Here is a 72089-nt window from a genome sequence, read left to right on the forward strand (position 1 = left end):
ATAAAATAGTATATGATTTAAAATAAATTTAATACCAATCTTACCACATAGAGGCTTCCAATTACTCCTTACAAATATAGTTTATTTATAGGACCTATAGCAAGAACTAATTTTCAAAAGGACAAAATTTAGTTACAAAATTAATGAACTTACTTAATATCTTTTTATTGGAGGTGAATTTTGACAAATTCACCATTAGATTACATCTTCTTCTTATATCCTCTATACTTGCAAAATTTCAAGAAATTTTAAGATTCATAGTTAGGTTATCAATAAATTTTTTTTAAATTTCAAATTTTTGTAATTTAAAATTATGAACAAAATATAAACTTATAGATCATATAGTAAATAATATCCGATTGACACAAAATTTAAGATGTATATTAAGAATGTAAAGAACACGCAATTCAATAGTTAGATTTTCAAAATATGTTGTAATATTTATTTTATTGAGTGAGTTTGTAACCGTAAGTTACAACCAATTTTGTAACTAAATTTTTTCCTTTCCAAAAATACCTCTCAAAATTATAGATCCAAACCTTAAAAAATTTAATAATTCTCTTATATAAAATGGCTATAATTAATTTGCTGCCTCTCTTCCATTTTCTCCATACTCTTTACTAGTGGTTCTTGAAAAGACTCAGAACTTCTAGAATACTAGTGACACCAATATTTAATATTGGTTGTTTAAACTCCACTTCCCCCACCCCCCACAACAATCTAAAATTTTTAAAAAAAATCACTCCAATATGCTATAATGTTTTAAAGGATAAAATTTAGTTACAAAATTTGTTGTAGACTAAGACTACAACCTTATTCAATAAAATAAATATTACTACATATTTTAAAAATCTAATTGTTGAATTATATGTTCTTTATGCTCTTAATACACATGTCAAATTTTGTGTTAATAGGTTATTATTTTTTATATGATATATAAGTTTATATTTTATGCATAGTTTTAAAGTATAAAAACTTGCAATTTAAACAATTTATTTATGACATAACTATTGATCTTTAATTTTCTAGAAATTTTGCAAGCGGGGAGGATATAAGAAGAAAATGTAATCCAATAGTGCATTTGTCAAAATTTATCACTAATAAAAAGATATTGAGGCTACAACCAATTTTGTAGCTAAATTTATTTTGTTATTCTTTAAAATAAATCATTAGATTGCTCTCATATAAGGATCTTAAACTATATTTATTCCCAAAAAATCATGAAAAATACAAAAATTCTAAGATATATTTATTTGGCTAAAATGCAAAATTCACCTTCTATGTTTCACCAAAATTTATTTCAGTCTTCTAACTTTCAAGTTTATTTAATAAAGGATTTTCCATCAACTTTGTTTATATATTGTGGTTAATTTTCTAATTTTTTTAATTTTTCATCAATTTTTTAAATTAAAAAATTCAATTAATGATTGAAAAAGTATTTTCCATATATTTTTTTCAAAAATTTTTAACATAAGTTGACAAAAAGGCCTTAATTGAATAAATCTAAAACTTAGAGTATTAAAATGAACGAAATTGAAGTTAAAAAACTTAAATGAATATAGAAGAAACTTAGAGGTGTGTTTTGAATTTATTTATTTATTTTTTGCCCATTCGTTTGATAGAAACTTGTTTTGCAAGATAAAATGTTACTTAGTATCGAAACAATAAATATATCTAAAACTTTTAAGCTATTAATTATTAAGTTATTAATGCAACTTCTTCTATAAAAAAAAAAGAGCTATTAATGCAACTATTTCTATATATATAAAAAAAAAATTATTAATACTACGCCTTGAGTTATATTAGGATAAAAAGTTTTATAAATATCAGTATATCAATATCTAGATAATTTAAAAGACCAATAATAATTCATTTAAAAAAATATCAATTTAAAGAAGTTGAAAAATGAAAAAGACATTGTAGTGGGCCTTTTTTGGTTAAAGTGGGCTGGGTTGCTTTCTGTAGTATTGGGCTCAAGTATTCTGAGTATGGGAGTTGTGACTCGTCAAACTGCAACTCAATTTGATCCTACTTGTGCGCAAATTATGCCTCGCCTGCCAAAAGCACGCTTTACGGGGGACAGAACTATTTCAGATGGGTTGCAACAGGCAGATATGATAATAACAAGATAAAATAAAATATTTAGAAATCTTTATTAAGGTAAACAGATAATCCCTACTTAAGAAAAAGATAATCACAGTTTAATAACAATTATTTTATAAGAAAAGTAAGGGGAACAAGTGGGTTGTATATGAGCTAATTGAGAAAGGAAATAAATCAGATCAAGTCTGATCCGCAGGACCAAAACCAAAGAGGGAAGAACGCCTCTTCTCAAAGTGAATAATCTCTCAGAAATATCCTGCCGTGGAAATTAATCACTTCGAGGGAAGTGGACCTAAATGGTTGGTGCACAAGAACACTCTTTATCTCCGGCAGAGAGCAAGATTTTGAAAGGGAGAGAAGGAATCAACTTATTGGTGCATGCCTGTCGTTCTAACTCTCTATCTGTTTTTTTCCTCCTTTTCTAATATTCCCCTTTCTTATCTTTTTCTTTTTACTTCTTTTTCTTAATCCTTGTTTTTTTATTTCCTAGTTTTCAAGTTTCCAATACTGTGGTGCTTGTCGCCCTTCCTTCCAACACATGGCAAGGGCCTCTTTATAGTGTCTGCCATGATTGGATTTTACTATTTTAGCCCTTAACCACCTTTGTCTGGTATGGGTGTACCTGCTGACCACCACTGGTTCGTCTGTGTGCCACTCCCCATCGCCAGACAAAAAAAAAAAAAAAACTATTTTGTTTGTTTGTCTGTCTGCTATGGCACCCTTTCCTGCTACGGTGTGGATACCTTCTTTCTCCCTATCCCTCATGGCATGCACCTAGTGGTTCCAGTTCAACTTTGCCCCTTTGGATGGTATGTCATCCCAACATGACACTTTCCCCAAAAGAGCCCTAGTAGAAACCTCAAAATATGTTTTCCCATGTCCCCAACGCCAAAGCCCTCTTTCCTTTGACCCATGACCTCACCGTGTCCTGTATTGGCTGGGTACAGGCTAGTGAGATCTGGGCCTTGTGCGTGCCTTTCTTCCATGTATGTCCAAAATCTGCTTACTGCTCATGCATCTGCCGTGGTTGGCCTACACAGTCTGCCGCCCGTTTTTGACTATTTTTTGGTTTCCATTTCCTTTATGGCTTGTCCTATTCGGGGTTGGGCCTTGCTTGACGGTGGGCTTTACTTTTTTTCAACCCACCCTTTTTCCTGCTACCATCTTCTGCCATACCACTCTATTATTCCTGCTGCGAAGTTGTTTTGCGTCAATTTGGTTGGGCCTCTTTGGGCTTGCTGTTTATTCTTCTCCTAATGGCCGAGCAAGGCCATTGGTTATTTTGTTACATCATTGCCAGGGTCCTGTGTCCCATTTGTTTTCCCTTGGGCGTCCCAGGCCCATTTGCTTCCCTTGGGCTTCCTTGGCCCTTTTCTTAATTTTGCATTATCATGGGCTTTTACTGAATTCTTTGGGTTTCCCCGGCCCAATTACATTATTTCTCATCATTGGGATTCATAGACTTGTCATCAATTCCTTACTTTCTTTACTTTCATTACTTTGGGCCTGTCGTGGCCCATTATTACTTTTCCACATCATATACTGCTCATAGTTTGCTTTTTCTTTCTTTTCGGGCTCCTTTAAGCCCATTTACCTCTTCAAGACCCATTTGTTTATCTCATGGGCCTGTGATCCATTATTCTTACTGCTGGGGCTTAATGAGTTTTCTATCTATTTGCCAACTCTTTTCTGTCCGTGTTGCTAGGCTTCTTCTTTCCACTTGGGCTTTCGAAATGGCCATCAACAGACATTTTATTAGTCAAAACACTATTGCTTGCTTTCAAAAGAAGCAGATTTAATACTTCACGATAAAATAGTATATGATTTAAATTTAATTTAATGCCAATCTTACCACAGAGGCTTCCAATTACTCGTTGCAAATATCGTTGATTAATAGGACCTAGAGTATGAACTAATTTCCAAAAACATCTCCCAACCAAAAGTATAGATCCTAAAGTATGGTATATAAAAAATAAAACTCTAATAATTAACTTATATAAATGGCTATAATAATATGCCTATCTTCTATATTCTTGCATCTCTTTAATGATCCGTCAAAAAATTCAAAACTTCTAGGATACTAGGATACTAATTAATTATAACAATTTGTTCAAGTGATAGTTTAGTAGTAATAACATTTTTTTTTTTTGTAAATATGCTATCATATTTAAAAGATATGGTTAAATTGCCCTCATTTAAGGATCTTAAACTATGTTTTTTTTTTTTTTTTGGTTTGGTCGAGAGAGAGATCTTAAACAATGCTTGTTCTTGAAAAATACAAAAATTCCAAGATATATTTATCTTTTGCCCTTTTTATGCGATTTTTTGCCCGTTTGATTGGTTTGATTGATAGAAACTTGTTTTGCAAGATAAAATGTTACATAGTATCAAAACAATGAATATTTTAGATAAAAGTTAAAAATGTTTAAGCTTATTAATTAAGTTATTAATGCACCTGTTTCTCAAATTTTTTATTTATTAATGCGCCTTCCCTTATATTAGGGAAAAAAAAGTTTTATAAATATCAATGTGAGGGCCAGTCAATCAACAGGCCCATTAAGGTCAGGATCGTTGGGCCTGTGGCCCTTCCGAGGATGCATATCCGTCCAAGGAGGCTAAGTCAGGTCATAAGGGTAATTACCGAGGGGGGTGGTAGTCAATATTACGAAAGTAGAGTTCCGTATTTGTGCGAGGACGCCATACTCCTCGGCAGTATGCGTCCGAGGACGATCAGGACGCGGTTTTGTTACAACCGGACCTCAGAATTATGTCACCGCTGAAGATAGGATAACAAACCAAGGGTAAGAAAAAAAAGGCAAACAAATATCTATAACTACAGCTGCCTCCGCATTAATTACCTTTCAACCAACTCTCTGGCCGCATTAATGTGGAGGTGATACCTGAACAGTAAGGAGGCAGCCTTACAGCTGCCCATAGGAAGTTCCAGGAGGTGCTAGATGGGACAGAAAGAAATCCCCCGAACCCAACCTACACGTGTGTGGTGAGGATGGAACACAGAGGGTGGTATATAAACTGAAAGAAGAACATGCAAAAAGGGGGATCGGAACATAAGAGAAAGAAATAAGCATAAACTGAGCAAGAAGAACGTGAAAAGCAAAAGAACTGTATTGACTACCAGAAAAAAACCGATTGTTGTGCCAGCTCTACCTTCAATATACGTGAGGGTGAATCTTTTCATTCCAGAAAAGTTAATCTAGCTCTTAATACCCACGCTCTACAAATTATATTGTTTGGACCTATTTACGTGCGAACCCAGTATCATTTTGGGTTGTTACAAATCGAGTCCTTACAATCAAGATTATAAATATCTAGATAATCTAAAAGACCAATAATAATTCATTTTATTTGAATATTCTTTGAAAAAAAATCATATCAATTTAAAAGAAATTGAAAAATTAAAAAGATATTTTTTATTAGTCAAGGCACTATTGCTTGCTTTCAATAAAAAAAGAAGTAGAAATGGGATAAAAAATTTGAGAAATGGGTTTTGTCTCATTTAATATTAATTTTTACTGAAAAAGTATATTTATAGATACAAATAGATTTGAAAATTTTTTTTGAAATCTATCATTGCTCCATTATAATTGATCTATTTCATTAGGTCAAGGCTCTAACACACTATGGGTTCCAGTTAGCTTAACTGGTAAAGTTTCTGATTGTTGAATAAGAGATCTGAGGTTCAATCCCCACCTATACTAAAAACTAATTTGTGTCTTAGTTTGATGATAGATCTGAGATTCAATTCCTGCTTATACAAAAAACTTAGGGCACGTTTGGTAGACTGTAATTAGCACTGTAATGTAATAGTTATTCTTATGGTTTAGCTATTCAATAGTTTGGTTATATTTTTATTACAGAGAATAGTCATTTCTTATGAATAGCTATTCTTTAAAATGAGGAATAATTATTCCTCTCTAAAAGGGTTGTAATAGCTATTCCTTAGTAGATGTAATAATTTATAACATTAATATATTTCCAAATAAATAAACTTTCCATATCCACCTAACAATTATGGAAATAAAAAATCAACAAAAAATAACTCATCTTTCTAAAATTTAAAATATATTATTTTCTAGGAAATATATTTGTATAAATGAGATATTTCCTAAAATAGATCATAAGTTTTATTCTAATGTTACAACTCACAACCAAACTAATGAATAGATTTAGTTATTCCATTACAACATCCGTTATTCCTGGTAATAAAGATTACCATTCCTGTTATAATCCACATTCAGTGTACTAAATGTACCCTTATTAGTATTTTGATTTGATGATAAGGAACTATTATCAGGAATGGATACCATAGGTTGAAACTCTCTTAAAAATTAAAAAAATTATATATAAAAAAAAAAATTAGTGTTTCAATCCATTTCTGTTGGTGGGTCCATAAACGACTTAGGTTATGTTTGGTAACAGTTTTTGTTTTCTATTTTCAAAAACTTGTTTTTGAGAATATAAAGAAAAAACAAATTTCTTGTATTTTTGAAATAAAAAACATGTTTGGTTAGTTGAAATTAAAAAGATAGGGTTTTTAAGAAAAAAATAGAAAATACTAAAATATATTGTTCCTAGGATTTGAACTTTAATTGCTAACTCATTAAATAAAATAGATTCATTAAATTAAATGTGTGTTTTCATTAACTTTTGAAAGTTAAAAACTTAAAACAGCCTTTTATATGTTTTCAATTTCCTTTACAAATTAAGTTTTGAGAACAATTTTTGTTTTCTGTCCATTTTGAGTTGCCAAACAAGTTTTTTAGTTTCAAAAATGAAAAATTGTTTTTGAAAAAAAAATAGGGGGAAAAAATAGTTACCGAACATACTCTTAGTTTTACTCCTTTTCAATTTTAATTTCTTAAATTAGAAAATTCCTGAAAACTAATAATTAATATATATATATATATATATAGATAGATAGATAGATAGATAGATAGATACGAATAGATTTGGAATCTATCGTTGCTCCATAATAATTAATCTCTTTCATTAGGTCAATGCTCTATCACACCAATCAATTTCTTTTTGCTCTTTATCATAAAAATATTTTAGCCAAATTACAAATCATAGCCCCTAACTTTGATCAAATTTTAAATGAGTCTTGTAACTTTTTTCTATAATTTAAATCCTCTAACTTTGACTTGTGCTCAATGTAGGGTCCGTTTGGATACTGCTTATTTTGCTGAAAATTGAAAATACTATAACAAAATAATTTTTAAATGTGTGAATAGTGCCATAAGACCCATTTTTAATGAAAGTTTTGTTGAAAAAAAGATATTTGTGGGTCCCGTGAATAGTGCACGGGACCCACTGGAATCTCTCTAAAGTTGCGTTTACACGCTTCAAAAAAACAAAAAACGCAGACACTGGACGTGCATCAGCGCTATCCAAACGCTGTTGTAGTCTTTCAATCCATTTCTGTTGGGTGGGTTTCGTTAACTATTAGAAATTAACTTTTAATTTTAATTTCTAAAATTAAAAAAATCCTGAAAACTAATTTTATATATATATATATATATAATTTTTTTTTTCACATTTGGGATTTGGGAAGAACATAAAGAAAAAATAAAGAGCAAATATAAAAGAGTAAGCTCTTACTTGTTTTGGATTTTATTTTATCAATAACAGTATTTGGATTTTTTACTCCCAAAAAAAAAAAAAATCCAAAACTTGTTCCCAAAAACTATTTAAGTCTATATACCAATTTTTGTACGAATTCAAAAACTTGTATTAACATATCCATCCAAAAAAAAAGAAAAACAGTTTACTAATTCAACAACTAATTTCTATATACATAGCATGTTATGCTAATATACAAATCTTACCGTCATTAGCAAAATCTAACAAATTTGAAACTCAATTTTACGGTCCAGAGTAAAAAGAAATAAAAAATTAATTTAGCTCATCCAATTTTCCCCTTCATCTTCTCACCAACAATAAAAAATAACAAGAAATATTGCGATTTACACTTTAAAGGAGAAGTCTATGTGAGCTCTAAGACACCGTGAAGGAGACTGGGTTGTGACTTTGATCAAATTTTAAATGAGTCTTGTAACTTTTCTCAATAATTTAAATTCTCTGATTTTAATTTGTGCTCAATGTAGTCTTGCAATCCATTTCTATTGGGTGGATTCTATTAACTATTAGAAATTAACGACGTGGCTTTACTCCTTTTTTATTTTAATTTCTTAAATTAAAAAAATCTTGAAAACTAATAATAAATATATATATTTTTTCATATTTGGGATTTGGGAAGAACATAAAGAAAAGAAAAGGAACAAACATAAAGGAGTAAGCTCTTACTTGTTTTGGATTTATTTTATCAATAACAGTGTTTGGATTTTTTACTTAAAAAAAAGAAAAAGAAAAAACCCCAAAACTTGTTCCCAAAAACTATTTAAGCCTATACACCAATTTTTGTACAAATTCAAAAACTTGTATTAACAAATCCATCCAAAAAAAGAATAATAGTTTACTAATTCAACAACTAATTTCTATATACATAGCATGTTATGCTAAATATATAGATCTGACCGTCACTAGTAAAATCAAACAAATTTGAAACTCAATTTTACGGTCTAAAGTAAAAAAATCAAAAATTAATTCAACTCATCCAATTTTCCCCTGCATCTTCTCACCAACAATCAAAAGTAACAAGACATACTGCGATTTACACTCTAAAGAAAGAAGTCTATGTGAGCTCTAAGGCACCATGAAGGAGACTAGGTTGTGACGGTGATACTGGTCACGATATTGGTTGGGTCATAGTGAAGATCTGGGTCTCTCTCTCTCTCTCTCACACACACACACACACACACACACACACAGAGTTTTCAATTTTTTTTTTTTTTTTTTGGTATTTTAAAACAACGGTAGATGAAAGAACTACAATGAATATACAAATCAAAGTTATAAGACTAAAATTAATAACTTCAAAGTTATAGAATTGAGTTGAAAATTAATAAAATTTAGATTCTGCAATTTGTAATTTAGCTAAATATTTTTGAGGTGAAATAAACACGACTTTTTGTCCTAATTTGACTACTCATACCACTGCCATGAGTCCAATGCATGCAACCCTAAGAGCATCAGCATCTCGAAATTCCAATTCTATTCTATTTTACCATTCCAATTCTATTCTATTTTACCATTACAAAGAGCCACTTTATCATTATACCATACCATTTTACAATACCTCTAGCATCCCAAACTTTTATTTTCCTATTCTACTTATTAAAATAATATATCTACATAATAAAATAATATATCCCAAAACCCAAATAAAAATCCAAATCACCACCTACTACCACCATCACGGCACCACCATAAACAACCATCAACCCATCATCGATCCCAAACCCATCAATCCATCAACAACCATAGCACCAATCAAACCCATCAACCCAACAAACCCATCAGCATCGATCAAAAAAACCACGGAGATCTCAATTCTTTGATTTCTAGGAAAGCAACCCTGTCTACTGATGATGCTATTGACGAGGAGGTCACCGACACCGAATGGTTCTTTTTGGTTTCCATGACTCATTAATGACGATGGTCTCCCCAATCAAGCTTTTTTCAACACCAACCCTTTTTGGGAACAATTCAATTTCGACGATGAAGCTTGAATCAGGTGAGATTTTGAATTTCGAGGAGAGCAAGAGGAGCTCTTACGTTTCAGGTCATTCCCAGCGCCTACAAACTTACATCGGAGATGGACCAAACTGCTGAGTCCAATTGTTGCTAAATGCTTAAATTTTGTGGACATTTGGCATATCCATGTCCCATTGTGGATGCTCTAATTAACTGTCGCCGTTATGTTGTTAATAAAGTAAAGACAATACACTACATTAATTATATTGCTTTAAAATTCTCTAAATTTTTCAATCAAATTTACATGGAGTTTCTAAAATTTTATCTATCCATTTTTATATGAATCGAATAGATTTTGTCACATCATTAACAATTTAAATCTAGTTCAAAATAATGACAATTAATATTGTTTAAACCTTGATAATAAAGTTTCTAAATTTTACACAAATAGAAAAAGAATATTGATGCCGATGTAAAATTTAATCCATTCATTTTTAATATGAACTTATTCTAAACTATATCCTTATTCATAATCTTCTTAATTTCATGTTCTATCTTCTGCGAAGCAAACGGCGTGACAGATGAACTAGCAAAAAAGAGGACGGAATACCAATGTAATTTCAGAGAATATAATGAATGTTCAAATTTTATTTATGTAAAATTAGTGTGTGATATTTTGCAATTAGACACTTGGAAATGAACAATAATACTTGTTAATAAATAAATCCTCTTACTTAAAAAAAAGAAAAAAAAAAAGGTTTATAGGTTTAATTACACATCAGATTCAGGTAAAACCATCATTTTGTTGTTGTAGCCTTTGATAAGAACAAGATTTTAAAAAGAGAGAGGCATGGCGTGAAGAAGACGATCTTGGCGGAACAATTCATTCCTTATTTTTCCTCTCCACCGCTTTTCTTAAATGTATACCTCTCTTCTTCTTCTTCTTCTCTTTCTTAATTCCTCTTTTTTATTATTTCCGTCTCGGTAGTTGGGGACTTAATTACCTCTTTTTTTTCATATATATATATATATATAAACACCAATTCTAATTCTAATTAAATTCTTGTTTTGCAATTGCATCTATTAATTAATTAATTTATCAGAAGATATGTGCCGCCAAGATTCTCGTGTGCGTTTATCTGCCGAAGAAGAAATGGAAGCCGAAGAAAGCCTCTCAATTTACTGCAAACCCGTTGAGCTCTACAACATTCTTCAACGCCGCGCTATACGAAACGTAAATGCTTCTCAAATTCTCTCTCTTTTCTTTTCTCTCTCCAATTCTCTAACTCATAACACTTTTTTGTTTTTGTTTAGCCTTCGTTTCTGCAGAGATGTTTGCGTTACAAAATACAGGCGAAACACAAAAGGAGGTAAATCGTTTTTCCAGTTTTCAAAAAATTTTCGTTTCCTTTTTGAGTTCTGGTACTTAAACTTACTTGCTTGGTTTTTATTTATTTATTTATTTATTTATTTTATTTTTGTGTTGGTTGAATCATGTAGAATACAAATGACGATTTTGCTATCGGCGACTGTGAATGAAGTTTTAAAGAGTCAGAATCTGTCTCCTATTTGCATTTTTTTGGCCAGATTAGTTTCTAATGTTGAGGTAACAATGGAAATATAAAATGAGCTTTTTTTTTTCCTTAGCTGATGCTTAATATTGTTGATGCTTAAAGTTGAGCTCACGAGCAATTTTAGTCCTTGAAGTTTAAAATGATTCTAGCTAAATTGACATGTCATCACTCCATTAGACGCGTTGGGGGAATAAAAACGATCACTTTTCTTAGCTAATGCTTAGTATTATTGGTGCTTAAAGTTGAGCTCACAAGCAATTTTAGTCCTTGAAGTTTAAAGTGATCGCTTTTAGTTAAACTGATACATCATCACTCATTAGACACGTTGGAGAATAAAAACGATCACTTTGAGTTTGGTAGGGACTGAAATCGTACAATTTAAGGTTTTTAGGGACTAAAAGTAATCACTTTAAATTTCAGGGACTAAAATTGATCACGAGCTAAAGTTTAGGGATCGACAGTATATTTTGGACTAAGCTAAATAATTGATCAATTAACTCTACTAGTTTTTATTGACATTAATTTGTAGTTTGTTTTACCTTCTAAATTGTTCAATTTTTGTGCGTTTGTTTTTTATTAACATCATCTTTTGACTACACAACAAAGTATTTGGCCATATACCGATTTAGTCGAGGATGCGTATTGGATAGTTCTGCTGGAGTTGAGGGGAGTACTCAAATTCAAGCTCATTTTATACTTCCCGAGATTAATAAGCTAGCGCTGGAGGCCAAATCCGGCTCACTTGCCATCTTGCTTGTCAGCTGGGGTATTGATTTTATTAAAATTTGTTTCATTTAAACAATATGGAGCAATTTTAAAAGTTTGATCCTCATTGCGAAATTGGTGGCGTTTTTATTTTCTTGCAGTTGGAGTTGAAATCCCTTTGGGAACTAATTTGTCGAAGGGTTCTTTGGATCCCAATCTTTTACCATGTAAGATACGCTTTTGTTGCTTAACTCAGTTGTGAATAAAACCATTGGGTGCATGTTCTAGCTTAGCTGTTTCTATTGCTTCACAGTTTATGAGTCATTGGCTCTCTTTTTTAATAACTTCTCTGAAAAGTCTTATAGATTTTTGTAATTTTGATTTGCTATTTTTGATCATGCAAAATGTGTGCAAGTTTTGTAGGACAATTTTAGAGACAAACTTATCTATTTAACCTAGGATCACCCAGAAGGTAAAAGCTTTTGTTATATATAACATTTAAAGTACTCTACAGTGATATAATTATTTGGAAGGAAAGAAACAACTTAGAAAAAATTAATAAATTGGACAAAGAATGCCAATGAGCTATAGCTCAAATGGCACCTCCTCATTTCCTTGTAAGAATAAGGTGGAGGGTTCAAGACTCATTGGGTGTGTGTTACCAATAAAAAGAAAGATTGGTTGATGAACATACTTTTGAAATATTGGGTTCCAACTTTATATACCGTATTGTAGTATCTGGATCAATTGAAAGTGCATTTTCCACCCCAAGATACATAGAGTAAGAACCAATATTAGTTTTTCTTGGGCATAAGATTTTCTTTTTTGATGACCTGGTTTCATTTTTACTCGACAGCAACTAGTGGGGGATACTGCTTTTGGGGCAAGATTCCATTGGAATCACTTTATATGTCATGGGAGAATTCTCAAAACTTTAGTTTGGGGCAGAGGGCTGAAATTATGACAACTGTAAACATGAATTCTTGTTTCTCGAAGGTATTGTATTATTAGATGTATTGATTATTTGCCTAGCTATGCCTTATGCTATTCTTATTGTCTAACAAGTTTACTTCCACTTTTACTCAGTTGAGCTGTTTGAATGAGGACAAATGCATCTCGGTTCAACTTCCCTCTAATCCTGAAACAGTGGTAATTTCTGCCCTCAGTGTTTACTTGTTCATTGGAGACAAATGATTTAGGAAGCATGGATACTTCATTTGGGGTGCCGTACCCATGTTGGACATGCGTCAAACACTTGATACTCTTCGGAGACTTCTGCGTGGGTGTTCCAGTAGTGTTGTTTTAAAAAATTAAAAAAAAAAAAAAAGCAGGACACAATTGGGACACAAGAACAAGAGGAATCAAATACCATTTTACAAAACAAAGAGAACATTCATGCTCTGAATAATAATATTTCATTTTAAAATTAATAAATATCTTTATCCTTGATTGTATTCTAATTTTTGAATATCCTTTAATAGTAATGAATTTTCTTTATTATCCATTATTACTCCTAATTTGATAAAAAAAAATGATTAATAATATATATAGAAATAAAATATTCATTATTTTTCTTAAATTGATATATGTTTAATATTATATGAAAAATAAATGCTTAACCATATATAAAAATATAAATAAAAATATATTTAATAATTAATTAATATACGTATCCCTGCTGTACCTGTTTTACTTTTTCAAAAATTGCACTCATACCCATGTTTGTATCTGTGCAAGTGCTTCCTAGCAAATGAGTATATTCCCCCCCCCCCCCCCCCTGTATATCTTTCTTTCTTTGTTTATATTTTATTTATTTTTGTGCTTTCACATTAGTGTGCTAGATCACTGTTATTGATAATATCTTTTACGTTCTTTATTGTTTGGGTTTCCAAAGACTACATTGCAGCAGGTCCAAGTAACCATTTCTGCAGAAGAGATGGGAGCCAAGGAGAAATCTCCTTATAATTCATACATATGCGGTGACATTCCTTCTTCATCATTGTCTCATATTATTCGGTAATCTTCCTTCCTCTCTTATTTATATATGCAAACAGATTCAGACAGACAGACACATAGACACATATATTGATAATTATTTAAATATGCAGCACTTGTGTATTTTATAAAATCTATGGTGAGTGTTGCCCTATCAAGGCTAATACAATTTTTCCTATGTTCACATACAAAAGTGGGATTGTATGTAGACGCATATCATTCAAATGAATTAACAAAGCATAATGGAGAATTTTGTTGAGCACGTAGTTTTCTATCTTTTCTTATATTTTAATGGAGAATTTTGTTGAATTTATGAGCCAAATATTATTAATTATTTTTCAAATGGAGTCATTTAATGCATATTTTTTACTTTCTTATCTCTTAGATGGGGGATCTCTATACATTGAATGTGTTAAAATTGTGATAAAGACTCATAATTTTATTCTCACCAACTCACCAGAAAAAAGTTGCTATCTTATGCAAAAAATCGACAAGGTCCTAACAGTCTTGCTGGGAGCAACCACCCCCCCCCCCCCTCTAAAACAAACACACAATTATGTCATTATGGCCCCCGTAATCATTCTCATATATATTTCCTTTTAAGATTATTTTAAAACTTAATAGTCTCCTAGATTAATTGACCAGTATTTTATCCAAATTTGCATGGTATGGCTGTTCACAAGCCAAAAATTTAGAAATCCTTATTTCAGTATTTTGAAAAATAACTCCTCTCTCCCTCTTGCCTAATTTTACTACTTGGAATTCATATAGCACACATAATTTTTGTCTGTGCCATTAACATAAACAAACATTGATTCAAGAATGCTGTGACATGTTTAGGGTAAATTGTCAAAAATTAAGCCTCAAGTGGATCAATCCATAACTCAATTGGTAAAAATCAAAGGTGTAACTTGATCCTGACTATGTGTGTGTGTGTGTGTGATACTTTTTTTTTTTTTAGGTATGATACATGTTAGATAATGTGTGTAAGATCTCTATCTTGGGGGGACTTTTTCCTTTTTTCTTCTCCTCCTATTTATCAGTTTAATTGATACATGGAATTCCCATATGTACTATATTGGAGTAGCTGCTATTGTTAGTAACTTTATGTGATATGGTTAATGTCTATTTGAACTATCACATTGAGAATTAAAGAACACACTGTCGATGTGGGTGGGTGCATAGTGCAACAAATCATCCAAATTTTAGACGTTAATGAATTAAGGGTAATTTTAAATAATTCAATCTTTGCTAATTTCTCAACCATTCTTGTAGTAACTGTCAAGTTTCCCACATGTCTGTCTTTATTGGATGGCTGTAGTGTGGGAGGAGTGGTAGTCTTGTGCTTAGCATGTGCATGAATCTTACCTCCTTCAAGTCCCTTTCTAGTGACTCTTAAGTTTAGGTTGTTTGTACAAATTGAGTGTTACTAAATTTAATATTTTTACACCTATGCCAACTTTGTGTATTGCTGTTCATTGTGAAAATTAGAATTTGTGCATTTGGCATGCTTATTGGTTACCGTATTCAACATTGGACCAATATATTCTTTATTTTCCCACAACTATGAATAAAAAAATTTGGCTGCTTGTGTTATCCAGGTTAAGGGCAGGAAATGTCATTTTTAATTATCGGTACTACAACAATAAGCTGCAGAGGACAGAAGGTGATATAGATTTATTTTTTCTTTTTCATTCTGGTTAATCTATATAAGTATTTGGTTTTTGTCCCCTTTTCTTATGTTTTCTTTTCTTTTTCCCCACTCTTCAACTCTTCCTTTTAACACATGAACCTACACACACACATGGACACACCCCTAGTGATGCTTGAATCCATGACTTCACCCTTCGCCTCATCCTTTTAATGGAATAAGGTGCTATTTGAGTTAGTGCTTATTGGCTTTTCTCTTCATCTTCCTGAACCTTTGTTGAGGCATTGATTATTTATTATTGCTTTAACAACATGCTGAAATTCATAAAATCATGAAGGATAGAAATAAAAAGATAAGAGCTAGAGGAGATGGGAAGTGGCCTGGTGCTTGGGGCTGGCTTTAATTTTTTACAGTTCCCTAATGAAAGGAGGGGCTGTCAAAATTTCTCTTTTGCTATGTATAACTACCCAGATTTCTCTAACGAGCACGAACTATTAGATATTCACTTGATGGAGGCTCTTTTACTTGGAGTAGTAATCATGGCATGCCTTTCTTTCTAGATTTGATAGGTTCTTGGTTTCAATGTCATGGGAAGAAAAATTACAATGTTTGGTGCCTCGACCCCTGTCCAATACTTAACTCTTTTGCTAGATTGTGGTGGCATGAGAAGGGGCAAAAGTCTGTTTAGATTCAAGAACATGTGGTCAAAGGAATTGGGCTTCACTGATAAAGTAAATAAGTGGTGGAATAATTACAATGTGGAAGGATAAGCTAGTTTTGTACTTGTGAGGAAGCTTCAAGCTTTGATGTTTGATGATGTTGGAGTTCAGAAAATTATAATGTTGGCAGAATTATCTATGCTGGATTGAAGGAGGAGGAAAACGGTTTGAGTGAAAAGGAGAGAGGAAATGGAGTCTCCCAAGGCAGAAATTGAGACTTTCAATTTTGGAGGAAATAAGCTTGACGACAATCTAGAGTATTAATATACCAACTTTTTCTATTGGTTGGCAAATGCACATGGGTTTTTGAACAATATAATGGGGGGATGGAAGTGGATGGATGTTGATAGATGAGGAGATGGATGTAAAGGAGGGATTGTACTGTTTTATGAAAATCTTTGCATGGAATTGGTAGACTGGCACCAGAGGGTGGATAATATTTCTCGATAGATGTAGCACCATTGCATTAACTCAAGTATTGCCATCATATGTGAATCATAATGTGAGTCATACTATGTGGAAAATTAAGATTAATTTGATGCCAGTCCTCCAAAATTTGAAATGTTATCAATTTATATATTTTTTGGGAATCTTATGTTTATTAATAAACATGTGATGTATAAACTATTGTCTATGAAAGCTATTTGTATTGCTGGTTTTCCAATTTCTTAAAAATTTTGGGCTATCAAGAAGTGGGCTAGCAATGTAAATCAAGCTAAGCGTATACTTACACGTCCCTCTCAAGCAGACATAAAATGTATATAGATTTAAGTGGGGGTTCCTTTTCAGGCTTTGCTACCATGTTAGGAAGCAGGAATTTTTTGTTTTCAAGCTTACACTAACTTGTATAATCTAAATTGTAATGCAGTCTGGTATTTTATATGGTTCTTTTAAATTTATTTCTTACCTATAAATTTTTAAAATTTATTTTTTTATTTTTTTTAATTTCTATGAACTTATGGTTCCATTAGTCAACAAATCGAAGTTGTTAGAATAATGGTTAAATGATTAAATTCACCATCTTGTAACAGTTTTAAGTTTTGGGACAAGTGGTAGTTTATCATGGTATCAGAACAAGTAGTCTTGAGGTCAAAACTTCTTTCTACTCTACCTCCTTTTGTTAAAAATTCCATGTGTTTGGGCCCACTTATTAAGGGGGAGTGTAGACCCGCATGTGAGGGGGTGTTAGAATAATAGTTTAGCGATTAAATTCACCATTTCCTAACAATTTACACGTTTAGGACAAGTTTACTTTAGTTTGCCTAAGGTTTTAGTTAGAAGAACTAAATTCTCCTCATACTTCTGCGCTGCAAGGAAGTCTAAGATATCAAAAGGCTGAGTTTCTTGCCAAACTTAATATGCAAACGCATACAAACACATGCATAGGCACATATGTATCCATGAATATGCACATAAGTGTATAAATGTTTGTGATTTGTAAACAAAATTTTATATTATTTAGAGCTATGATGTCTCTAAAAAATCTGGGTAGCTTCCAAGGCTATCATGTGCAACTTATTGGATATATTTGCACCATTTCCTCCGTTTATGAGAAGTTGGTGTGTGCTTGTTTGATGCGGCTAGCATAAATAGAATATAGAGATCTGTCTATCGTTTTCCAAAGTGGTGTGGGCATATCATCGGAGAAAAAATAATTTTTTTCTTTGTGTGTGGGTGGGGGGGAGTTCATGGCTTTGCAGAAAACATGAAGGTAAATCATAAATCAAGTACTCTTGGTGCTTCAAAAACACCCCTGAATTCTATGATTCCCTTGATTGCTGTCAGCTTTATATGTATGGTCCTTCTTCTTATTTATTTGTGGGGTTAGCATATGTTTTCAGTAATTCTTTTTGACTTCATTATCATATTTTGGTTTTGGGCGAAGTTTACTTGTTTGAGCTTCATAAAAGAGAGAAGCAGTTTTATTTTACGCTTTCATTTACTTGTCGGATATGAGGTACATTTACAGGAACTTATTTTTAGTTATTTCAGTTTATCTGGGTAATGTACAATTTGTTAGAGCTGTACTTTTTCTAGCTGCAGCTGTTCCTTTCCTAGCTTTTTTTTCTTCCTAAAAGCCCAATAAGTAATGGAAATAAGCTCTCCCAAACAAAAATAATAGATGTAGGAGCTTATGATTAATGATGACTGGTTCTCTGGGAAACCACCCCCTCCGCCCCCCTCCCCACCCCAAAAAAAATTTCCTAATATTTTTTAACATGTCTGTTTATTTTTTTCCTGTCTTTAACACATGGTATTATTTGTGAGCTATAACCTGGTTAATTCTGTCTTGCAGTTACCGAGGACTTTTCTTGCCCATTCTGCTTGGTAAAATGTGCTAGCTTTAAGGTGAAACTTTTTTCTGACTTATTTTCCTTTATATTTATAGTTCTTGTCATATGAAATGAACAGAGTATGTTTTCACAATGATGCTTATAAATTTTTAACCTTTTTCTATAGGGTCTAAGATATCACTTGTCTTCATCACATGATCTCTTCAACTTTGAGTTTTGGGTTGGTAATCTTCTAAAATCTTGTGTGATTCTGATATTAAGCTTTGGCGAAGCATAACTACTAAAGCATGGGTGTATTATATAGGTGACTGAAGAGTATCAGGCTGTAAATGTGTCTGTGAAAACTGATACCTGGAGATCTGAGGTGAGAACAATTTCACCCTGAAAATTACTTTGGGTTTGATCCTTCATTCTCCTTAGTAAATTTTTTACAGTCTTGCATTATTGGGTTGTATATGTATGTATATATGTATCCGCAGGCGTGTATAATATATATGTTATATATAATTTATATGCATGTGTGTTGAATTGAAACCCAGTTTTGATTCATCCCTCTGTTTGGCTATTTCTTGCTCATGTGTGATATATGATAAACCCATATGATGTGGATTCAGTCAAGATTGCCCATGTAGTACTTTAGGTGAAGTTCTTTGTTTGTGTACATTAGTTGAACTGTTGGTTGTATAATTGATCCAAAGCTTGAATTGGGTTTTCACTGGTCCTGTACTTTTTATTTTATTATTTTAAATCTTGTTCTTCTAGTAGTTCGGTGTTGTAGACAACAGCAGATTGTGGAATTTCTGAAAAAGGCATTTCCTTCTCCCTTATGAATGGATGGAGGCAAGGTCATGGTTTCAAAACCCATTGGGTGCACATATAACATACCATTAAAAAAAAAGAATAATGACTTAATAAAAGTGTTTCTCTGCAAATAAGATATGCAAGAGAAAATGGCATTGTGAACATTGCATGCTTGTGAACTATATTAGATGTGTGGTCAGTACTTAACACATGATTACAATCAAATGATATTGAACATGCTGCTTCAGTTATGCTTGAAGCATGAGAAAATGGGAGAGGCTTTAATATCTGTTTTGTTAGCATAATAAGTTACATTGTGCTAAAATGGAAAAGTTGTATTGGATTGATACTTCATTTTGGTTGAAAAATTGTAATTGGTTAATTTTGTTGAGCCTGTGTTCCTAGAACTCAAGTTTCAACTTCTGATTACGATTTGTCATGTGATTTGACTTGTGGAACATATTTTTATAATAATCTGTTATTATAGTACAAAATAAATAATGAAACATTTTAATTTTTTTGAAACTTTTGGTAGTTGAGTTTTAATTGAAGAAATATTTAAGATTTCTTGAAATCTTTTTTTGTAATAAAGTTTGGAGTGAGCTATGTTGGTGTACCACATGACAAAAGTAGCTCATACGAAATGAATTTCTTAGATTGATCCATGTAGTGCAAGTATAACGTGGAAGACAACTTTTATTATTAAAACAAAAAATAATACAGTAAATGATTTGAATAATTTATAATAAATAATGAAACTTAATTTAAATTTCTAAAAACTTTTGGTTCTAGAATTTTAATTGTAGTAATATTTTTAAACTTGCTGAAACTTTGACTACAGAGTTTCATTTATGCTATGTTTGGAAGTTTGGAGGGAGAGGAGAGGAGAGGAGAGGAGAGAGGGAGTAGAGGGGAGGAGAGTAGAGTACTATGAAACACATGTGTGTTTTTGGATTCAGGTGTGGGTGCGGGACTCGGTAATTTTTGAAAAAGTAAGGTGCAGGTGTAGCAGGGTGCTGCGATTAAAAAATTATTAAAAATATTTTTATTTATATTTTCTATATATTTTTAGTATTAAAATGTTTTAAAAAAATACATTACCATGCCTTGATTCACAAAACAAAGAAAGAAGAAGGCAAGAAATACAAAACAAAAAAGAAAACACAAAAAAAGCAACAAATATTCAGAATAAAATTGAGGAAGGATAGATTTAGGATGTTTGGGCCTCATTCAAAGCCGATTTCGGCTATTCTGGCTATTCTGGCATGATTCAAGGCCGATTTCGGCCGTTTTGGTCACCGGACAATATGACTCGACTCGGCTGATATGGCCCGATTCTGGCCGAATCGGCCGATTCGGTGCGAATCCATGAAAAAAAAAAAAAAAAAAAGCTCAGACGCGGCACCAATGCGTGGGCAGTTGCGTTGGACGCCGCATCCCGTGTCGGACTCTAGTGTGGCACCCTTCCAGTCATGTCTGTGCTTCATAGGTAGAGTAGAGGGGAATGGTTATTTTCCACCTTATTTGGATGTTTTTAAAATTAAGTAAGGAGAAGGGGAATAATTAGCCTTTTCATAGTTTGTAATTTTGTTAATATGGTAAGGGTAAATTTGGTAATTCATTTGGTCAAACATTTCTATACTCTACTCTTCCTCCAAATCTTTTCAATTTGGAGGAATTAAAAATGAGAAGTTAAAAGTAGTTAGAATCCCTCCAGATCTTTCCCCCTCCTCCCTTAAAAAACATCCAAACAAGGTAATTTAACTTACTTTCCCTCTCTCTACTCTACTCCACTCTATTCCCCCTCCATCCAAACAAGTTATTAGAGAAAAATTAATAATTTTGATGTACTTATCATGCACCACATGGCAAAAGAAAAAAATATGAAAAATAAGAGGTAAAGAAAAAAAGGAGAGAAATACAAAGAGAAACAAAAAACGACAACAGTGCGTAAGACAACTTTTATTACAGGAAAGAAAAACAAAAAACGAAATACAAAGAGAAAAGGAGAGGACAATAACTTGGCTCAATCATAGAGTACATGATATTAAGAATCTTCCATATAATTATTCTTGCAAGAGTTGAGAAAATCTATGAAATTTTAGCATGTACACGTAAAATATGAAATCCTTCATAGTTATTACTGTGCAGAATTTATATCCAAATTTGTTTCTCTTCAGGCTGTTGCGGATGGTGTTGATCCTAAGCAACAAACGTTCTCCTTTTGGTAAGTCATTTACTCTTTTTCCATTGTATGCGCCAATAAATTTCCTTTGTTGTGTGCCATTTACGTTAATATATATCAATGCCTCAAAATAAGTGTGGAGGCTCATTTCTATACAGCTCAAAGCCACTTAGACGCAGAAGACCTAAGAACCTGGTTCAAAATGCAAAGCATGTACATCCACTTGTCTTAGAGTCAGAATTGCCATCAGGAGTCTGTGAACTTCAAGACAAGGCTGACGGTATGCGTTCTTTTCTTGTATCTATATCAACAGATTGAGCTAATCTATGAATTTTCTTATAAACTTTTTATGAATAGGTTTGTACATAGCGTAATTTACTCTATTAAAAAAAATTTTTGATATGAAAACACAACTCATTCATTCATAAGGGATTGAACCCATATCCTTACCCTCCACCCCTTGTTTATTGGAAAGGAGATGCTATGGAATCAAAACAAGATGAATGGAATCACTGTAATTTTTTGATAGGCAAACACAACTCATTCATTCATAAGGGATTGAACCCACATCCTTACCCTCAACTCCTTGTTTATTGGAAAGGAGATGCCAAGGAATCAAAACGAGATGAATGGAATCACTGTTTTAGCTAAAACTAAATACTCTGAATTATTTCAACATACTTAAATTAGCTGCTTGGTGGGGGGGGGGGGGGGGGGGGGCGGGGAACCCGCATACTCCTGGGTCAACCTATAGAGTGCTGTTTTCGGAGGCCCCAACTGGAGAGATGGATTTTCCTGCTATCCACCTTTCAAAAAGTTGTTTCATTTATTTCTTTCACAATCTCTAGAGGATGGCAGATATCACAGGATTCAAAGCATCTATTCCTTGGGTCTGGAAAAATATTACAAACCTGCTTTCCAGACAAACAAGTAATGCCTAACAATGGGTGAAAAAAAAGAAGGAAAAGAAACATTGTGCTGGAGAAAGCTAACAATGAATGTAGTGTTGGTGTATGAACTTGCCGTAATGCTAGTGCATGACTTGTCTACAATGAATCACTGACCCTCTATGATAAAGCGTGTGACCTGAGTGTGAAGTTCCAGTGAGAGTTTGGCAGCCTCTTTAGAGCCCCAACACAGACACACGCGCCGATGCCCTGAATATATGGACATGGTTAACCCAGAATAGATCTCATACTCAGTTATGTAATAACTATTCAAAATAGTAGTTGTAAGGTGGCCTTTTGATCAATTTCCATAATATGGAAAATACTTAAAAAAAAATAATAATAATAATAATGAGTGCTCGCTCAACTCAAATTAGTATTTATCCAAGAAATTGTGGTTGACTAAAATAATAAAATTACAAGCTTTCATTGAATGAATAAATCTTACAAATAAGTTTCAATTTAGTCACATTCTACCCTCTCAATGGGAGAGAAATCTGCTATTTGCACTTTCAATCCATTCACATTCTACCCTCTCATAGGTACATTCTCAATGATCAAAGTGCTCAAACCCTGAGTGCCTATAACCAATGAAACTCCACTGATGAGCTTCCTGATTTTCATCCCAACATTGCTGCCTAGGGGTGGGAGGGACAAATATTTTCTGCTAAAATGTAATCTGCTGTGTGCAAATTGCATTTTTGTGAATGACTTCCTGGAGTTGACTGGCAAATTGTGAAATGACCTTTTCAGTTGCCCTACCATTCTTTGTTACCAAAATAATATAAAAGTAGGACTGAATTGCTGATAAATTATCTATCCTTGTGTAACACTTGTTGAGTGACATTTTTAGAAAAGGTGGGGCAAACTAATTTTTTCATGTTTATAGGAAATCATATTTTTAGTTAAGTCTATGAGAGAGCGGATTTATTAAATGAATTTCACTGTTAATTTAGATATGTTGATCCTGAGAAGGAATCTTGCAGTGGATTATTTGTTTCAAGTAGTATCCCTTTTTTTGCACATACTCCTACTGATTTTAATAATGGACAATGAACATTTTGTTTCAGATGCTCATTCTAGCAAAGGTGATAAGGCTCATTTCTCAGATGGGAATGATTTGCAGAATGCTAGTGTTGGTGCTGCAGAGTGTTTATAATTGGTTTCATTCTGCTTTTGATGTTGCAGGGGTTTCAAGTGCTACACCACAATCATATGCTGATCCCGATTGTGTTCAATCAATATCAGGGAGCAATCTTGCACCCTCTACCATGCTAGCTTTTGCAAAGACAAGAAAATTATCTATTGAACGTTCTGATCCTAGAAAGTATGTTTTCCAGTCATCTCTCTCTAGCATGTTGTCAATTTTTTCGAAGGGTCTTGAATTCCCTATGGATGTGGTAGGTTCATTTCGATAGAGCTTTGATGAATTCAAAAGTATCAGGCAACAATCAAGATCTGCAGTAGGTCCTACATGGTTGGCAGTGGCAAGTTGAGACTATGAAATAGTTAAAGATCCATATTGTTTCTTGGGCACATGGGTTCTAGTTAAATATATATATGTATGCATGTATGTATGTATGTATGTATGAAATAGTTAAGGATCCATATTCTGCCTTCCCAACAAAGTCTCCACTGAAGCTTCCTTATCAGAAGCATTATCAAACAAGACTGGAAAAGCCACTTTGAGAGTTTGGTCACCACACCAACGATCATGCCAAAACTGGATTCAAATCCCTACTCCCACCTCAAACCGAATAAACTGACTGAACCCCTCCCAACCCATCCTTATTCTCCTCCATTGACTGCAACCATGAGAACCACTACCCAACATTGAACTCCAATTCCCACCCCCCCACCTCCCTTTTCTTCCCCAAATTTCAAGGCTACCACCTGCTTCCACAACCTATTCTCCTCAACCCCAAACCGCCACAACCATTTCCCCAATAATACTTTGTTAAAAGAAGTAAGCTTTCTAATTCCTAATCCACCATTAGCAATAGGGGCACACACCTTATCCCAACCCACGAAATGAATCTTGAACTCATCCCCCATACCATACCACAAGAAATCCCTCTGTATCTTTTCAATCCTGTTAGCCACACTAGTGGGTATAGTGAACAAAGATAATAAAATGGGAGGCTCAAAAGTGTGCTCCTAAGCAAAGTCAGCCAACCACCTTTGGAGAGGTAAATTTTCTTCCACCCTGCCAACCTTTCTTCAAACTTCTCCAATATAGGATTCCAAATAGAAGTCGACTTGTAAGAGGCCCTGGGGGCATCCCAAGATAAGACATAGGCAGCCCCCCCACTTTACAATCCCGGGGGCATAAACATTATGAACCACCCCAACTGGGACCATCTCAATCTTGCTCACATTAACCCTTAAACCAGTACCACTTCAAAGCAAATCAATAACATCCCGATGTTAAGGATCTGCTCAGCAGCATCACAAAACAGTATAGTGTCTTCTGCAAACAAGTGGGAATTGCATAACCCATCAACCCTACACCATTGTCCCTAAAACCTCTAATGAAGCCAGCCCCTCCATTCTCTAAATCATCCTCCCAAATGCCTCCATCATCAAAAGGAAGAGCATGGGGGATAATGGGTGCCTTTGCCTTGAATCCCTTGAGTTACTTTTAAAAAACCCAGTTGGAGATTCATTAATCAAAACCAAGAATTGTACTGTGGAAAAAATACAGGTATGTATCCACTGTCGCCATCTATCACCAAAACCCATCCTCCCCAACAAGTATAGAAGGGCCTCCCAATTCACATGATAATAGGCCTTTTTCAATATCCAACTTGCAGAATACCCAACGTCTTACTTTTTGATTAGACTATCGACACATTCATTAGCAAAAAGGTTTAGGCAATGTATTATTCTAAGCACTCTGATGTTACTTACAATATTTTATGTCCAATTTCTTCAATAAAATTTTATTATTTATAACAAACATTTCATGTCCATTTTATATAAGACTTATCATTTTGAGGACTTAAGCTATAACGTTGAAGGTGGTCAAATTAATATAGAAAAATTGGGTGATGATTTGCCAAATTTTTTAGATAGAAATTGCTATTTACTAGTAATGCTAAATGAGAAATCTTTTTTTCTTTGGGGTTTTGTGGGGGGGGGGGGGGGAGGTGGGACAACAACTTGAGTTTTGGCTTTATTAATAGTATATGCGTGGGAACCATAAATGCTAAATGCTTAAGCTGATAGCAAGTGGGCCAATAATGTAGTTCTGGTTTAACATTCTAACACCCTCCTGGGCCCCCATCCAAGCCTATGGGCCTTGTAAATTTACATATTGTTAGAAAATAGAAAGATTCTAATATAGGTTGTACCCTTGTGATGTGTGGGTTATACTCTTCTAGAAGGGTTAGAAGTTTCTAGGTAGTTTCCTAGTCTTGAGGTGTCCCAGCCAGCTGTCCGTTTTGAGAATATTACTTGTCCTTTTGTAACCATCACTTTCTATATAAGGTATGAGTAGTAAGAGGGCTGAAGAAAATATATATACAGCTCCTCATTTTTTTGTGTAATAATTTATCTTTCCATTAACCTAGGAAGCACAGATTACGGACACAGGTATGACATAGCGATATGAAAATTTTTGAAAAATTAGGACACAATATGGTGGGGATATGTATATTAACATTTATTTTTCATATTTTGTTAAACACATATCAATTTAAGAGAAATAATGGATAAAACTATAACAAATTCAAAAACAAAAATACACCCTGCCCATATCTCGTCATATCCTGTGTCCAATACATGTCGGACATAGACACAGCAGCCCAAATGTGGTCTCCGTGCTTCCTAGCCATTAACATATAATGCGGGTCTTGCTTGTGCACAACATATGATTTTATCACCAATTAGCTTTAGTACAAACAGGAACTCCTCCCCTAATAAGAATGGGGTAGAGCGTGCCAAGTTGTGTACAGCGACCAATCAGAAAAAGCTAAAGAAATTACATAAAACCAAAAAATAACAAATTTGAATGAAAGATCTCACAGAAAACTAGTGCTTGATATCATGTCAGTGAATCATCAATCTGAGAAGCTGAAGCTGATAAGAGCTAGGCTGACTACTTATATCAAGTTGGACAAATCATCAGTAGTCTCTATTGCCTTCCTTGTTCTCTCTTTAAGCAAGTATAATTGTTGAAAATGCAATGCCAGTCATTTACCAAAAACCATGTTAGCTTCTTATTTGCAAGAAGTACAAAAAGATTATACAGAGGTAGACAACTTTTATCTCCAAGGCATTTGCAATGGCATACCTTGCTCTGAGGCCCATTGACTTGCCTAGTTTCAGGACCTTAGAATTTCCCAAGTTAACATACTGCTTTAGTTGCATGCCTTGCCATTTGCTCAAACAAGTCAATCTATCTTCAAAAGGAGAAACCTTCGGATGCTAGAAAATAACTTTGAAAGAAATAAGTAAGCGTGGTAAAATTCAATTCCAAGCCCTAGAATCCCCCTAGGATATTTTAAAATAACTATAACCAATAGGGACTTGGATTTTGGACTACATCAGATGACCAAATCCAACACTTATTTATTACTGACAGCATCTAGAAGATTTGGATTGTCTGAATCAGACTATCTAATATAAATTACTTTATTAATAAATCTAATTTTCATCAATTAGCCTGCTATAAAATATGAATACATATTTGATTCCATGGCAAATTCAAATGTTATAATTATTGTTTTTTAATCTTTTCAGCTGTGCCCTCTTGCGGAAGCGACAGTTCTTTCACTCACATAGAGCTCAGGTGACAAGTGATTTTCATATATGAATGATGATCTTTGTTCCTAATATCTTATTTGTTTCCAGGCTTTTAGAGTTATTGGATATATCCTTTATGTTTCGCAATCGTCTGCTGTAGTAGCTTATGTTCAAATTGATAGGTACTTGAATTTTCATGTCATCTTGTTGAAGTGTGTGGCAGACAAATTCACTATTTTATTGGGCAGTCAGACGTCTTTGAACTTCTATTTTCTTAGCACTTGTAATAAACTAGTACATTATTATGATTCGGGTTTCATCTCTTGAAGCATTCTAGTATCTGCATTCAACAATTTTTTTTTTAATAAATTTTATTCTGGTGGAGAGATCCTAATTTGCCATGGTAGGCAAAGTAGACAGATTCACTGCCCATGGCATGTCCAAACATTGTAATGTACTTTAAGTTCAATTCATGGTAAAGGACTAGAGTTTTGAGTTATTTTAATAGATGAGGAAATTAAATGCCTCTGAAGAGGTACTGATCTGCAATGGCATGAAATTTTCAGGCACATGGGGTACATTAACAGGTTATTGATTGAAAGTGATAAATGATTCTAGCATTGGCTTTTGGTGCTAAATCCATGAAAGATGGTAACATCATTTTAAGGATAGAGGGTTTTTAGTATTATTTTTAGTGGGATTAATAATTGGCTGATTGGGAATAATATTGTTAGTTGTTTCAGGGGGCTTTTAGTATGGAAGAGGGAGGTGCACCTAGAGAAGTCAAATGTAATTCTTGAGAGAAATGGCTTGAGGGTAGAGTAAGGCATTCCCATACAGAATATTGTGTGGGTCCATGCTTCTATGAACGTGCTTCTTTTGGAATTTTTTTGACTGCGTTCTTCATTACTCATTCTTTTCAAACTACGAGCTTCATATGTCAGTGACTTAAAAATCTATGCATTTAGTGGGTATTGTCAATGAGCTATTGGCCAAGTTCTTGGTCAATGTGCTGAAGATAGTTCTGTGTAAGATGTCTAATTCTGACAGGCGATAAAACTTGGGTTTAGATTATAATTAGGTGTTCCAAGAATTTATGCAAGCTGGATTTTAGAAGCCTTTTAACTTACAAGCATGTTAGTTGGGGATTTTTCAAGTGCATTTTGAAATTCCTGGGCTTTGGGTGAAAAGAAGCTGGATGTACTGTTGCATTTATATGGTCAGGATCTCTATTCTTGTCAAATGGAGTTCCTTGGGTTTCGTCAGCAGTCTTTGGAGGACTAAGATGGAATTTTTTTTTATAGGTAAGATGGGGGGGTTTACTATCCCCTTTTCTTTTTGTACTGGCCTTCTGGAGTTTAGAAGGATGGCTACTAGAGCTACAGAGTGAGGTGTACGGTCAGGCTTTCAAGTGGGTGGCATGGGTGGTGTGGAAGTGATTATGATCTGGCATCTGTTTGTTGATGGTACCTTAATTTTCTGTGGGGTGGACCTGGGTCAGTTTGACACCTAGAGTTGGTTCTTATTTGCTTGAGACAGTTTCAGGTTTGAGAATTTGAGCAAGAGCAAAAACTGTGCTTGTAGAAGGGGTATACACTATATAGGGGATGGAAGAAGTGGTGGATTTACTAGGTTGTGAGGGGGGCATACTCTGTCTCTAGGTTTGTCATTAATGATGGGGTGGTATGGGATGTTTTGATACTGAGGATGGAGAGGAGAAATGTGCTCGTTTGGTGCAGCTTTTTATGGGACGTTTGAAAACATTGTTCCTAGAAAAAAGTGCAGTTCTAAAAAGCTGTATTTTGAAAAAGTGTGGTTTTAAGCCCTCCTACCAAATGAGCCATAGTAAATATAGTTTCTGGTTTTAAGGTGAAAAATGAATTATACCTCCAATTGTTGGGCGAGAATCATTGAGGAACCCTATAATGAAAAATTATAATACTTAGTTAGGACAACTAATTTGTTATGGTTGATAATAAGATGGGAGATGAAAATCAAAGCTAACATTTCTTGGGAAGATCAAGAAAGCAATGAATGTCTTCAGGGGAATATAAGATTGACAAGTCCTACAGTTTCAGTTTGGATTTGTTTAGTTGTTTTAAGATTATGTGTTTATGAACAAAGTTTATGACCTATTTTGTTTTTATAGTAATGAGGGGTACTTGGTGGTGAATTTAATATCTTACCTGCTGCTGTTGGCATGATTTTTATCAAGGCCATTGCAGCTTCTGTAGTGATTTAACTAACATCTTATTATTTAATTTCATTTTTGTTTTGATACTTTTACTCAAATATATTCATCGAAATATCTGAAAATAGATGTTATCTTGTGGTTGAAGCCAATGGCACCGGAGCAAGTATTATCAGAACGGGATAGTGAGGATGAAGTTGATGATGACGTTGCAGATTTTGAAGATCGAAGGGTACACTTAATGATTTCAAGACTAATACATTTATTTGTATTTTTATTTTTAAATTCGCAATTGTTTGTTTTGTTTGAACAACAAAGCTCTAGCTGCACCTAACAAGATAGATAATGGCTGGCCGAGGCAATGAAGGTTAAAATTTTGGGTAAGAGAATAGTTGATAGCTAGTTGAGGCATTTGGTAGCCTTCAAAAAGTATCAATTGGCCGGACTCATAATTTTAGGACCTGATTGATCTGATTCTAGGACCTGCAATGCACAAAATCAGTGATAGTGAGTGAAATCAAAGAAAAGAAAACAATATGAGAAACAATTAAAATAAAACTTAAAAAAATATACATTGTCAATTCGAGGCTCAGTACCTAAAAGTGTTTTTTGGCTTATACATGAAATATTAAAAAAAATGAAATCAAAAGTACCACCAGCTTGCATGCCAACCAACTGAAAATTGACTGTGACTTTTCAGATGTCTCAACCATATGTTCTGGAATGGTTTTCAAAAGTTAATTGTTAGTGATTGTAACAAGTTGCATACTGATTGTACATGGCTTCCAATTAGTGGTTCTTCCTTTTAAGGGAAATTACAAAGACAAAAAGAATTGCTTGGTCCAGTTATCCTTGAGTTTATGGTCGGTTTTCTGGACATAGTTGGGCCTCAGGTTGGGTAATATGGGTTCCTTCAGTTTAATAAGCACCTTTGACCATCTGTTACTGGCAGATGTTCTGTTATCTCAGATAACATAACATTTATCTCTCCTTGTTAGTGGCTCAGAGGATTAGATTGCATTGATACACTCTAGCATGCTGCAGATGCTTGATGATTTTGTTGATGTGACCAAGGATGAGAAGCTAATGATGCATATGTGGAACTCGTTTGTGAGGAAGCAACGGTAATCTCCTCTATCCACTTTCCTTTGAATTTCTTATTTTTGTTTCTTCACTAGGTATTTTCTCCCATTGTGGGAAGACATTCCATGTCTCTCTAAACTTCCCAAAAGGGTAGTATTTTCTAGTTGTTTGAATCAGCCAAACTGAATAAAGTCACTAGTGCCATATCAGGGGTGTTTGGCCTACAGCATTGGTTCATTTTGGTTTTGAATCAATTCTAAAAAGAAAACAAAAGAGCAGTTCAACTTTGAACCAATTTGAGTTTTATGCAAATTGTCAAACCACTGAAGTAATTCATTTGAATTCTTTATGAAAAAAGCATGCACTAATTGTGGCTTTCTAAAATGAAAAAAAAAAAGGATCAGTTTTGATATTTTGTAAAATTTAACAACATAAAAAGTTTTTGCTTGCTTATGCCCCACCCAAAAAAAAAAAAAAGGTTTTTTGAAACTAATTGTACTAGTCAGAGCTAGCCTGCTTCTATGGTAAGCCAACCCCTTGCGTAATGTTTTAAAATTTAGCTATCCATGGCAACATCCTTGGCTATCGTGTCTTTTCTGGCTGGCCCAAAAGGTGCTCCTTTTGGGATTCCCCTTGTTTGGTGTGCAATCGCTGATTCATATTGGTGTCTCATGCATGTCTGAATCATGACTACAACCTATTTTCAAGACACCATTTTTATGGAAAAAGTTCCATAAGTTGTTTGCAATAGGATGAAATTTAAAGCTGGTATATGCGTCACTAGATTGCTTGTTGGATTTTGTGTGATCTTGTGGCAGTCCTCTTCATTGCACATTTGATCATAGTGCATGATGGTTTGGGAAAGGACCACCTCCAATTGAATCCTCCAGTTCCCTCCCATTTTTAGCCGGATGTGCAACACATGGAGGGAATAGAAGAATTCAATGGGAGGGGATCTTATTCCGGTTTGTCTCACTATTACCATTATTCATTTGAGGTTTTTGCTTTGAATGATTATGTCTTTGGTAATGTCAGGGTGCTAGCAGATGGTCATATTCCTTGGGCATGTGAGGCCTTTTCAAGATTGCATGGACCTGACCTTGTCCGTAACTCTGCCTTGATCAAGTAAGCTGTTCTTTGATTCTAAACTGTGGTCATGTACAATGCAGTTCATCCCTTTAAGTTTTATGCTCCATACTTCTGGTGAACTTGCCCTTTTTCACATTGAGAAGTTGGCTGATGTTTTTCTTTTGAAATATAAAATGTAGTCAGAACTCTGGCATGTCCAAAGCTTTTGGAAATATGGAACAAGATGTGACAAGGATTTATATGTGGAGGGTGTGTGTAATTGTACACATGCTATGTATTTATGTGTGTATATACATCATATATATTAACTTCAATCTTTAATTTCTTTTTGATCAATAAAATTTGAACCTAAGTTTTAGTTTACTCAATACACTCTTTTATGATAAAGGAAAAATTTTCATAAAAAGATTTCAGGTATCTTGTGAGCTGTTAGAATGAGTTATAAATTTTTGTGCAAGAATGTGAGTGTTTTTTTTAATAAATAACGTAAGAACTTTTTATTAAAGAATAGCCAACCCAAGTACACTGGAAATGTACTACAGTGGCTGAAATTAGTAACCCAAATTACAATGATCAAGAAGAACAGGGAGGGACAAAGAAGTGCATGAAGGTAAAACTAAGCTCCATTCAAGGAGAGTATGGAAGAAAAAGGACTTTATATCAAGGACTTTATGTGAGTGTTATATATAATGTTGGTGTTGACTCACTGAGATTGTAAATCAAGGGTTACTAATACTAATAGGAGTCATATTACAGAACCTATTTGTACTGGGCCTCAGCTGCCTGTGATAGATATAGGGAGGAGGGGCAAAGGGGGAAGGGGGGAGGGACTATGCTTAGGACTCACTTGAGGTGGGAACATCTAAAAGTTAAGACCTAGGTTTTTCATCTTATGGTGATGGTACTTTGCTGCTGCTGCTTTTTCTCCCCCCTTCCCCCCTCAGATGCTTTGCAGCAAGGCAGAAAAGGATCTACAAAACAGATTAGCTGTGTCCAGTAACACTTCTTTTGGGAGTTTATAGGAGAATGGAATAGAAAGGAAGGAAATTTTTCTTTTATTTTCCTTTTCATTCAATTCCATTCCTCCCCCTCCACCTCCCTTTCCCAAAAAAAGGAAAAGAAAAAAGGAGAATTGCAATTAACCCACCGTTGTCAATACTGTATTGGAGACCATTTCGGTTTGATCTAAGAAACAAAATATCTCCGTATTGGTGAATACTAGTGTACTATTTCGGGTTTACCATAATTAATATATATATATATATATATATATATTTCACCATCATGTCAGAAAAATAAATAAACCAATATGAGAAAGAAAATCATGTTGAAGAATGGATGCCCATGTGTAGACAAGGCATGATTGTTGGAGCAAAAAAAAAAAAAAAACTTGATAAAGAAAAATAAAGAACAAAATAGACAAACCATAAGACGTGTAAGACTAAGACATGACCTCTTGAACAAAACTACAAAAATAAGACTTAGGGAAGACAAAAAGCAAGACAGGGGAAAGAGAGAGAAGACTTAATGTGATTGATAGGTGACGAAATCGAAAAAGTAAAAAAGAACTGAAGAGCATAAGAACTGAGGAACTGAGTACTTGTCGATAAGAAGAAGAATAACAATTAAGAGAAAAAGGAGTGTGGACTGAGAAGTAGAAGAAAAGTTGTCTTGGCTGGAATTGAGTTTACTGGCTGAAACAGTTCAGAATTTTGACCGGTACATCTTAGATGGGGTAAGTATATTAGATTTTTGGTTGGAACTAGAAATTCTGGCCATATCAGCCAGTACAGTATGGAATTAACTGCTTTGAATTAATCCCTTAGTGGTTTGGTCCTATCACGATTTAGTTCATGAACTTTTAATTGCTAGATTTGACAACCTGAAGTTTGGATTAAAATTATATCGTTAGGTTTCGTCCAAATTTACAGATTTTGCATTTTGTGATCAAACTTTCACTTACAACTTTCCTGCTTATGGTTTGATCACAATCTGCAAGTTTGCTAGTGTTGGGACTCTTGTGAAGAATTTGTATGGTTTAGTATGTTTGGGCCTTCCATCCAGCCATGTCCATGCTTCCTAACTCAGGTTTCCCTTCACGGGCAATTGCCTAGTTTTCAGTAGGATTACAGTCTATGTGAAACTGCCTTAGAGGCAAATCTTGACTCTCTCTCTCTCTCTCTCTCATTACTTTCTTGATTCATAATCTTGGTTTTGTTTCCCTCCTGGCATTATGTTCTGGTTGGACCATTATAATACAGTCAAATTCGGAAGTTTATTTCTGTATCTAATTTGGCAATTCATAGACTGTCGCTTTCTAATTCAAAAATTCCGGGGAAATCTTCAAATGGAGCCATCTATTTGGTCATAAATGGAAATTGATAAATGCATAGGGACTGAAATTCTAATCTGGGTTTGTTAATTTTTGTTAGGTTATTTCGCTTATAAAATTATTGGTCCTCCAAATTCTTTGTGCCTCATAACAAATTGATATGATTTTGCCTTTTGTGACACAGACAACAACACATGTTTCTTGTCATCATGTCAATTATTTGGTTGCCAAATGAACATTATATGCACTTGCAGTAAATTACCTTATTTAATAAAAGTTGGGCTTGTCTTTGATTGAGATCTTTGGATAGAATAGAATGGAGGAAAATAATACATGTGGCTGACCTTGACTAATCTTAATGAGGATCCATAGCTGACCCCAAAAAATTTGGGACTTAAGGCCTAGTTGTTATTGTTATTGTCTTTGATTGTGATAAATGTGTGATAGAACCTAGGGTTTTTGATGTAATCAAACAGACCAAAACAAGGTTTAGATATGTTAGGGAAAGATGTTGTTGTAGATTTTTTTTCTTTTTTCTTTTTTGAGAATGAAATTTTCTATAATTTTTAAGTGGGGATTTGGGTCTTGATATGTTACCAAATAGATCCAGATGTTCAAATATTCTCTTCTGGCTACCCATGTTCTATAAAGCCTATGAGGGGGCTTGTTTCTCAATTCTCATACATCATTAGTGAAAAGATTACTAAAATATGATTATTTAGAAGAGCTTTTGTTTGCGCTCTTCTCACCCTCATGGCCTCACTCCTCTCCAACTCCATTATCGTTGCATCCCATTCCCTCTCTTGCATTTTTACATACTCTCACCAAGTGATTGTCCTGCTCTTACTCTTTTGTTGGTAATTTTTTCTTTCTTGTATATCTTTCCATATCTTAAACCTCCTCAAATGTTCTCTCTAGTTTCTTGTTTCTCACTAATTCTGCTCCTTTCTATGTCTTCCATTTCACCTTCTCTATAAATCTTCTCTTACTCTCTACTAATATTTATATATATATAATCACAAGTTTGCGCAGTCAACATGTTTGATGAATTTTCTTATAACACAAAGCTTTAGTTACTTTTGAAGATTTAAAAGGCTACTCATTATGTGTTGTGTACCATTTGGTTAGAGAGAAGCAGTAAGATCTTTGATGGTGTTGAAAGGCTGAATCATGTACTGAAGCAAATGATGCTGAGGTCTGTATACGAGTAGATGACTGTCTAGGGAAACATCCCTTCGTCTTCTAGGTTACTTCATTTTGGTATTGGACTATGTTCTGATCCTTCAATGAGTTTTGATAGCATCAAAGTACCTGCGAGTCCAAAAACAAAAAAAAGACTATCAATATGCCATGGCTGGAAGAGATCTTCACATCAATTTTCAACTTGAGGGTAAAATGTACCCAATAAAATAAGATTGAAAGCAGACCCCATGACAAAAATTAGATTTATCAGGCATTTACCATGGAAATTGCTTTAATATATATATATATATATATATTTTTTTTTTTCTTTTTTTTTTCTTTTAGGATGAATAGTATAATAGGGATGTTTGATGGTGTTTCTTTCTCTCATATCTTTATATATCCTTTAATGTTCTCTCTCTCATATTGGCCACATTATAACATCAGAGGGATGTTTCCCTAGACAGTCTAGGGCAACATCTCTCTCTCAGATCTTGTGAGTTTGTTTTTGTATATTAAACTATTATACAGACCTCTAATCATTCTAGTATAATAGGGATGAATAGTGGCTGATCTTTGAAATTGTTTCTCTCTCTCATATCTTCCTATATCCATCTGCGCTTTTGGCTCTCCCTCGAATTTCATCTTCACTCTAAATCTTCTCCCCTTTTTCCCCAAATAAGAAAGGGGACAAGTTAGTTTGTTACTAAGTTTACCTCATACTACAAGTTTTTCTATGAATGTTCATATGTGCCCCAGCCTTCAGCTTCTGTCATTTAGATGCTTTAACTGTAATCAGATTTTGCTTTTATACTATCGTGTAAGAAGTTGAAATATTACATTTATGATGGAAAAATCAGATCTGAAGTATTTACTTATGGCTTGACAGGTGTTGGAGATTATTCATGATCAAGCTGTGGAATCATGGTCTCCTTGATGCGCGCACAATGAACAATTGTAATGTTTTTCTTGAACAATGCCAAAGCCAGGATTTATGTCCTAAAAGCTGAAGAGATGAATTACATTCAAGCAAGTACGAGATGCTCCCTCACTTGTGTTGTAATCTTGATCACTACATTTGTAGCATCTTCTTCATTTTCATTTTTGGGCCATAAGCCTACCCGGCTATTGTATTATTCTTGTAATGATATAGATCATAGATGGCACATGTCATCAGACCAAAAGAAAATGTGCCTTGTATAATTCAAACGATAAAGGAATAATTTTTTCCCCATCATGTAAGACTAACTTATTAATTGAGGCTTATTTAGCCTTGTAGCACTTGTTAGTTCAGCCTTGAGCCTTGTAGCTCAACTGACATCTCAACATTTAGTGTTCAAATTCTCTCTCACTCAACTGTCGAATTATCAAAACAAAAACCCGTCAGGCTAGCGGTGACACAGGCCTAGCAGGTGGCAGGCCTTTCTCCCTTTACATGGGACTCTGTCCATTTAAGTTTGATAGGGCTTTAACCCTACCGACATTTAAATTCGAAGCTGTCCTGCAGAGGCAGATCATTTGGGAGTTTGCTGGGCATGATATCTACATAAGCCTTAAATTCCCGTTGGATCTTAATGGGATGATAGGCTATTGTCTTCTAATGCAAACATAATTATGCCAATGCCTTTTCACCACCTTGAATTTGCAAGGCTGAAAGGAACTTCATAATTTCATATTGTTAGGCTGCATGATTTTTACAGGGACTCATGCTTGGAATCTCCATCACCAAGAGGGACAACTCACTGTTCGAATTGGAATATCAAAGCTTTAGAGTTTACAGCCTTTAATCGACCAAGTTGTTTTAACAGTTGTCCTAGAACATGTTAAGACTTTAACAGCTGTATCTAAACAAAAAACAAAATACAAAATAAGCTGCTGAAAAAAAAAAAAAAAAAAAAAAAACCCACCCTTCTGGTCGGCTCTGGAGTTTTCTTGAAATCTTGTTGTCAAGTCTCTAATTAGGTGAGATTGCCTTACATCTTTTATTTCCTGTTCATCTGACACCACAAACAGAAGCTTGCGTAGGATTTCGTAAAATTGAGGAGGAATTTCTGCTATTCTACTGTCTGTTACGTTGTATTCGAGAGAGTTGGTTTGTTGTATTGGAGGGAGTTTGATTGTGTAAGTATATATTTCAACGGAAATAAAATTTAGCTACAAATTGAGTTATAAGACTACAAATTTACTTAATATTATTTTATTGGATGTGAATTTTGTCAAAATTACTTTTTTTTCTTATATCCTCAATACTTGCAAAATTTTTAAAAGATTAAAAATCAATATCTATGTCATCAATCAATTATGTAAATTATAAGTTTTTGTAGTCTAAAATTATGCATAAAAAAATATGTTTGTAAATTATATAGTAATTAACATTTGATTGACACAAATTTTAACATATGTATTAAAAGTATAATGATCATGCAGTACAAGTATAACGGTTAGAATTCAAAATATGTAGCATTGTTAAATTTTTTAAAGAAAGTAGCCTTAACTTACGGTTAAGTTTGTAGTCAAACTTTATTCTTTCAATTAATGTTATTAAAATTAAAGAATATAATTGTAGAGATAGATGTTGAGATGCCGATGCCAAAGAGGAGCACACAAGGAAATTACATGGCAGGCTTACTTAAATGATAAGTATTTTTTTTTCTTTGTTTTTTCATTAAGATATGCTAATTGAACTACAAAATTTTTGACAGACGGATAAGTACTCAATGATTACATTTTATGATTACATTTATAATATTATTATATAGCTTCGGTTTTATGTAGGTCTTTAAAAAAAAATTATACTAAAATGTGTTAATTAAACTAAAAATTAAGGTCTTTACCATGGAATAAGTTCTTAACGGTTACATTAATGATATTATTATATAATATCCAATTAATGAATGCCTTTAAAAAATCAATTAACGGAGGTGAGTATCTATAAACTATAATTTACTGAACTAGTAAATTGTGAATGATAGATAATCACTTCACATGAAACAATAGCAAAATATAATATTATTTAAATTTCTCTACCAAACACCCAATAACCCATTAAGGTCTTGGTGGCACAATGCCGTGGGATCGAAGAGTTGACACTAGACTTTCTTTGTTAAAAAAAAAAAAAAAAAACCAACCAATTTGCTTCTGATCACTCCGATCCCAAGAAGACTACACATGAAACTACCTCGATATTCTAAAAAACAATAATTTTTCTTTGTCGTAAACGTAGGCCTGGTCATTAATCATTTATACACGTGTGGATCACCGTACGTTTGCTATATTTAGCAAACTTTGTTCGTTCTGTGAAAGGTCGATCCGCCGTCGTTTCGGTTCTTGTACCTTACCGTGGTCTGAAACGTCCGTTAAGTGTTGCTTCTCTGAGATCTCTCGTGTTTGGGTCAGCGTGGATTCAGGGACGGCTTAATGCATTTGGAGGCTAAGGTGAAAATTGATCATCTTAATTTAGATGCAAAATTACTACTAATTAACATGAACTACATAGAATTTTTTTTTTTTTTTTTTGGAATATTTAAGACAGAAAAAATTTGACAAAATTTGTCATACTTGTTGATGTGGTAGATTGATAGTAGTAAGTAAAATAGTGGTGTTAGTGGTAGATTTAGATAAAAACTAGTAAAAGTTTGCTAATTAAACTTTTATTATTATTATTATTATTTTTTTAGAAGTGCAACATTCACAATATTTTTTACAACAAATCCTAGATTTTAAACTGCTTTTTGTTTTTATTTGAAAATATCACTATAATTATTTTTTTGCCATCAACAATAGGCTGTAACAATCTGCTACTTAGTATTAGTTGTAAAAGTGTTGTGAAAAATATTGTGGACGACATTGCATTTTTCTCTATTTTTTAATTTGTTTTTCATCTAGTAAAAAAAATTATTTTATTTATTGATTATAAATAATCTTATTAGTTAAAATTTGGGGGCCTTTTTTTTCTTGGAGCCTTAGGCGGCCGCATTTTTTGCTCCACCATAGAGCCGGCCCTGCGTGGATTTTGTCTTTGGATGATTGGATGCAATTTCCTTTTTAACTGTTTTTATGGTCAGAGTTATTTAATCAATATACATATGTATATATATATATTAAGGGGATTCAGAAAGTTAGTTATTTTTTTTTTATTTATTTATTTATTTTTTCTGTAAAAAATATCCCTAAATTAATTAACCAACAACTTAAAAATTGGGATAAAATAGTAAATTGGCAAAAAAAAGTTAGTTATTACTTTTTTTATCGTCAAAAATACCCCTACTTAAAACTTAAAAATGGGATTAAAATAGTAAATTAACAAAAGTAATAAATTTTTACTTCTACGTTGAAATGTCTTTCTGCTACTAATAAACTTCTACTTTTACGTTAATTTAAATTCTTACTTCTACTCTCTAACTCCATACAAAATAGGATCACTCTTTTGTTAGTTTTAAAACTCTTCCAATCTACAAAACTCACTTCACGTATTCATTTTTATTATTATTTTTTTTTGTAATTGGAAAAAAGTAGAAATCTCAAATTATAATAAATGCAAATTATTAATTTTTACCCAAAAAATAGAAGAGCCTCCGCGCGTGCTCAGAGGCTAGTATGTATTAATTAAATATATTAATTGCTTTGTAACAACTTTGGATACCGTTTATTTTGCTGAAAACTGAAAACTAAAAACAATAAAAAATCATTTTCTAGTTACTATTCACTTTTAAAATTACTGTTCACATGCCTATTTACATTTGAACAGTGCAATAGGCGTTGATTTAAAAAAAACAAAAAACGCTTGAAACGCGCAAACCAAACAAAAACCAAGTGTGCTATTTTTTATTTGATTGTAATTTTCACCTAATTACAAAAGAAAAAGGTTAAAGTTACTATCAACTAATAGGAATTTTGCAACTCAACTAACATCTTTTTATGTTTTTAAATGTAGAGTTTAAATCTTCTCTCTTTCAAATATCAAATTATATAAATATATATATATATATATATATATTTATATATATATATATATATATAAATCTTCTCTCTTTCAAATATCAAATTATATATATATATATATTTATTTATTTATATATATTACACACCACCATTCAAAGAGCTAGAAAAAGAACAGAGTTCCAAAATTTTAAGGTTGAATAATGGTTTGAAAAGAAGTTGAAAAGATGTCATAATTAATTAAAATATAAAATAAAGATATAAAAGTTGTAAATATTAGCAAATTAACTAAAAAATATATTTAAAGAACACTTTATACTACTTTTGAATAAGGGTTCGAAAAGAAGTTGAAAAGATGTCATAATTAATTAAAATATAAAATAAAGATATAAAATTTGTAAATATTAGCAAATTAACTAAAAAATATATTTAAAGAATACTTTATACTACTTTCAAATAAATTTCCATAATTTTTGTAAGGATAATAGAAAATAACAAAGTATAATTTTTTTTTTAAAAATAATCTTTAAAGTAGAAAGCATTTTAATTTAAAATAAAATACAATTTTTAAAATAAATTCATAAATAGCATGTTAACATGCAAAAACAAATTTCTTAAATCACAAAAGACAAAATTTAGCTATAAGACTAGTTGTAGCTTAAAATTATAACATTACTTAATAAAATAAACATTACTACATATTTTGAAAATTTAACCGTTAAATTGCATGATCTTTATGCTCTTAATACATAAGTCAAATTTTGTGTCAATCAGATATTATTTACTATATGATTTATAAGCTTAAATTTTATGCATAATTTTAAATTAAAAAAATTTACAATTTAAACAATTTATTGATAACATAGCTATTGGTCATTAATTTTCTAAAAATTTTGCAAGCATGGGTGGGGCAAAATTGCCATTCCTAATGGGGGATATAAGAAGAAGATGTAATCTAATGGTGGATTTGTAAAAATTCTCCTTCAATAAACAGATATTAAGTAAGGTTGTAGTCTAAAATTACAACTAATTTCATAGCTAAACTTTGTCAAATTACAAATAAATTTACCAAAAAACCTAAATTTGGTAAAATAGACAATTTTCAAATGTAAAAAACCGACTTGATCAATCACCAGGTTCACAATTAACCCGATCATACCAAATTGCTCTGTTTGGTTTTGAAAACCACGGCTATAAATTTTATTATAAAATTTTACAAATAGACATAACAATTAATGATCGTAATTGGTTACACATCACAAAATAATAAATAAATTTTGATTACTTTATTATTTTGTATTTAAAAGCTAACATATTATATATATATATATATATATATATATATATATATTAATGAATTAAAAAAAGGGTTCATATGGTACGGTATCATTGCCCTAGCTCACTTAAATCCGAATTCTATGGCGTGGGACCACCGAAACTACTTGTGACATATATAAGGTTAGGTCAAGTATTTTGTTAATGTCACATTTTCCAATATCTTTTCATTTATTAAGTATTTTGTCACAATGAATCTGTGGGGTCATAGAGTCCAGTGATATACATCCACCTTTTGTACTAAGCCTGAGGCCCATGCCGAGGCCCATAATCGCATATAAAGAAGACAGTGGCGATCATGACAACCCAAGAAACCGTGCCGAGGACAACTCTATCCTCGACTAGCCAAAGCCAAGGTAGAAGAAAAGTGATTTATTGACAAAGATAATCTTCCAAAGCACTTCAAAGAAAAAGATAAGTACAACAAGTAAGCACACTAGAGCATGGCGGTAGAGCAATTCCAGGAAAAGTTGCTACCTCCACATTAAATGCTCCGCAACTAACACTCTAGCCGCATTAATGTGGAAATGATAACTGAGCAGTGGCTTTTCAGACTCATAACTACTACCTAAGAGCTTTGGGAGGAGGTTGATGTGATAAAGACCAACAATAGCAGATCTGACATGCACGTGTATGGTGAAGATGAAGAAGGAAAGTAGTATATAAGGAAGAAGGAGCTTTGGGAAAAGGGATCAGAGATTTTACCAGAGAAAACACTGTAGTAATCTGAACTAACTTTGTAACCATTGTCATTGTCACTCAAGAAGCAATAAGTTGAAGCTCCTCGGACTAGTGCCGAGGATTGAATTGCTTGCTTAAGTCCATATTTGTTTTACTTATTCATTCTTTAAATCATCTTCAAATGTTGTTACACTCATTAAAGCCCAGTTCTTCTATTCACTCTCTACAAATTTATTGTATTGGACTTGCTCGGCTTGGATTCACTTATCCCTTAGGAATAGTGCTCAAACCCAGTCCCTAGAGAATCTATGAACAGTAATGTTAGAGATACAAATTATTTTACAAAAATATTTTACAAACTGCTAATGTGGTAAGTGATTATTACTGAAAGTTCAAATAGTGTATAAAACACCCTTGAACGTTTAGACCCCAATAACAAAAATATCAATTCAAGCTTAATGTCAAAAAATAAATGTGCGCAACATGAGCATAAGCTAATAATCGAATCGATAAAAAAATCTAAACCATAAATAATCACAATCACAGCAGTAATTAGCTGGTAAAGATAAAGAGAAGAGAGATGCAAACACAAGGACAACACTTGATGTATTATCGAAGAGGAAACCGAAGCCCTCGGCGTAAAACCTCTCCGTCGCCCTCCAAGCGGTAAGTAATCCACTAGAAAATGTAGTTGAGATACATGAACAGCAATAGACCCTCCAAGCCTAATCTACCTAGTGTACCTAAGCCCTCCAAATTTCTTGTTCCAACGAGGTTACGCCCAACCTATTTCTTTTCTAGCTTCCCGGGTTCCGCTACTTGACCATAGCATCAACCAATGTAGATTGGTTCCTTTCTAACTGCTTCCCAGAACACCAAACAACCCTCTCACAGTAATGGATATGGTGAGAAAAGGTTTTGGTAAAAAGCCTCTTAAGGATTTAACAATGGAGAGGAAGAGAGTTGAGGAATTTGAAGAGTCTCTTATGTGAAGATTGTGGATGAATCAATCTTGTATAACTCCAGGGTTTCTTTCTCAAAATTCTCTCTGGAAGCTCTCTTTCTTTCGTGGGTATAAGGGGTATTTATATTGGGGTGAGAATGGAATGTGAAGAATCAGGTTTTTCAAAACAGGGCTGGCTCACGGCTTGACTGAATCGTGAGATCCAGCCGCTAGATAACAGAACGACCAGTTGTCCTATTTTGTCCTGTAGTGCTTTAGCTAGTATGACGCTTCAACTTCTGGTATGCTTGGCACGTGTGTATCTTCTGGCGGCTTGCAGCCGTGAGTCACCCGTGAGATCCAGTCGCGAGTCTCTGTTTTCTTGTACACTCTTGAGCAATTCATCACACTATCTCACTCACTACCCTTACAACAATCCCACCTAAATACAGGGTTACTAATTGCTGAAATACAAGAAAATTTGGCACTGAATAAAGCCAACAAGATGGTTGATTAAATTCAATCTTACAATTACTATATGAAAATGTGATATTAATGGTAGGTCTAAATGAAAACGAGTAAAAAGTTGGCCTCAGTTTTTAAAAATGTTGTAAACTAACTTGTGTCTGTAGCATTATTCATCTATGAATTGATCATATTTTTTCTTCATACTGATCATGCTTGTTAAGTATTAAGTTAATTGAAGATGTAGAATTAGGTTATCTATTAATTTCCCATAATTTTATTTTTAATTATTTTGAAATATACTAAATGTGTGAGTTTATGAATTAGATAATAAATTATAATCAATATGAAATTCAGCTTATATAACAAGAATAGAGAGAATATATAATCTAATAATGTATATTTATTGAGCTAGGATATACTAATATTACTTGTAGTAAACATTATGTGTAGTGCAAGTAAAGTAACCCTAAAGTTAGTCTTGGGTGTACCATACATACATACATACATACATATATATATATATATATTCTCTCTAATGGGTTTATTGCAACACACAAGTTTTATCTAATAATGATGTGGCCACTTAACGATTTTGGTATCCTTCCAATTTTCTCTAATTAATCTATTTATTCTCTATTCTAATAAGTTTTTTACGCTTTATTTATTTTGATGGAAAACCTTGTGTAAAGATAGTTTTTCGTATTTTTCAGTGTTTGGTAGCATTAAAAAAAATAAGCCAAAGGAAAACTATTTTTAGTCAATAGAAAACGCATGACTTATTTTTAGAAATTGTTTTCCACTATTTAAATTAAATAAGAGAAGTTAGGAGATTGTTTTTTAACTCACTTAAAATTGTTATCATACATAGGAAAATGATATAGTTTTATAGAAAATACTTTTTGAAAAACTTATTTTCTAAAAAATATTATTGCCGAAACAAACCGAGTGCAATTCATCTCTACATTCTCAATTCGAATAATTATTCTACTATGTTATCATAGTTATGTCTTACCTTTTGTGCGCAAACAACTTTTTAAACTCTCAAATTTGTTTCTCAAAAAAAAAAAATCTCAAATTTAAAATAGGAGATATGACTGTTATGATGAAATCTCAACATAAATGTTAAATGGGTGGCTATGATCCTATCAGTACAAGATTGACCTTAATTACTGCAAGTGCATATGGATCTGCCTACGATGAAAAATTACTATATGCTCTCATTCAATTACTTAATTAAGTTCATCTTCAGTAACATTGACCAAAACCAAATAATGCCAACTAAATAGAAAGTGGAGATACCAACAACAAAAGAAAGAAAAAGAAAAAGAAAGTGAAAGTGAAAGTGAAGATTTTTATCGGCGTGCTAGAGCAAAATCCGCAGAACTTTGGTGATTGGTCACGAAATTTCGATACTAGAAGATTTCTAATTGCTTTCTACCAGATAGTCTGGCTTATACATATATATCCTATATCAGATCTCTGCAGATATAGGGCGATTTCATGCATGGATTCTGCAAAGAGCATCCATCTTTTGTAGCGTTGACCTTTCAAGAATGGTTAGATGAGATGAATATTGTTTTATTACTGTCACCGAAAGAAGCCAAAGTTAATATTATAAAGTTAATAGCATATCACTTTGCAAGAATGGCCAACTCCACCTGGCTAAGCTGCAATCCATGGCTTCAACAAGTGGCAAAGAAAGCATGCAAGCAAGCCATGCCCATTAGAGGGAACCCCATTAAACGTCCGTTACCGTTAGATATGAAAGGTCCATTGCCAAGCTCAGAAAGTAACTCATAATGGTTAGCTTTTAACTCAAGCTGAGTTCAATTCTTATCCTTATAAATAAATGCACTATTCCCTCACCTTCCTACAATTCAATGCTCTTTCTCTAACGCTCTCTGCCTCTGGATTTCTCTTCAAGTAATGGATCCGCTAGCTGTTTCACTTCTTTCCCAATTTCCTCTCTTCAGCTTTGCAATCAGAAACATTTATCTCTAGGCATCAAATTGACAATAATCAGAGGTATTATGAAGAGACTAAAAGCATCACAGATTTTTATCATATTCCATCTAATTAGATTTCAATTTTCTTCTTAATCTTCCTTGCAATTTGTATATCATCACAGTCCATTATTCTCATGCATTGATCTTGAATTACATATACAAATTAAATCCCTTTAGAATTCATAAAATATCATATAAATTAAAAACATCCTCATAAATTTTTTTTTTTCATATAGACCCTACAAATCTTTTGCATGTACGTATGCAGTTTGTGTAATTGACATCTTTCCCTTGTTACAATTTTGCCTTTTTGTTATAACAAACATGATGAAAGGCATAAATCCCAGCATCTACGGATTCTCCGAACACCAATTTCCCAACCTCGTACCTCCGGAATACTACAACAACACCATCAACAACGATCACATCGACGAAGCTATCTTTGGCTCCGATGAGTTCCGAATGTACGGCTATAAGATAAAACGGTGTCCGAGACTGCGAAGCCACGACTGGACCGAGTGCCCCTATGCTCACCGCGGCGAAAAGGCTCAGCGCCGCGATCCACGTAAGTTTAGCTACTCCGCCGTTGCATGCTCGGCCTTTCGAACCGGCAAGTGCCTCAAGGGTGACACCTGTGAGTTCGCGCATGGAGTCTTCGAGTATTGGCTTCACCCAGCTAGGTATCGCACGCGTGCATGCAATGCTGGGCGTTATTGCCAACGTAAGGTATGTTTTTTTGCGCACACGCCTGAGCAGTTACGGTCTGAGACTAAATACAAGTGCCACTACACGTACCGACCAAGAATGATCGTCGGCGGAGATGGGGTTCGCGATGGATCAAACGGTCAGGAGGATGCCACACCGCCGCCTTTGCCTTTGCCTTTGCCGGTGCCGGTTCAGTTGGAGAAGAAACATGTTGTTGAGAGTTGTTGTGATGGGGTTTCGGAGGTTTTGAAGAGTTTGAGGGGTTTGAAGATAAGGGATGTTGAGGATAATTGGGAATCATCAGAGTCAGATTTGCCTCAGATCGATTGGATTTCAGAGTTGGTGCAGTAAATATATATATATATATATATATGCAGGTGTGAGAGATCTGATGAGAGTAGATTTCACTATTTCAGAGAGATGTTTAATTGGGGAGTAAATATATGTATGTGTGGTAAATTAATTTCTTACTTTTTGGTTGAAGATTGTTTAATATGTGAGTGTCCGCAAGGACTTCTTTTAATTATTCCCTGTAATTTGTACATTTGATTTTGATATTATTTATAATTAAGTATCTATGTTTTCCTTTGGTTGTATTGTTTTAAAGTTTTTAATTGTTCTTCCTTAATATGTGTTGCCAGGAATGCATAATGGAAGATTACAGTTCTGTTGTCATAAATCTGGGTGAAAATCAATCTAAACTCCTCTTTATATATTTGGATCCAAATTAATGAAACTGCTGTATATTGTATTCTCTCCCATTGTTGTTAATTAATTTTAGGTAAACTTATGATGTTCAGCCTCTAAATTTAGCATGTCATCAATTTTCATCTTATAATTTAAAATTTAATTTGGCAATCAAATGTCAAGAGCGTGTAGGTTTATTGGTTGACATCTCTTGATATTTTCAATAAAGACATCCTATATTTAAATTCCCTTATCCCCAACTATTGGTGTATTAAAAAAAAAATCGTATAATAAAAATTGTGGAATAACAATGACCGTCTAATGCTAAAGTTATGGATCTATACTTTACTTATGAGGCATGAGAAGAACAAAGTACAGAGGAGAGAATAGTGAATAAACCTTTATATGCTATCAAAATATTGTATAATTATCCTCATTTTTTAGAGATAACATATGGAAGTAGGCCAATGATCATTGGTTTAGAATTTTGATACATATTTCCAAATTACTAAATTTAAAGCGTGACAACAACTTAAAACTTCACTTTATATAATCTTACCAAGAAGTCTATTGATACTGAATACTTTACCAAAATTTTTCACACCTTCCTTTGTATTTTTGTGTTACGGTGGGCCAGTCATGTGAAGTGGCAATGCTATGTGAAAGAAAGCGTGAAAAATTCAATGAAGAAATCGGTGCTCCTAATCGTATAGAAACCGTGAAAAAGGATTTTTAGCCAGTTGCTCTTTGGTTTTATTGTAACTTCCACTCTTGTGGTGGATATATATCTGGGCTTCAAATTAACTTTGACATCTTCATTCTTTACTTAGCAAAAAAAATTAAACTAAACTGGAAATTTAAAGTATTTTTCAATTGAGAAATTTATCATTAGAATTTCTCTTTCTCGACTATCAACTACGTACTTATATTATTTTAAAAAATCTTTTTAATTAGGTTTTTAAGTATTAATTTTAATAACTTAAATAAAGAGTTTAAAATTTTGATAATATCATTTCCCAAACTTTCTCTCTATTTTATTTTACCACTTCCATTCGGACCATTCCTCTCTCTCTCTCTCTCAAAAATAACTATAGATATTTTATACACTCCATCAACGTCTACTTTGAATTAATCTCCAAAACATTTTATATTGTTTATATGTGCAAAAATCATTAAAGGAGTGATGGCGAGGACAAAAATAAAGATGGTATGATATATGTTGGTGGTAGTGACAGTAAAGGTGTTGCATTAGTGGTTGAAGCAACTATATATGGTGGTACAGTAGTGGTGAAACTGGTTTGGTGGTAGCCAAGACAGTGGTAGCAATAACAATGGTGGTGTGATAGAGAGGGCGAGGGCATAATGGACTGGTGGAAAACATTTTCATTATCTGAAAAGCGACACCTTTTTTCATCATTGTCCAAGAAAAATACATTTCTCATTAATTTTGTATTCGTTATACCAAAATACCAAATAATCATACCAAGTAAGTGGTAGCAATAACCACTTATAATGTTAACCTTTTTTTTTTATTTTTTTTTTATTTTTAAAGTTAATTTATTCATGCTCAAACACTACACTTAGTAAATAAATCACTTTTAGACTTTATAAATTTAAAAATTATTCATGACAACCCAATAAGTTAATGAATTTTGAAATCTTAATTAACTCATTAATGTGCATGATACAATGATATAACATTAAGCTCACAATATCAAATTCTAACGTTCATTGCATTTAGACATCGAGAGTTTTTTTTTTGGAACGGATCTGATGTTGGTTTGATGGAAGAAAAAGACAATATTTCTCAGTGAGCCAAGACTGGATTTGGTTCTTTTTTTTTTTTTTTGGATAAGAAAACTTTCATTAGACCTGAAATTGAAATACAACAAAGGCAAAGAGAGCAGCACAGTTACAAGCAATCCATGTGGATCAAATTTCTCACTACTGGAGGAGACACACCTCTCCACTCCAGGTTTATATCATTACATGCATCTAGCAAAACGGGCAAGCGCATGCGCTACCCTGTTATAATCCCTTTTCAAGTGCCTGATTTGCCAGCTGTTAAACCCGTCAAGAAAACATAGAATTCCATGGAAAATATGGCCGATTTCTCCTTTGAAATCCTTGGATAAAATGCTTTGAACTATCGATAGTGAGTCAAATTCAACAATAATTTGGTGAAGGTCCATTTCCTTTGCAAGCAGGATCCATGCTTCCATTGCTAAAGCTTTAGTCTCCTCCACGGAAAAATTGCTTGGGAGTATTCTACAAAGGGCAGCAACAGCATTTCCTCTAAAGTCCCTTATAACCACTCCAATACTTGAGCATCTTCCATCATCTGCAGTTGCCCCATCAACATTTATCTTGTATACCTTAGCTGGTAGCTTTTTCCAACAAACCTCACAGGACGAAGGACCCAATAGATAAAACTTTGATGCTTCTTTATAATCAAAAAGCATACTTACTGCATAATTCCAGACCAGACCTACCTCCTGATTGACCGACTCAAACACTCTCAGATTTCTATTATGCCAAATTGCCCAAGCTACCACGACCATAAGATCTAGGTCTCTAGGAGTTCTTGCATATAAGAGTTTTAAAGCCAATTCAGAGAAATCCTGGTTTTCAGCTCCAATTACAATTGGGCACACTCCTTCCACTGATCCCATATTTCCTTCACAACACCACATTTGAAAAGAGTGTAGGGAATGGATTCAGCTTCCAGCCCACACACGGGGCACATTCCATCCATTTTTACCCCTCTCTTTCTTAAATTTAGCGTCGTTGGCAAAGCATTAACACAAGCTTTCCATGTGAATATTCTTATTTTTGGGGGGATTTTTAACTGCCAAATTCATTTCCATAAAGGTGTTCTAGGATCACCATGAGAGCACTCTCCACTTCTTGATGAGTTTATCATAGTGAGGGCAATATAATACGCACTCTTCATTGAAAATTCCCCTATTTTGTTTCCCACCCAAATTATTTTATCCTCTGGAAGATTGTAGCTCAGCGGAATATTGAGGATTGTTTCTACCTCAAAGAGGAGGAATAAAGACTTCAATGTATCAACCTTCCATCTTTTAGTATCTTCATCAATTAGGGTAGAAACCATAGGGAAATCATCAAAAGGCCGAGGGGGAGAGATTACCTTATAGGTTGTTGGGGTGGGAAGCCACTTGTCCTCCCATATGTGGATTAGTCTACCATTGCCTACTCTCTATCGGGTACCCTTCTGGATCACTTCAAGACCTTTAAAAATACTCCTCCATGTATATGAAGGACTACAACCCAGCTTTGAATTTAAAACATTCCCATTTGGGTAGTACCTAGCTTTATAGACTTTGGCACAAAGGGAATCTAGATTGGATAGGAGTCTCCATCCTTGCTTGGCAAGCATTGCTTGGTTAAAGGCTTGGAAGTTATGAAAGCCTATACCACAATTTGACTTCGATTTACACATTTTCTCCCAGCTCACCCACGCGATTTTAGACTTTTCTTGTCGTTGCCCCTACCAGAATTTCCTTATCATTCCTTCAATCTCCTCACACAACCCTTTCGAAATTAAGAAGCAACTCATTGTATAAGTGGGAACTGTTTGCGCTACGGCCTTTATATCAGGACCTCCTTTCCTCCAATGGACAATAATTTTCCTTTCCACCTTGCTAATTTCCTCCCAACCTTTTCCTTCACTTCAACAAACACTTCGGTTTTAGATCTTCCAATGATGGAAGGAAGCCCCAGATATTTACTATGCCTAGTGTCTTGCATTGGGCCAATAATGTTTAACACCTCACATCTTTTTTCATGGGTAGTGTTGTGACTGAAGAAAATTGAAGACTTCTCGGCATTTACTTTTTGACCAGAGGTAGCTTCGTAAAACTCAAGAATCTTAATGAGTTTATGGCATTCTTGATTAGTAGCTTTGTAGAACAATAAGCTGTCGTTCGCAAAAGATAAATGAGTAACCATAGGACATCCCCTGCAAATAGAGATTCCACTTAACATCTGATTCCTTGCTGCATCCTTAATTAATGATGAGAATCCATTTGCACATAACAGAAACAAGTAAGGAGATAAGGAGTCTCCTTGTAGGAGACCTCTTGTAGGAAAAATACATCTGTGGACTACTCCATTGATAATCATAGAACAGGAAACAGTAGTTAAGCACTGCATCATTAGTTGAATCCATTTTTCATGGAAGCCCATTTTTTTCCATTGCTTTCTCAATAAAAGCCCACTCCACACGATCATACGCCTTACTCATGTCAAGCCTAACCGCCATAAAGTTTTCTTTCCCCTCCTTTTTATGTTCTAGATAGTGCATCAATTCAAAGGCGACTAATACATTGTCAGTAATGAGCCTCTCCGAATGAAATGCACTTTGGTTTTCAGATATAATCTGAGGGATGATGTTTTTTAGGTGGTTTGCAATTACTTTAGATACCAGCTTGTATACTACATTGCTTAAACTTATCGGCCTAAAATCAGACATTTTGGATGGACTATTGATTTTTGGGATCAAGGTAATGTTGGTTCTATTTATATCAGCAATTGACATATTGGAATTTAACACATTCAAAAGCATACAAGTAATGTCATTCCCTACCACATCCCAATATTTTTGAAAAAAGATAGCAAACATATCGTCAGGTCTTGGGGCTTTTGTGGGGTGCATTTGTTTCAGAGTTTCTTCCACTTCTTCCCTTGTATATGTTGATATCAATCTCTAATTCATCTCATCAGTTACTCTGGTAGGGATTGTGTCAGTGACTTCTGAAATTTTGCTAGGGTGAGAGGTAGTAAACAACATCTCAAAGTAAGAAATAGTCGTTGCTACAATGCTCTCATTTGTATCATACCAATTCCCATTCTCATCCCATATGCCACTAATTGTTTTTTTCTTTCTCCTTTGAGAAGCCTTCGAATGAAAAAACTTTGTGTTGCGATCCCCTTGACATTACCAAAGAACTTTTGACCTCTGATGCCATAAGATCTCCTCGCAATTAAGAAGATCATTAATCTCCCTTCTTAAACTGTTTATCTCCTTTCCCATGATTCCGTTCCTATCTTGGAGAGTTAGCGCATTAAGAGCTTTCCTTTTGCTTTGGATTTGCTTTGGCACATAACCAAAAACCAACTTATTCCATCTTGCCAAGTCCGCTGTACAGTTTTGAAGACTTGTAGCTATTCCCTCAGGTGTGCCTTGGTGCAAACTACCCTCCCATGCATTTTTGATGATTTTCTTACACTCCTCTTTTTTTGTCCACATTTCCTTGAAATGGAACCTACACTTTCATGAAGGCTGCACTGTAATGGAGTCAACAATCAACAGAGTACAATGGTCAGAGGTCGAATCTACCAAATGGAGGACTCTTGTTCCATTAAACATGTTAATCCAATCGTTGGTGGCGAGAGCTCGATCTAACCTCAAATATACGCGGTTAATTTTCCCCTTCTTGCATGTTACACCAAGTGAAGTCAGGACCGCTATACCCCAAATTTGTAAATCCACAGGCATTAACCACCTCCCTAAAGCCATCCATTTGCCTTTGGGGTCTTGGAGGCCCCCCCCCCCCCTCCCCTCAACTTTTTCTCCCCAAACAGAATCTCATTGAAGTCACCAAAGCACAACTAAGGGAGTTCAAATTTTCTGTTCAAAGCAGCAAGTTCTTTCCACGACTCTTTCCTTCTATGTGCCTCTGGGTTCCCATAAAAACCTGTGATTCTCCACCTAAAGCCTGAGTCTTGCTCTGTGATAATTGCATCAATAAAGCTTCTTGAATATCCCATGATTTCCAAATCAACTTCTCTTTTCCATAACATTGCTAAACCTCCTCTCTTACCCTTTCTGGGTACAATAAGCCCATTAACAAAATTGAATTTTTCTATAGCTTTCTTCTTTATTTTTGTTTCCGAATGGAAAACAATTTTGGGATCCCACCGTTGGACTAATTCGCCCAACACTCTAACTATCTGGAGGTTCCCAAGCCCCCGGCAGTTCCATCCTAAGGAAATTATTGCTCTCGGCGGTGTTGCCTATCAACCACCGCCGTTTCCTCACAAATTTTCTTTTTTTTCTTACCTTCACCAGCACAGCTTTTCTTTTGGAACCGACCTTCACTTTATGCTAGCGCCTTTGTATTCTCACATCTCTTTGTACCCACTATTACCTCCTGGGTCTTCATGCTTGCTTCTTGGGCCTTCCTAACCTCCCTAGCAATCTTTTTTAAATTCCCTTTACTCACCCCACACTTTCCTTGGGCTGACTAGCACATCTTTGCTTTCATTGTTTTCTTTATTCATCATGGGCTTAAGTGGACTTGTAACTTCTTGCTCATCCTTGTTGGGCTTCATGGACTGGCCCACTATTGATAACCCTTCCTCGTTATTTTTGAACAATTCCTTGACTAGAGAACTTTTGGTTACCTTTTGTACATTACGTGGCCCCTTTTCCTTGCTTAATTCCTGCTTCACAATTCCGGAGTTGTCCCATCCACTCTGGTTGCTTGCTACACACATCTCTGACCTTCCATCATATCTCTCTTTTCCAAAAATTTTCCCTTCTTTGAGGTTGTCTTTCCCACCCAGACTACCGCTTCCTTCATTTCCACTTTGAACGGAAACAACCAGGTCCTCCATCGTGGCCTGAGACTTTGTTTCGGGCTCAACTCCACTCTTTGGTTTGTGACATCTACTTCCTGAGGCTCTCATCCTTCGTTTGTTCCTTTTGAGGTTCCCCTTGCCCTCATTTGCTTTCTGTATTGACGATCCACAGGTTGCTTCTCAGTCACCATAAAACAATGCTTTTCATCATGTCCAATTTTTCCGCAGGTGAAACAGAACGTGGGTAATCTCTCATATTTAAAGGATACCCAACATCTTTCTCCATCCATATTTGTAATATATCCACCCCCTTCTTAGTGGTTTCTCAACGGGTAAGTCTACCCTTACTCGCATAAACTTAGCTTGCTCTGCTTGCCATGACCATTTGTCCACCTCAATAACTCTTCCTATCTTGCCACCAATATCATGTCCAACTTCTTTTGTCATGTGCTCAAATGGTAAGCCCCAAACTTGGACCCAAAATGGTGCATGGGTGAAGACCAAATTGGCTGTTGATAAACCCCTTCTCCATCGGCATAAGAGCAGGAGGTTATTTTCGAAATTCCATGGCCCACTTCTCTCAACCCACTCTAGCTGATACATTGAACTAAATTTGAATTGCAAGATATTATTTCCAACCTCAACTATTCTATGGTTAGAACCCATCTTCCATGCCAATCTCAAAGTATTCTTGAGGGGTTGTTGATTTTATTGGCGATCTACCAGCAATCTCCCAAACAAGCTCAGCGCACATTCTTCCAGCAAGTTTGGTGTACTGTTGGATGATATGAAAATATATTCCTCTTCTTCTTTGGTATGCTGTAGGTTTTTTAAGTTGTCAACGATGGTTTGCTCCATATCATGTGATAAATCAATGATGAGGTATTTAGAAAGGAAACGAGAGAAGTGAGAGGGAAGGACCCTTAGGCTCTGAGGCTTAAGGGAGAAAAGGCTCGCTCCATGTCGATAGAGAAGGAACTTTAGAAAAGTGCAATGAGATTTCTTGGATTTGGTTCTGATACCATATAAAAATTGTTGAGTGAATGATTGAAAAACAAAAAGCAAAAGCAAGATTTTAACATGATACATCCACAAAGGAAAGTCCTAATTAAACAGTTATATATTTGATAAAATCTTTTAGACATTGACAATTTAAGAAATTAGATGGTGTCTGGTTTAGGGAATTTATATTATATTCCAATAACCAGATTTTTTGGAATGTAATACTTGAAAATGTAGTTATGCTCATGTTTGGTTTGAATAGAAATCTAATACAATTTTTGGGAATATTAGATTATCATTCTTAAGAATCTAATAGTAATTATTGAATTTTTCCAAAATATTCTTAAATTTATACAAAATTTCAAGTGTGTTTTTCATAATTTTTTAATTTTTTTTTTAAATAATGAGAAAAATAATAAAATATATAACAAAACAAGAAGAAGACACCAAAAGAAATACATAGTGGCAGAGCTAGAAAAGTTTTTCAAGGGGACCAAGCTATATATATATATATATATAAATATATATATATTAAATCCTAAGAATAACACACACACAATATATTTATATTTCTTATACATGAAGAATATATGTTTGTAATATTGATTTAACATATGATATCTCCTTATGTAAACAAAAATATTTACATCAAGTAAGTCTTTACATATTTGCAAAAGAAAAGAGAAAAAGAAAATGTCTTGACATTATGAGGTAATTACACTCCCTTCTATTGAGATTTTGGAAAATAACACTTTACCTCAAACCTGAAGAGAAAAAATATTTTCTCCTCTTCACATTTGTTTGATTTTAAGGGAGAAGAGTTTTTTTTTCCCTTCAAGTTTGGAATGGAGTGTCGTTCCTCCAAATCTCAAGGTAGAGGAAGTTACATATGGTATATATTAAACACACTTTGATTTAGTGAGTATGTATGATATAAGAGTAAATAGAGGGAACAAAAATATTAGTCAACTGTATAAATGAATTACATGTTTTTAGTAAAAATCTAGGGGGCCATTATTTAAATTTATATCTAATTTTTTTTTTTATACCAAAAATACAAAAAGAATGGAGGATTTTTGAAAAGTTAAAAGGGAGCCACGTCCCTGCCTCCCTTTGCCCTTGATAATAAACACATGCATTTATACATTCCCAATCAATCAATTTGGCAATGGCATTTAAAGTTAAAACATGTGACTTATGAGAGTATAATGTTTTACACATTTGCTTAGATACAACATAAATCTTACTTTGATAGTATAATGTAAACTAAGAATTTTCCTAAATAAATTACTTAAGTAAAATTATGGTAATAATAGTACACATTAAGAAATAGGAATAGTTACAAATGAAGAAGTAGTAATAATTATGGGAATACCAGCACAACTAAGAAGAACACCATTAAGGGTGATGGTGTAGTGGTTATTGAGTATACTCACAAGTGATTTAAGGGGTAGAGGTCTCAAGTTCGAATTCTTTAATAAAAAATGCTAAAGAAAATTAAACCTATCACCCGTGGCCCCTAATGCCCACTAGCTTAGTACCCTCGTGGGGTTTGGATAAAAATTATAGCTCACTGATTTCAAATTAATAGACCCTCAAATGCCCATTAGTGCTCTCATGGGTTTGGATAACAATTATAGCTCACCGGTATCTAATGAAAAGGATACTATAATTGTAACACCTATGTAATAGGCCACTTTAGTGACCCCTCTTACTCTTTTATTCATTAAAAAATAAAAGTAAAAAACACCAATACATTAGAGTTATTTTATGTCTACAAACGGTTATTACATAATTTTTTATAACTATCTTATGTAGTAAATTGTGATTAGTTACGTGTCGCTTTCACATAGATCAATAATTCTTTTTCCATCATTCAATGTGTGCCACATCAAAGATACGACAAAATTATGGTATAAAAAGTTGTGATGCTCTATTTTTTTTCCTGTACAGTAGACACAATTAAGCAATTTGATTTTCCTTGATGGATATATATAGGTATCTATGCTGACATGGAAGGTAAGTAAGCACTTGGAACCATATGTGGGACCCAGGGGTTCAAATATAGCCAGCCAGCAAGGCAGCCTCCATCACCAACACCCAGGTAAGAGTATATCCCTTGTTCTCACAAACATAGTTCCTTCCTTCATGCGCAACGTGCCTCTCTCTCTCTCTCTGTGACAGGCCATAATACAAGTACTAGTACTACATTACTACCACCCAATTCACACAGTAATCCCTCCCAACCCTCTCTGTCTTTCTCTGCCTCTAGATAGTTTTTCTTATCTTCTACCTTCAACAATGTCCTCCTCCTCAAGGTAATTACCAAAAATCTTCTCTCTCTACACATGCAATGTTTATAAGATGTAGACTAATGAGGTTTTTGAATTTCCCACATTCTTTTTCTTTGTTTTTTTGCATAAACAGGTGGGTAGAGCTATCATCAAGAAATTCACACAAAAACAATAACATTAACGCCACCAACAACAATAATAGAAGTAGTATTAGCGATGAAGACAACCCTATTGTCAACTTCAAAGAATGCCATATCTGCAACCAAGTTGGGGTCCCAGTTTTTCACTCCATTCGCTGTGACCCAACAAACAAACCTCACTGGGAATCCTCAGCTGGTTCTTCCTTAATCTCTCTCAAAAACAGCCGATCCTACAGCGACTCACCATGTTTCAGCTCCGATTCAATCGCTCGGACCTGTTGGTGGGGTCCAATCTTGTGTCGTGTCCTGGACCCACGTAGCAAGAACATCAGGAGGTGGAACCGTGGGGTCTTGCTGGCACGTGGCTTGGCCTTGGCCGTTGATCCTCTCTTCTTCAACGTGATGTACATGAGTACTGTAGAGAATGGGCCCCCTTGTTTCTACATGCATGTTGCGTTGGCTATCGTACTCACTGTGGTTCGCACTTGTGTGGACCTGGTTCATCTCTGCCACGTGTGGCTTCAGTTCAGGTTGGCGTACGTGTCTAGCGATTCCATGGTGGTTGGGTGTGGGAAACTCGTGTGGGACGCACGTGCGATTGCCTCTCACAACCTGCGATCTTTTAAAGGCATCTGGTTGGATGCTTTTGTTATTCTCCCGATTCCCCAGGTTATAATTAATTTTTATCTCATATTCCTATTTATCTTTTCAAACAAAAAAAAAAAAAAGAAAAAAAAAAAGATTCTCATTTTAGGGGTGTGTAGCCAACCTGTCGACTCATCAAAATCGATCTGACCCAACTCAATCTGCCAAGTTGGGTCGGTTTTTAGAGCCTAGTGAGTTGGGTTGAGTTACGAAATTTTTTTTATAGCGGGTTGGATTGGGTTTGGGTCATAAAATTCCAAACCCGATCTAACCCATCCATATATTTAATATATATTATATAATTAATAAATTTTTTTAAATAACTAACTCTTCCTTTTATCCTATATAAAAGCCAATATTAATGTATATTAGTTCATATATTAATGTATAACTGAGTTGAAATATTAGTTCATATATTAATGTATATTTTATTTATCAACTTAAGTGACAAGTGTGATATATTTTTTTTTGTTCAATTTAATAATAATAGTAATAAAAAAATTGTCCAACCCATGGGTTCAATCCAACTCAACCCAAGTTGGGTTGGACTTATGTGATAAGTTGGGTTGGGTCAAAAAATCCATTTAACCCGACCCATGCACACCCCAACCCATTTATCTCTTTTTGTTTCATTAAACTTTATATATAATAAAAAAATTAATTTCTTTTTGGAAGGATTTTTTTTTTTTTTTTTTCCATTTAAGATGGGTAATTAATTAAATATTGTTTCACACCCTCTAACATAAATTGTTCACATAATATCCACAAGAATTTTTCATAAAAGTCCTTCAAGCAAGACATATTGGGTTATGCGATTGCGGATCACTCACTTGACACTCCCATTTTGGAAGCATATTTAAAAAAATGTTGACATGATATGAAAATGTGTAAGGTTGTAGAAGAGTACAAATTTTCTATCCAAATTTTTATTTTCCAATTCATCTTTCACTAATTATAATATGCCGTGTGTTTATTTATTTATTTTTTTCATTTTAAGCTTTTGTAATTCATGGCAAGCTCCGTCCTACCTTCTTCTTCTTTATTTATTTATTTATTTTTATTTTTTTATTGCATGTTTTGCAAATATAACTTACCATGTATTTTTATTACTTTCCTTATAAAATAACAAAAATTTGTGCAAGAATGAAAAAGAATACAAATTATCTGTTTCATTTTGCCATATATTCGGTTACCTTTTCTTATAGAATAAGAAAAGTTTAAAATTAAAATAAAATTCAAATAGATGACATATTATAATTAATAGAGTATAAAGTGGAATACAAAAAAGTAGGACATATGATTTGTATTAAAAGAGAAGGCCAAAGCTATACTAAATTGATATTCAAATGAATAAAATCCCTATGCTTCCTATCATTAAAATAATAAAAAATAAAAAATGAAAAGGAAGAGAAGAATGGTGAGGAAATAATTGTTGGGTGCACGTGGACACCAATGTCCAGCCCACACCGAAGTAGTGCTCATTTAATGAGTTTATGTTTGTGTGACTTTCAAGCCACGTGAAATTGAAATCTCCTAGTTCAATTAGAATTATGAAATAGTAGTGCTATTCAAGAATTATAATTAAACTTGAGTTAGAAATCCAAATATTCCTAGGAAAAGATGTGAGGCAGCAGACTTATTATATAAAGTAAGGAGTGGGTGCCTCATAGAAGTGTGCTAAAAAAGAAGAACACAAACAAGAAGAAAAGGGTGTGTCGCATAGTGAAGAAAGAAGAGAAAAGGTGAGAGGAGCAACAAGGATTGCTGCACAAGAAAAAAGAGAGCACCAAGAGGGAGCCACTTAAAGAAAGAAGACAGCCAAGAAAGAGAGTTGTGCGTGGAGAAGAAAATAAATAGAAGAAAGCAAAGTGTTGTTGCCTTTGAGAAAAATAATTAGTGTGTGTGAACGAGCTAAGAAAAATAAGAAATATTTTTCTTTAACCGTGAGACCTACATAAGAATTATTGTAATTGATTTGATAAATAGTGAATTGATTCGGAGTTTGTCCCGTGGTTTTTCCCTTTAAAGAGAAAGGTTTTTCCACGTAAATATTTGTATTCTTGTGTGTGATTGTTATTTTGAATTAATAGTTTTTTTGATAATATTATTCGGAAACCAACAAGTAGTATCAGAGTTAAGGTTAAAGTGGAAGTGATGGCCAGAGAAGAAGGCAAGGCTTCAGGAATTGAGAAGTTTGATGGAATAGACTTCGGGTATTGGAGGATGCAGATTGAAGATTATATCTATGAGAAGAAATTACATCTAACACTTTTGGGGACAAAACCTGAAACTATGAAGGATGAAGACTGGAACCTTCTTGATAGATAGGTATTGGGAGTTATTCGATTAACTCTGTCAAGATCAGTTGCGCACAATTTTGTGAAAGAAAAGACCGCGGTGGATTTGATGAAGGCTTTGTTTAGCATGTATGAAAAGTCATCAGCTAACAACAAGGTGTATCTAATGAAGAAGTTATTTAATTTGAAGAAGGCAGAAGGCATTCTTGTAGCGCAACATCTGAATGGGTTCAATACAATCACAAACCAATTATCCATGGTGAAAATTGAATTTGATGATGAGGTTCGTGCATTGATTCTTTTGGTTTCTTTACCAAACAGTTGGGAAGCCATGAGAATGGTAGTGAGTAATTCTGTAAGGAAAAGCAAACTCAAATATGATGATATTCGAGATTTGATTTTAAGTGAAGAGGTTCGTAAGAGAGATACGAATATAGACAATGCACAAGATCAAGCTTTTGTTACGGAGAACAAGAGTAGAGGTAGAAGCAGAGGACCTAATGATCGAAAATTCAATGGTAGGTCACAATCAAGAGATAGATCTTAGTTCAAGGAAACTACAGAATGCTTCCATTGTGGGAAAAATGGTCACTTAAGAAGAGATTGTTGGCATTGGAATAAGGAGCAAAATAAAGGAAAATATGAAAAGAATGATGGTGAGAAAAATACAATGGCTGTTGTGATTGCAGAGGATGTTGTGGTACTCTCCATTGAAGAGCAAAAGTGTGAGCATGTGGCTAATAATGATGTTGAGTGGGTTGTTGATTCTGCAGCCCCCTACCATATTATCCCTACGAAGGGGTTGTTTACCACATACACAGCAGGAGACTTTGGTACAATGAAGATGTGTAATTTTAGTTACTCAAAATTATGGGAATTGGTGATGTGTGCATTGAAACCAATGTTAGTAGCATTGTGATGTAGAAGGATGTGCGGCATGTTCCAGATTTAAGGATGAATGTGTTTTCTACATTGACTATGAATCAAGCTAGTTATTGTAACTACCTTAGTAATGGAAGATGGAAACTTACTAAGGGGCCATTGGTTGTTGCAATAGGACATGCATGTTGCGGTATGTACAAGACTCATGTGAAGATCTGTAAGAAGAAGTTCAATGAGATTAAAGATTTTGAGAAGACTCCAAAGATGAGTGTTGGGATTAATGGTGTTGAAACTAAGAGGGTGAAATTCTCATTGCCTAATAGTGCTTCAGAAGAGGAAGTGGTAGGTGACGAAGGATATGAAGATGCTAAGGCTACATGGGATGATGATGAAGTGAAAGATCCTAGAGGTCTTGAGGAGAGGGAGCAATATCCTCCACTAGAGATTGTTGAACCTCATGAGAAGAGGACTACTGGAGAACATTGAATTGTTAGCTTCAAGAATAATTGGGCTTCTGATGAGGGGGAGCAAAGGGATTGGATTAAAGAAATCCAAGATGAGATTAATTCTTTGAGAATGAAAGGTATTGACATTGATGAGTTGTTCTCAGTGTTGGTGAAAATAATGAAGAAGACCAAGCTTGAAGTCGACTTGATCGACATGGAATTGAATTGAAGAAATAGAATGAAGATCTCCTCCCATTGGTGGGCTGGAGGGGGAGATTCTTAGGTGCACGTGGACACCAATGTCCAGCCCACACCGAAGTAGTGCTCATTTAATGAGCTTATGTTCGTGTGACTTTCAAGCCACATGAAGTTGAACTCTTCTAGTCCAATTAGAATTATGAAATAGTAGTGCTCTTCAAGAATTATAATTAAAGTTGAGTTAGGAATCCAAATATTCCTAGGAAAAGATGTGAGGCAGTAGACTTATTATATAAAGTAAGGAGCGGGTGCCGCATAGAAGTGTGCTAAAAAAGAAGAACACAAACAAGAAAAAAAAAAGGGTGTGTCGCATGGTGAAGAAAGAAGAGAAAAGGTGAGAGGAGCAATAAGGATTGCTGCACAAGAAAAAAGAGAGCAGCTAAAAGGAGGCTGCTTAAAGAAAGAAGACAGCCAAGAAAGAGAGCTGTGCATGGAGAAGAAAATTAAAAGGAGAGAGCAAAGTGCCGCCTCCTTTGAGAAAGATAATTAATCTGTGTGAGAGTAAAGAAAAATAAGAGAGATTTTTTCTTTAGCCGTGAGACATATACAATAATTATTGTAATTGATTTCATAAATAGTGAATTGATTCAGAGTTTGTTCCGTAGTTTTTCCCTTCAAAGAGAAAGGTTTTTTCACGTAAATATTTGTGTTCTTGTTTGTGATTGCTATTTTGAATTAATAGTTTTTGTGATAATATTATTCGGGACCCAACAATAATTAGTTATACACTTAACTTTCGGAGTATTTTCTGTCATCTGTGAAGTAGCCATTAACTTTGCAAGAATTTCCTTGTGAAAAAGCATTGCACCATGCCATATTTCTTGTGCTTTCAAGAAAATTTGTCAGTGATAAAAATAGGCTGCTTGAATAACTTCAAGCCCCTAAAAATATTATAAATGTTATTATATAAATTTTATAAATTGACGTGTCAAATAATTAAAAAAAATAATTTACATATTTATTTATTATATGAGTTAAATATTGAAAATAAGTGCTATTCTGTATAAATATTAGTAATTTAACTCATATTTCTTCTTTGCAGGTGGTAATATGGTTGGTTGTACCAAAATTGCTCAAAGAAAATCGGATTAATCTGATAATGACCATACTTCTAGTAACCTACTTTGTTCAATTCTTCGCCAACCTCTACCATAGCATTTACTTGTTGAAAAAATTGCAAAAGGTCACTGGTTATATCTTTGGCAGTGTTTGGTGGCGTTTCAACCTTAATCTCCTTGCATACTTGATTGCTGCTCATGTAGGCCTACCTTTATCCCCCAATATTGTAACTTAAAATTTATGCATTATTAATTATTTGACTCCAAATTTTTATAGAAATAAAGATAGGTTCGGTTAATGGGTGCATTTAGAAAATTTGTTAATAAACTATTTTAGGAAAGTTAAACTGAATTTTTTATCTACAGGTAGTCGGTGGATGCTGGTTTGCCCTTTCTACAAAACGTTTAGTGTCATGCCTCCATCAACAGTGTGACATGAGTACCAAGTGTAATCTGTCTTTAGTTTGCTCAGAGGCAAGATGTAATAACCAGCATATTCAGTTAGCATCTGGAAAAAACTTAATGGGAAATCAATGTGGTGCTAACATAACAGCAATAAGGTCATTTTGCTTGGATGAAGACGGGCCATATAATTATGGTATCTATTTGCAGGCACTTCCAGTCTTATCGAGCAATTCCCTGGCTGTTAAGATCCTTTATCCTGTATTCTGGGGCCTTTTGTGCCTTAGGTAATCAGCTAAAGTACTAAAATTATAATATTCTTAGATGGAAAGTTAAAATCCTGAGTAATATAAAATCAATTCATGAATCTCTCTATTTAGACAAGCTTAACAATTAATTTAAGCATTTGAGTTTGATTGACACCTTTTGTAAGTGAAAGGATATTCATTTTTAATCAAATGGGGTGCAAAAGGTTGGTGGGAATTTCACAATTAATGTGTGAAAATAATGCCAAAAGGAAATCTCAAATTAATGCTACTCCATGAATCTTTGAATTGTAGTTGTGTAATGATTAACTAAATCTTTACACCTAATTTTTTTTTTTTTTTTTTGGTAATTATATCTATTATTTTATATCATTGATTATTTTACAGCTCTTTTGGTAATGTACTCGCGCCTACAAGCAATGTGTTGGAAGTGATTTTTAGCATATGCATCACACTTGGGGGATTGGCGCTCTTCACTACCTTAGTTGCCAATATCCAGGTGACCCATACGTCTCACTATTCTCTTGTTTCTCATATGATGGCTCCTAAATATTGTAAAAATGTTGAGCCTGCAGTATTGATCCTATTGGATATTAGAAATAGGCTAACGATAAGGAGTTCCCAATTTAATAAAGGTATTTTTGCACACGCTCATGGCAACTAAGAAAAATGTGCTACTCAAACATCGAGACATGGTGTGGTGGATGAAACGAAGACAGCTGCCGCTTCATTTGAGACGGAGAGTTCACCGATTTGAATGTCAAAGATGGGCAGCCATGGAAGGGCAGGATGAGATGCAGTTGATCAAAGATTTGCCTGATGGCCTCCGTAGGGACATTAAACGTTATCTTTGCATAGATCTTGTCAAGAAGGTAACAAGAACCATCTGCCAAAACTTCATAAACATTGTGCATTATTAATTGAACATGTGAATCGATCTTTGGATAAATTGCTTGTAAATTAGGATCAAATTAAGGCTAATAAATTCAATGAGTATCTATTAGAGTTCATTCCTCCACATGGTTTTGTATTCAATATTAGTAATTATTTTGAAAATTAACTTATGTTAATTATTGTATTTTCTATTTCTTAGGTTCCTCTATTCCAAATTTTAGATGATCTTATTCTTGACAACATTTGTGATCTAGTCACGCCTTATATCTACGGCAAGGGTGAAAAGGTGAGAAACTATGCAATTACGTACACCATTACCATAGACTTTTTAGAAGTTGTTAAACTTTTTGATATTCCTATGAAGCAGATTATCAGAGAAGGAGACCCTGTGCAAAGGATGGTGTTTGTTGTTCATGGTCGTGTAAGACGTAGTCAAGCCCTTAACAGAGGATTCATTGGCACTAGTATGCTTCAACCTGGTAGCTTTTTCGGTGATGAGCTCCTATCATGGTGCCTCCGCCGCCCATTTATAGATCGCCTTCCATCCTCATCCGCAACATTTGTTTGTGCAGAATCCATAGAAGCATATTGTCTTGATGCAGACCAACTCCGGTATATTACTGATCATTTTCGATACCAATTTGCCAGTGATAGACTTATGCGGACAATGAGATATTACTCATCCAATTGGCGAACAAGGGCAGCAGTGACTATACAAATTGCTTGGCGTTGCAACAAGACGAGAACCAAGGGTACTGTGAGTCTTCTGATGCACAATAGAGGTACTGATAGCCTGCTCAGACATTATGCTGTATACTTCATGTCACTCAAGCCTCAAGATCACCTTGAATAAGGCAATTGTGAGCAACGTTTGGTTGTTCTTACCAATTATTTGACAAACTCATTTTCTCTCAATTTCTTTTTTTTGGAATCACATGGATTGTACAGCAATAAGCGATCTGGAATGTACAGACTTTCTTTCTCCAAATGATTAGAAATTTGTGTACCTAAAAAAGGGAAAGGAATTTTTTGTCAACTTAATTTAATTATGTGGAGTTACAAAAAGGAGTTTGGATCCTTTTGTTATATGGGTGGCAAACAATGGTGAAGTGGTAACTAATAAACTCATTAGTGCGCAGATGAGTATCCATCTTATATTTAATGGCAAACAATAGAGATGACAATAAGGTAACATAGATTTGTAACCAGAGTCCATTATATCATCTTCGTGCGTTTTTGCCACAAAAATTCCTACAAACTAGACAATCAATGTTGGATTATTGGAATATGTGAGACATGAAAGAGATGATTGATTTTGGTTGGCCTAGGGTTCTCTTATAGGTTAAGGTTGGCCGAGGGTTCTCTTATGGGCACTTAACCCATGATTCATGAAACAACATTTAGAAGTACTTTTGGCATTCATGTCCCTTGTATGCACGATCATTATTTTCTTTTTCTTTTTTTCCTTTTTTTTTTTGCCGATAACTGGGGGAGGGGAGATTTGAATCTTGATATCTCTTTTGGATTTATCAAAATGTGCCAATTAATTGAATTACTAAGCTTTTGGTGATCATTATTCTTTCATTCCTTACACATTTAGTGAATGTTAGAAATTGGGAATAAGTGAACTAGCTAGTAACCTTAACCAAGATTAATTACTTACTAGTAAAAAAATCATTAAATCTAACTCTAGGGATGGACTAGGAATTTTTGTTTGGGGGCTAAAATATTTTAGTATTATAGTATTAGTATACCAATTAAGATAAACTTGATGCAAGATATATTAAGACCTGCCTATATACATACATGTGGATATATATATATATATATATATATATATATAATCATGAATATTAAAATTTTAATATTGGAGTAAATTATAACTCATAAATATATACTACATACCAATTCATAAACTTCAAGCGGGTACCATGACCATCTAGGGACTATGCCTCGTGAACTAGAGGTCATTAGTTTAAATCTTCCATTTTCTTACGTTTCGTTAGAGATGGGAAGTGTAATGAAATGAAAAGGATTAAGAGGAAACTTTTTAAGAATATCAAATCCATTCTATTGTCAAAGAATTTAGTAGGAAGCTAGGAATGAAATAGGGAGTGTTCATTATATTTCATTTCATCTTATGAATCCTTCTTAAAATTACGAGGAACATTCATTGTTTTACTGAAATAGAGGTAGGAAATATTGATATGTAAATAATGGGAGGCTAGGAAATATTTTGTATATATTTATTTTAATGATAGAGGAGCAAAAGACCAGTACGCAAAGTATTGATATGTTTTTATCTTTTTTTTTTTTTTTATTATTATATTCATTTTTGTTTTGCATTACATGAATAGCTTATATGGAAGCCTTGGGGCAGTTACTAAACTGCTTTTTTATTTTATTTTTTTATTTTTAATTTCATAGTTGGGAAACAGAGATCTGAATCCTGAATATCTTTTGTTGAAAATATAAAAGTATTAGTTAAATTACAAAACCACCTTGCTGAAATTACAACTACAAGAAACGAGGGCTATAGCCGCGTTTTCTATAGTCGTGTTTTTTTAAACCGTGGCTACAGGTCTGAGCCTATAGTTGCGTTTTTCCACCCACGACTATAAGCTAAGACCTATAGTTGCATTTTTACAAATTGCGGCTATAGACTCGCTTTGGGTTGCATTTAAAACGCGGTTATAGCTTGGATCTATAGCTGCGTTTTTTAAATGCGGCTGTAAGCTTAGTCCTATAGGTGCATTTTTTACAATGTGGCTATAGGCTCAGACTTGTAGCTACGTTTTTTTGAAATGCGGCTATAGACCATCTTTGGGCTGCATTTAGAAATGCGGCTAAAGCCCGCTACATTGGTTTTGTCAATAGCCGTGTTTTTAAAAACGCAGCTATAGGTTTTTTTTTTTGTTTTTGTTTTTTTCATTTTTTTTCTTGCTAAATCTGTAATTCCTGCCCAAATAATTTATGCTATGTTCCCAACCAATAATTATTTGCAAGCACTCAACAAAAAATATACATAAACAGTTCCCAACCAATTGCCAGCAAACAGATAATTTCATTACCAAAAACTAAACAAGTTCCCAACAAAAAATTGCCAAAAGTAAGAGATTAAATTACTTCTCTAGAACAAGTTCTAGACCACCATCCTGTACAAACATGCCAAGAGGGTCGACTTCTACACCACCATCCTATACAAACATGGCAAAAGGGTCAACTTCTACAACACCATTCTGTACAAACATGCCAAACTTTAGGATCACCCCTTCTTTATTTATCAAAAATAAAGTAAAATAAAACTTAACAAAATTTAAAGAAGGAAGGAAACTTTGCAATTAGCAGCAGTCATGTGTTACTCAGTGTTAGTCTTACTAAGCGTAAGCCCCCACAATTTTAAATCACTAGAAGCAAAAGATGCCATAAATTTTTTAATCACCCATTTAGCCTATTGTATCACCTTTTGTTTTAATGTTATACAATTTGGAATTTACACATGATAATAATTACTGCGAAAAGGAGAAGGAAAAGAATGCACAACATTCAAAAAAATATGGGATTGGTAGAAACAAATTGTAAGCCATCTAGAAGTCCTCCATTGCCTATTCTTTGTGTTGTAATTCCTAAAAGTAGAGGAGTGGGGGGTAGATGAACCACATAACACAAATACAAATCATCAAAACACCACATAACCCTCAATCCCAATAGTTCCCTCACCACCATGAATGATTTTTTTTCCTCTTCAAAACCTATGTGCCAAGGACTAAAGCAACAAACCAAAGAGTGAATTGAAGGAAGCCAAGGCAGTCCTTAGGCCCCAAAGCCCCCTTATTAGAACTTTTCAATTTGTTATGATAGATAAACAAAAATTTTACTTTGACCATTAGAAAATTATTCTTCATATGTCCTATTGAGCAAACTGAATATCTTTGCTTTGGTTCCCGCATCTAAAGTTTCCTAGACCCGTCGCTGTGGACAACACTTTTGACATTAAACTTTTAATATTGTTTGCCAAAATGCTAGATCTAACAAATAGAAAATTTAAATTCAAAAGAACTAGAGGGGCATACAAATCAAATGTAACAGAGGCCCTTAAAATACAAGAATAAACTTTAGCTGTGAATCATGGGTTTCTTGGATTGTATGGCAGTTGGGTTTTCGATAAAATTTGGACTAGGGTGGCAAGTGAAACTAAGTTGGGTCTGTCAAAGACGGTTGAACAAGATCGAATTTTGCTCTCTTACCAAAGTTGATGTAGCACAAAATTTTCTAAAGAATTTTGCAGGAAAGAGGAAACTCCCCATGTCCACAGGTAGTATACTAGGGATGCTCCAAAATTCAATGAAAGTTTCATAAATTTAGAAATTCCTCCAAGAACATGAATGCTAAATTCCTTCAAAAGTACATTGCTTTCTTTCTTTCCAAAGGGTCTGCATGACATATAGTGGAATGGCTCCCTATAGATCAGCAAGATGTTTACCTTAAAGGCCTCTCCAACATGCCAGCAAATCCACTACCCTCTGTAGACTTATCCCAATGGAGTCCACAAAAAAATAAAAAAATAAAAAAATAAATTTATTAAAAAAAACCATAAATTTTGCGCATAATCACAGTGAATTAGGAACCTCTAGCAGTTGTCAATGTGAAAAGAGCTACTTTAGTAGGAAACTTATTCTTCCAAATGCTTTTCCGTAGAAAGTATAGTGGGTTTCCAGTAGTAAGAACCTAATAATAAGACTTCAAAAATACCAATCCTAACAGGGGATACAACACATCCAGTCTTCCCCATCCCTTGTAATTTTGGTGGAGTACAAAAGGCCGAGAAATTATTGTGAACTCCCCATATGCCAATCATGGACAAACCTGGTGAACAAGATGTCCTAATGAATAACTTCACCATTCCAAATCATAGTCCACCACAAAAAACATATTTATTTTGGGCTATACAATAGTGTTGAAGAAGCCTCCTTAAATCTAACCTCCCAACACAATAGATCAAGCCAAAAACAAACATGGAAGCCACTTCCCACCTATCACTTGACAAAACATTAGAGAACCTCCCACATGTTTCTCAAGAGACACACCATAGGGCTCCTTAAGCACTCCTAAAACCAGACTGCCCAGTTCATTTCCACACTTTATAATTACTACGGTTCTCCATAATGTATATGTTTCCATGGCATAAGGCCAAATCCACTTTCCCAACAATGCATTAGTAAAGCGTGCTAGACCTAATGCCCAATCTAACATATCAAACCGGGTCACAAGATGTCCTCCTACTGAGCAAAATTTAACACCATCTTCTAGACCTCCCCAAAGAAAATCTCATAGTAATTTCTTAAAATGATGAACGATAGTAATTAGCATGGGGAATAAAGAGTGGAAGTATGTGGGCAAACTAGAGAGTACTATTTATCAAAGTGGTTTGGCCTCCTTTTGATAAATATAGCTTCTTCTAGTCTGTAAACTTTCTTTTCATCTTCTCCAGCATTGGTCCCATATTGCTTTGGACTTATACCTAGCCCCCAAGGGAAGCCCCAAATATTTCACAAGCAATGCAAAGATTTTGCAACCCAAAATCTCATCCAAAGCTGATATTCTTGAAGCATCTCCAATTGGAACCAATTTACTTGGATTAATCTTTAAGCCAAACACAGCTTCAAAACATAGAACAATTCATTTCAAATAGCCCATTTGTATTGCCATTTCCATAAAAAATCAAAGTGTCATATGCATACAAAAGATTTGTGATCATCAATAGGTCAATGCCCTTCCTCCCACCATAAACCCCTGAATATGCTGCCTATATACAACCTTCAAATACCTCCATCATTATTACAAATAAGAGTGGCGATAGTGGGTCACCATGTCATCAGCCCCATAAACTATTAAAAAATCCAAAAGGACTCCTATTTACCAAAATAGAGAATAAAGCTGTGGAAATACCAAAAAAAAATCCATTTTCTCCACTGCTCTTTAAAACCATATTTCTCCAACGTGTAAAAGAAGCTTCTAATTGATGTGCTTATTCAATTTAAAAAAAATTTATAAGTGTTTCAACTATTTTAATGCCCACACTACCAGGGCCGGCTCAACAAATTTTGGGGCCTTAGACGAAAATTTTAAATGGGGCCTTTTTATAATTAAATATTAATAAAATAAAATATATTTATATATTGAATTTTTTTATTTAAAATCTATTTTTCTTCCTTTTTGAGATGCAAAATTACTAATTAAGTTTTTGTATTTAAGTTCCTCTAACATTTCTTTTTCAATTGATAATATAGCTAATCCACTTAATCTTTCTTGTGACATAGTAGACCTTAAATAAGATTTTATTAATTTTAAGAAGTTTTTCATATCCGGATAAATATTTCCTAGTAGACATTTATAATGAGAAAATATTTATAGATAAATAAAACACAATTTATAATTAAAAATGATAATTTAACTAAAAATAAAAATTTAAAGTATAGAACAATAGAACTTGGTTATTGCAATTTTTCTAAAGCCATGACCACTTGAAAGTTTAAACCTGCACAAATAAAAATTAATTTAATACATGGTTTAATAAATTAGTGTCACTATAATACAAATGAGTTGATATGATACACATCAAATCATTAATTGGCATTATAATTTATAATGATAGATAAAGTGTCAGATTAAAAAAAAAAAAAGGGTGAGAAACTGTCGGACCAAATAACTGTGGTCAGTGGTCTTTAACCAAAAAAACAAAAACTCTGGTCAGTGGTCTGTCACGTTTGTGGGCTGTACTGTACAGCCCATAGACGTGACAAACCTGTACTCCTATAAAAAAAAAAAGTGAGAACCATCCAACCTTTTCTCCACTAGATCTTATATTTCTATGGCTAAGTTTTAAAGCAGAAAAAGGTCCACAGAGGGAGAGGGGCAGAATTAGAAAAGCATCATAGCAAAAAAACGTGTCCCATCCCATCAAAGAGGCAGTGCAGTGAAAGTATGAAACAAACTAAAAATATATGTAATTTAAGTTAAAGAAATAGAAGACTCTTGAGTATTTATTTTCAGAAAGACAAAGAGAAAGAGGGGAAGAACTGAAGCAGAAGAATACCTTCTGTGAATGCCGGCTGGTAGACTGGTATGCTGGAATCAACAAAGAAAAATTTCAAGCTAGAGGGGCTGACTGAGTTGATGGAAAAAGATCAAAAATCAAGATGAAGATGAAGAAAAGAAAGGTAGGACCGTAAGAATATAGATGGAGAGGTAGAGAGATAGAGAGATGAGAGGTTTTTCTTTTGTTTTTGACATTTATAATCTCTATTTTAGCATATTTCAAGACAATTACGTTATATTATTAATGAATTTTTCTGCTATTAATTTTAATTTTAGCATATTTCAAGAATGGGTTAATACATTTATCTCCTAAAATTTAATTGTGTTAGCTGAACTTTGACTTTTTTTTTTTTTTTTTTTTTTTTTCCAGTTTAATCTTTTGCATTTTAGGATACAATGGGGCCTTTTTAATGCATTTTATTGACCAATAAAAATGCTTAAAAATTTTTTAACTAAAATATATAAATAAATATATTATATATATAAATTTTTTTTTACAAGTGGGGCCTTCTTTAATTTGGGGGCCTTAGGCGGTTGCATCTCTTGCATCTACTGTTGAGCCGGCCCTGCACACTACTAAGATTGGCTGGTTATTCAATTTAATTATAGTAGTTTGCTTTTAAAATCATCAAAAGAATAAATAACAGAAATTGGGGGAAAACAACAGAGATTCAATCATCAAAACAAACATAATAGATGCTACTACAAGAAAAGAGTCTACTAGCGAGGGCCATATGCCCTCGCAAAAATTCAAATATCATCACAAAAGGTTATTAGTGAGGGCATATGGCCCTCAAAGGCCGTTGTATTTTCTTTTGTTGCTA

The 72089-nt window shown here is 34.0% G+C and overlaps 3 protein-coding genes across 9 annotated transcripts; all 3 read left to right on the forward strand.

The window, feature by feature from the left end:
- The first annotated feature begins 10513 nt into the window (after positions 1–10513).
- Positions 10514–36562, forward strand: LOC115959882 (polycomb group protein EMBRYONIC FLOWER 2). Of its 4 annotated transcripts, none has more exons than XM_031078525.1 (22): positions 10514–10638; positions 10821–10951; positions 11032–11087; positions 11218–11323; positions 11898–12057; positions 12158–12223; positions 12853–12992; positions 13083–13145; positions 13891–14012; positions 15593–15657; positions 18658–18710; positions 18822–18875; positions 18960–19019; positions 21637–21683; positions 21800–21921; positions 23659–23676; positions 23777–23915; positions 27332–27380; positions 29674–29757; positions 30570–30649; positions 31644–31733; positions 36101–36562. In XM_031078525.1, the coding sequence occupies exons 2-22, from the start codon at positions 10826–10828 to the stop codon at positions 36219–36221; spliced, it is 1821 nt and encodes a 606-aa protein (XP_030934385.1). In that variant the 5' UTR covers positions 10514–10638; positions 10821–10825; the 3' UTR covers positions 36222–36562. The 4 variants fall into 4 exon arrangements, with proteins under 4 accessions (XP_030934385.1, XP_030934386.1, XP_030934387.1 ...); XM_031078526.1 differs by having other exon boundaries at positions 10521–10638; positions 10824–10951; XM_031078527.1 differs by lacking the exon at positions 23659–23676 and having other exon boundaries at positions 10521–10638.
- A 6830-nt stretch (positions 36563–43392) lies between these two features.
- LOC115961517 (zinc finger CCCH domain-containing protein 54) lies at positions 43393–46638 on the forward strand. The gene is made up of 3 exons (XM_031080491.1): positions 43393–43410; positions 45550–45601; positions 45917–46638. Exons 1-3 carry the CDS (start codon positions 43393–43395, stop codon positions 46636–46638), a joined length of 792 nt encoding a protein of 263 aa, XP_030936351.1.
- Positions 46639–56828: 10190 nt separating this feature from the next.
- On the forward strand, positions 56829–65179 carry LOC115959461 (cyclic nucleotide-gated ion channel 2-like). Of its 4 annotated transcripts, none has more exons than XM_031077868.1 (8): positions 56829–56903; positions 57013–57688; positions 62590–62805; positions 62972–63294; positions 63661–63772; positions 63909–64145; positions 64367–64453; positions 64535–65179. In XM_031077868.1, exons 1-8 carry the CDS (start codon positions 56887–56889, stop codon positions 65018–65020), a joined length of 2154 nt encoding a protein of 717 aa, XP_030933728.1. In that variant the 5' UTR covers positions 56829–56886; the 3' UTR covers positions 65021–65179. The 4 variants fall into 4 exon arrangements, with proteins under 4 accessions (XP_030933728.1, XP_030933730.1, XP_030933727.1 ...); XM_031077870.1 differs by lacking the exon at positions 56829–56903 and having other exon boundaries at positions 56932–57688; positions 64535–64631; positions 64740–65179; XM_031077867.1 differs by lacking the exon at positions 56829–56903 and having other exon boundaries at positions 56932–57688.
- Positions 65180–72089: the final 6910 nt, after the last annotated feature.

Source organism: Quercus lobata, chromosome 9, assembly GCF_001633185.2.
Source record: "Quercus lobata isolate SW786 chromosome 9, ValleyOak3.0 Primary Assembly, whole genome shotgun sequence".
NCBI lineage: Eukaryota > Viridiplantae > Streptophyta > Magnoliopsida > Fagales > Fagaceae > Quercus > Quercus lobata.

Excerpts from the sequence above, each read along its gene's own strand:
- LOC115959882 (XM_031078525.1), top strand. The coding sequence starts at position 10,826 with ATGTGCCGCCAAGATTCTCGTGTGCGTTTATCTGCCGAAGAAGAAATG. Across the intron at positions 15,658-18,657 it reads TAAGCTGCAGAGGACAGAAG|TTACCGAGGACTTTTCTTGC; the intron begins GTGATATAGATT and ends TCTGTCTTGCAG. Across the intron at positions 31,734-36,100 it reads CGTAACTCTGCCTTGATCAA|GTGTTGGAGATTATTCATGA; the intron begins GTAAGCTGTTCT and ends ATGGCTTGACAG.
- LOC115961517 (XM_031080491.1), top strand. Across the intron at positions 45,602-45,916 it reads CAAATTGACAATAATCAGAG|GCATAAATCCCAGCATCTAC; the intron begins GTATTATGAAGA and ends ACATGATGAAAG.
- LOC115959461 (XM_031077867.1), top strand. The coding sequence starts at position 56,939 with ATGTTTATAAGATGTAGACTAATGAGGTTTTTGAATTTCCCACATTCT. Across the intron at positions 63,295-63,660 it reads TGGGGCCTTTTGTGCCTTAG|CTCTTTTGGTAATGTACTCG; the intron begins GTAATCAGCTAA and ends ATTATTTTACAG. Across the intron at positions 64,454-64,534 it reads TCTACGGCAAGGGTGAAAAG|ATTATCAGAGAAGGAGACCC; the intron begins GTGAGAAACTAT and ends CCTATGAAGCAG.